We start from the raw sequence: 72,089 nt of genomic DNA, 5'->3' as shown, positions 1-72,089 counted from the left end.
AATAGCGTTAATAAGGGGAAAGTTCGAAAAACCATTTACCACTACCAGGGCAATTTCGTCAACTCCGTGCCTTGCCTTGCCTTGCCTTGATCCGGATCTTGAACCCTTGGCCGTATATTGATCGTTGGATCAGCACCTCATCAACCGTTAACAGTGAGACCGAATGTAGGAGAGTGGCCTTCGAAAATTTCAAAAACTCGATCGATCCCGCTGCTTCTCATTTCCTTCCAACTTTCTATCATCTGCCCAACTAAACACACCGCAGACATCGAATAATCTCTCCATCTTGCACACAACACACACACACACTGACTGTTTGCAGAGATGTCCGGTCGCCATGAAAAGGGCGTCAATGTTCAGGTCCTTCTTCGATGCAGGTACTGCGGATCTAATGCTCTATTTTCGCTTTTGTTGGTTCCTGATTTCGAGATTCCCTTTTTGATAATCTAATTCGTGTGTGGAAATATGATTGTTTGTTAGGCCTTTTAGTGATGACGAGTTAAGGAACAACGCGCCTCAGGTTGTAACGTGTAATGAGTATCAGAGAGAAGTTGCGGTTTCACAGAGTATTGCTGGGAAACAAATCGATAGGGTTTTCACCTTTGACAAGGTACCTGATTTACTAGAACACTTAAATTGATTCTTATTCTTTTCTTTTGATTTGAGGAATTTACAAATTGCATTGCATTTTAAGTTTGTGACTCGGGGATATTTACAAATTACAGACATGGTTCTGCGTTTTTATTTATTGTTTTGATGATGCATTGATCTTAACCCTAAAAGCAGTTTGATTATAAATCCACTAGCCAATGGAGTTATGTTAAATTAACTATCAAGTTATAAAATTTTAAACAAAGCAGTTGCTTTTTGAAGTACAATAACATGTCTTGGTAATTCGGTTCTTCAATTTGTGTATGTTGCTTCCTTGCTCCACTATCTAGGTGGTAGAAAGCCTTGAGGTTAAGATTCACTAGATAAGAATGAAAAGAGTTTTAATAACACCATAGTGCTATGCTTACCAATCCACTATTATTATCTTTCTGTATGCAGGTTTTTGGACCTACCTCCCAACAAAAAGATTTATATGAACAAGCAATCACTCCCATCGTAAATGAAGTTTTAGAAGGATTTAATTGTACCATTTTTGCTTATGGACAAACAGGTACCGGAAAAACTTACACCATGGAGGGTGAATGTAAGAGATCAAAGGTAGTAGTCTCCTTTGTTTTGTATTGATCTTTAATTTGCTACTTTGTTGTATGAGTTGATACTAATTATTGACTTTCTATGGCTAATCCTGGTCCCTGGAACAGAGTGGGCGTGATGGAGAGTTGCCTTCACATGCAGGATTAATCCCTAGAGCTGTAAAACAAATATTTGACACTTTAGAGCACCAAAATGCTGAGTATAGTGTTAAAGTAACTTTCTTGGAGTTATATAATGAAGAAATCACCGACTTACTTGCTCATGAAGAGATTTCAAGAGTTGTTGAGGACAAACAGAAAAAGCTTTTGCCACTCATGGAAGATGGTAAAGGTGGTGTTCTTGTGAGAGGATTAGAAGAAGAGATTGTTACAAGTGCTAGTGAAATTTTCTCCTTATTAGAGAGAGGTTCTGCAAAACGTCGAACTGCAGAAACCTTGTTAAACAAGCAATCAAGGTTTTGAACTTTTCTTGATGCTCTTTAATGTTGGATTGAAAATGAAAACTCATTGTCCTCTAACAAAGTTACCTTTTTTTTTTTCTTCAGTCGCTCACATTCTTTGTTTTCTATAACCATCCACATCAAAGAGTCCACCCCTGAAGGTGAAGAACTTATCAAATGTGGCAAACTGAATCTTGTTGATTTAGCTGGTTCTGAAAATATTTCAAGATCTGGTGCTAGGGAGGTAATTTATCCATCAAGTTTTAACTCATAGTTAAAAGATTGTATCCTTTTTGTAAAGTTTATAATTTGCAATCTTTAGGGTCGTGCAAGAGAAGCTGGAGAAATAAACAAAAGTTTACTTACTCTAGGAAGAGTGATAACTGCTCTAGTGGAGCATCTAGGGCACATCCCATATAGGTTTGTATGAACCTTTTAAGCACTTTGACAAATTTTCCTTTACTCTCAACACTCATGGTTTCCAGATTTTGATATTTGAGTTTTTATGTAATCCAGGGATAGCAAATTAACTCGGCTTCTTCGTGATTCATTGGGTGGAAGGACTAAAACATGCATCATTGCAACTGTATCTCCTGCTGTTCATTGTCTTGAAGAGACTTTAAGCACATTGGATTATGCTCACAGGGCAAAAAATATTAAGAACAAGCCTGAGGTTAGCTTCTATTCTTACATGTTGATCACCGCCCCTTGTTTTTATACCAGATTGTTAGTGGATTATTCTTCCCTTTTGTCTTTTCTTTATAGGTTAATCAGAAGATGATGAAAACAACTCTTATCAAAGATCTTTATGGTGAAATTGAAAGACTCAAAGCTGGTAACAATTTGCTTCCTTTTTGATAACACAATGAAGAGACAAAAAGACTTATTTAGCCCTAACTGGTAGCTAATTTTTTTTTATTCTACTTGCAGAGGTTTATGCATCACGTGAAAAAAATGGAGTTTATATGCCTAAAGAGAGATACTATCAAGAGGAGTTGGAACGTAAGGTACTGGACATTTTTTTTACCCTTATTGTAACATTGCTTGAGGTTTGATATAATCTTAATTTGTTCTATAATCTTTATAGTTTGAATCAAATGAATAATTGGTGTGCATCATAATATAATTATATATAAATGTTTAACATTCTTTTTTGTTTAGTCAATGGCAGATCAGATTGAACGAATGGAAATTAAAATAGAAAACCAAGAAAAGGTATTACATTTTAGTCTTGCTTCCTTTATTTTGGGACAAAACATGGTTCTTATTATTGCCTCTTATTATTATTTTTTTTATTTGTTGAATAAACAGCAATATGAAGAATTGCAAACTAAATTTAATGCACGTGTCCAAGAATGCTCAGATTTGAGTAACAAGCTCAATTCTACCCAGGTAAAATGCTACTAATTGACATACATTGTTGTTGGATTTCATATATTGTTACTAAATATATATAATTTTTTCTATTAATTATTCTTCAGAATGATTTAAATCAAACTAGTAAGGCACTAGCTAATACCCAAGAAGAATTAAAGAAATGTGAATATGTGATCAAGGAACGAGATTTTATCATAAGTGAACAGAAAAAATCAGGTATCTTTTGATTTCTTGATTTCTTCAATGACCATTTTTTTGATTCTTTCTTTATATAAAATACTAATGAGTATTAAACATTGTAAACAGAAAATGCATTGACTCATCAAGCTTGTGTTCTTCGGTCTGACTTGGAAAAATCCCTCAAGGACAATGCATCATTGTTTATGAAGATTGGTAAGCATTCTCTTTTTAAAAATTTTAAAGTTTTCTCTTTTGATTTATAAAACTAATTTTCCTGAATTTTATGCAGCAAGAGAAGACAAACTGAATGCTGATAATAGATCTGTTGTGAATAAGTTTGAATCTGAACTCACACAAGACATTAAATCTCTTTGCAACATGGTTGCCACATCATCATCTCAGCAAAATGAACAACTTCAATGCATTGAAAAGTTTTGTCATACCTTCATTAACATTAACGATAAGGTCAGTTGTTGACTCAAAAAATATAGTTGCTTTGACTTTTGACTTCTTATAAACTTTTTTTTTTTTTTTTTTTTTTTTTTTTTTTTTTATGTTTTTAGGCTGTGAATGAGTTGAAAAAGAAAGTTTGTGCTTCAAAAGCATTGTATGTTTCTCACCTTGAGGCATTGCAAAATGTTGTGGTTTTACATAAAGCAAACTCTAATGCAAACTTAGAGGAGGTTCTATCTTTGACTTCATCTAATGCTTCTTCTGTTGAAAAAGTAAGTTACTTTAATTCAATATTTTAAATCCATAAAGTCAACATATTGACCACACTTGTTTTGTCTGAATCAGGTATTAGCTGAAGAAGCATCTGAAGGACTTTCTATTTTTGATGAACTTCATGGCTCTTTATCAACTCAACAAGGCGAAATGGCACATTTTGCTAGAGAGCTTCGACAGGCAAGTTTTTATTTATTATGAGAGTTTATTTATTATTATCTTATCTTATCTTTTCTTTTTTGGTTTAAATTTTTCAGAGATTTAATGTCAGTGTTGGACATACAACAGATATATCCAACTTCATCAATGAATTCTTTGATAAGTTAATGGAAAAATCAAAAGATCTAGGAAGCCATGCCATTCAAGTCAATGAGATACAAACAAAAAACATTGATGAATTTCAAAAGGCATACGAGGTATTATATTATATACTTTATAATATTAATAGATAATAAATAATAGATAATTATTCATCATTGAATCCAAACGTGATACAAAAACTCATTGCATTTTAAAAAAATGTAATTTTTTTTTTCTCCAGGAACACGCGAAATCTGATGCTGAGAAACTTATTGCTGATGTAACTAGTTTATTATCTAACCATATTTGTCGTCAAAAAGAAATGGTTAGTTTTTATTTTTATTTTGTTTTATGAATTGAAAGAGGAATTGATGGTGGAGTGTACAGGTGGACACACGACTAGCTACAATCAAAGAAACCGCGACTGGAAGCAAGAAGATTTTGGATGGACAGGTGTCATCGTTTGAGAGGATCACATCAGATGCGAAAAGGAAATGGGAAGAGTTTTCCACACAAGCAGAAAATGACGCCAAAGAAAGTGCTGATTTTGCTGCTGCTAAACACTGTCGCTTTGAATCAGTCCTTCAGAAATGGTAATAAATAAGAAGAAATAAATAATCCAGTTTTGATTTTTTATACGTTCTTTAAAAAACCAAATCACTAACTTTTTTTTTTCTTTTAATAATAATAATTTCCAGTTTTGATACGACTGAAACGGCTCTACAACATTCTAGAAAAACACAGGATTTGGTTATTGAAATGGGAAAAAAACATGTGACAGAAGTCAACTCCTGTGTGAAAAGTGGAGTTGAGAGTAATGAACAGCATGATGCTGAGATTAGTTCGTTAAGGGCTACTGCTGAACATGATGTCTTGAAGAACAGCGAGAATATTTCAACGCAGTTTAATGGTAAGTAAATCTTTTTTTTTTTGAAGAAATAAATTTGAATATTTATTACCATATAGTGATTGATGGTGTTTATGTTTTCTTTTTTATATATATACACAACACAGGTACATCAGAAGAAGAGAGAGAGGTAGTTTCTTCAATTCTGGAAACAACAAAATCTCAAACCAAAAATCTTGAAAGCTTACATAAGGATCATGGAACACAATCTGCCTCTATACAACAAAAGTCTCACGATACTTTCCACCAGAAATACATGGTATGAAATATGAAATTACAATGATTTTTTTTCTTCTTTTTCTAACATTACAATGTATGTAATGTACACAGGATTATGAGGCAACAGGAAATACCCCTGTAAGAAGTGATACAGATGTCCCAAGTAAAATGAGCATAGAATCCCTTCGAGCAATGCCAATGGAGAGTTTGATGGAAGAATTCAGGGAAAATCATTCGTTTGAAGGAAAGGATTCCAAGATTTCTCCTGCTACTGCTACTACTACTACACGCCCACCATTGACACAAATCAATTGAAATTTCCTATTTTTTCATGTACAAAATCTTGTTGCTTCTGTATATGATCAAAATATATATCCCTGCTTGGGATTTAATGGGTTTTGTATTAAAATCAAATGTGGTAAGAAAATCGGGGATTTTTGTTCATCTGGGAAGATATTTAATTCCTTTTTTTTTTTTAATTATGTTGTAATGGTTTAGGGAAGAGAGTGGTATTGTTTTACTATTGGATACTGATAGGATACCTTTCTTGTATCACAGTTGAGATTTATGTTTGTATTCCTTGTTTGTTTCAAAACTATGTCTTGGGTAAGATTTCTAAGTAACGAACAAACCTTCCTATTCTAATAAAATAATAGGTTTAATCTTCTATTGACAAGTGTCATACAATTAAAACACCTCATTAATGTTATATATCTATTATCATGCCATTTGTCAACTTATTAATTATTAATTTTAAATTTAAAATTTTAAAATTTCACTTTAATTACATTAAACTAATAATTGATTTTTTTATTTAAATTTTAAATTTTAAATTTTCTCATTTTAATTATATTAAATTAATAACATTAGATTGAAAAATAAAATAAATTTAATAAATATTATAAGATGATATAACTTTATGTATTTATTTAAATCAAGGATTTTATATAACTAAAAAAATTTCTCTTAAATAATAATTTATTTAAAATAATTAATTAATAATTTTGACTTTTTATATAAAAGTTTAATTACTTTTATAACCGTGGTTCTCACGGGTTATAAACTAGTAGATTATAGATGATTTCTAAAAATGTTAAGGTCTGAAATGTACGTATTTGGTTGATTTATAAAGCTTTTCCTGAACCCCTTGTAAATTCTAAAAGAACCAGCAACATGTTAATTAATGATTGATTCGTTAAGGGAAAAGGGTCTACAAGTTATGTTTTCTAAAGTTTAAGTTAAAACATTTTTTTTTTCAGCTCTAACCATACACTATAAGTTTTCATTAAAAATATATTTGAATAAATTATACGAATCATCTTCTTTGTAGGTGAAAAAATACACGTTCAGTTTTTATTTTCAATAATTAATTCAGATACTGTCTCTCATTTGTTTAAAAGTTATTTGTTTCATCCTTTCATAGTTTAAATAGAACGACTATAATGCCATTTTCAAATTATTTTTCATTTATTTTTTTATATTTATGATTATTAAAATTTTTAATTAAATTTAATATATATTTCTCTTTTGCTTTGCTTGAGAAAACTTAAACACCACCATCGGAAAAATGAAGCACCACCGGAAACCTCTTGACTACCGCCACTGACCACCACCATCACCACCTGTGCGCTAAGGTTTTGAGAAAGAGTGGAGATGTAATTATGAAGGTAAATCAACAGGAGATGTGTGGTTCCAGATCTAGCATTTTGGGGGTTTCATGATGGATTTCGCTTTGGGGATTACAGATCGAGCATCACCACCACCAGGAATCGGAGGTGGTGAGACGAGTTTGGAAACTGCAAATTCGATGGTGGTGATCCATTAGAACCTGCGTTGAGCGGCGGTGATGCATTGGAGCAAAGTCACATCCTCTCGATCTTCTTTTGTAATGAGAGAATCCATCACTAGAAAGATATGAAAACACATCTCATATCTTTCATTCTTCTCCAAATCCTTCAAGAACTTATTGAGATTTGCAAATCTGAAACTGTTTTTTAAGTTTATGAAGTTGAAGTTAAACACTTTCTTGAAGTTAAAAGCTGAAATCGTTACACTCTTGAAGACCTGTGATGTGATGGTGGAGATAGGATCGTCGGAGAAGCATAAGGGGGTCACCGATTTTGGTCTGGGTGGAGTTCGAAGAAATGGGGGGAGGGAGACGAAGTGCTTAGGGAGTTGCAACATATTTCTTTTATTAAAGATCAAAAAATAACTATTTTTTATAATAAACAAATAAATAAATAGAAAATAAATCAAAAATAAATAAATAAGGGAAAAATTGTATTTTTATGTCCGGAGGGATAAAATTGCAAAAATGGTCCCTATGGTATGCAAAATTTTGGGGTTTTAGTCCGAATCACGAGTTTTTTGGATCCATGGTCCTTTTGGAGTGGTTTCTATGTGGTTTTGGTCCCTGGACTTAACTGCCGTTAAATATGATCTGTTAACCCCCTCATGTGCCTCACACGTGAGGGTAAATTCGTCATTTTATATGTAAGGGACCATTTTTGCATAATCCATTTTTTTGGCTTATTTGACCTTTACCTCTCTCTCTCTCTCTCTGAATTTTCTTCCTTGAAATTAAAACACACGCACACAACTTCATCATCTTCTTCTTTGGTCACATTTCTTATCCTCATTATTCGTGTACAGTTAACTTCCGAACTCACAACATAATCACCATCATCTTTCCCGTATCATCACCCTCCTTTATTGCTAAATCCATCTTTAATTTTAGAAACCCTAACTCCAATTTACCCCCACCCCCAAATTTACTCGTGAAAATCTGTACCTCCCGTTCGTCGGTGAAGCACTATGGTCCAGTGGCCGCTAAAGATCTTGATCTAAATCTGGAAGATGGTGGTTGCATATGAAAGAAGAGCAACACCTGAGAAGCTAAAAGGATTTTGTTAGTCGGGGTTCACATCAGACACAACAAGGCGAAAATAGGTTTGGAAGGAAACGACTATGACGACAACGACGGTGGAAGGAAAGGATGTTTGTTCGTCGGAGTTCACATCGGAAATAGCAAGGCAATTGTGGCGTTGAAAAGGAAAGATTGTGGCGACGAAGACAGTGGAAGGAAACAATATGATGTTGCGGTGGTTGCTGGTACTTTTCTAGGGCTTGATAGTGTATGAAATTGATGTGGTGAGAAATCTGATGGTCGATTGGTAGTTGGGTGTCCTGTCACAACTCTAATTTCTACCTACCTAATGGCTTCTGATAGTGAATGTGGTATCTGATGGTGGTTTAAACGGATGAGAGAGAGAGAGGGGGAAATAAATATACAACTTTCAGTTTTATTCTAATATGTAGCTACCTCAAAATCTATTTAATTTTTTGATTTATAGCTTGCATCTTGCAGTGGCACACTGTGAATATCATCGCCTGCTTCCCAGATTTGTTCGCAAAGGGGTTTTTAGATGGTAACTCAAGAATTGGAACCCTAAATTTGAATCTAAACTGAAGTTATGCGTGTTTGTATGTATGAATCCCCACAAATGGAATCAGATATTGAGTTTTTGTTTTGTTTGTGTTTTTTTCATTTTCGAAATCAATTTGTGCATGTATTTTTGTTTTTGGAGAATGTGTGTGTTCTCATTTCTAGAAATCAATTTATTTGTGTGTGTTCTCACCATAACAACTTTTCCACAAAAACATAGCACCATTTTTGTTGTAGCAGAGCTCAAGAAGAAGAAGGGTAGAAGAAAAGAGATGTTGGGGAACGTTGGGGAAGAAGATCACAGGAAGTGGGGGTATTTAAAAGGAATTAATCCAAAAAACGTTTATGCAAAAATGGTCCCTAATATATGAAATGACGAAATTACCCTCACGTGTGAGGCACGTGAGGGGGCTTAACAGATCCAACTTAACGGGAGTTAAGTCCAGGGACCAAAACCACATAGAAACCACTCCAAAAGGACCATGGATCCAAAAACCTCGTGGTTTGGACTAAAACCCCAAAATTTTGCATACCACGGGGACCATTTTTGCAATTTTGTCAACTTTTAATCAAAAAATAAACGATTCCAATTAACTTTTGAAAATAGGGACTAAATGTGCATTTTTGCACCTGTACGAGGGACGATTCGTGCAATTTCCTCAAGATATTTTAATATCATAAATTCAAATAGAATAATTATAATAGATAAAAAAAAGGACAAATACTCTTTAAACAATTGGAAATCTAAGAAAATAGGTATTAATTTTGCAATGACATTTGTGAAATTGCTGATATTAATTTGAGAAAATATGATGTCATATGATAAGTTAATGTTTAGTTCAAAACAAAGGGTTATTGCTACCGTAACACAACGAACTTTGATGATTTTACACATTTAGTCACTCATGTTTTTTTTGCACAATTACTCATTAAACTTACAAAATCCGTTTCAATTACACCAATTTTAGCTAGGCAACTTGATAAATCAGTATATTTGCTATATTATGTTATAGTAGATTTTCCTTACCCTGGACAAAGAATGGAAGCATGTAAAATATGGATTGATGTGTTAAGTAAAAATAGTCCAAAAGTTATGTATTGTAAAATTTACGCTAAAGCATTTTTTTAACTCCATCACAACTTTCAGGTCTATAGATGGTTGTGATGGTCGTGGTCAAGAGTCTCTTGAGGCTTTTATGTACTCGAAGACAAAGGACTCGATAATGCTTCGTCGTCCTCAATCTTACATTTCTTTTATTGTGCTGGTGAAGGCATCGAGGACAACACCGAGGAAGTTTCACCGGCTACAAAATGCATAAGGTGACTACAATAGGGTGCGTCAATATCGTAACGAATTAGTATCAGTCTCACCTTTGGCTGATTGCACTCCTAAACTTATTGTTAAGATCATATATTTAAATTATAATGTATATATGACATCCATAAAAATAATAACATTGTTGTCAAACACATCATCGTCGTGTTGAGTCCATATACATTAATATCGCCGGTTTATACATTTATTTAATGCGATATCAAGTACATTTATGCTATACCTTTATGCAAAGCAGGACAAAAGGTGCTTAAAAGGCTTTGAATGGTTACTTTGCAGATTATTAACGTTGCTGGATGAAAAGGAGCTAAAAATGGAGTTGGAAGTTGGATTGGATCGAAGATTGCTAAATAGTGCCAGATGCATCGTGTCCCTTTATCAAATGTGCCCATCCACGGGTATTACTTGGAAGATTCAAGAAAATTTCTAGACGCAACGCACCTGCTTAATTAACGCGTCGTGTTTGACGAGTCAACAATTTCCTTATAAATAGAGGTGTTATCTTTAACCTATTTATCCATCAACCCTAATACCAGACCATGGTCGACATGAAACCTTTGAACAACCGTTTTAAGAGTCTCGAAGGCGACCAAAGGCCCGTTAAACTTATATGGAATAAAGATTTGAAGGATCGAAGAGTAGAAACGTTTGGGAATTCATATGATTTGCTTTATGACCATGTTTAGCGTTTTTGTGATTTCAGTTATGTTTTACTTTTGGGGCCTTAAACCCTTTGATTTGTTTTGAGATGTAGATGAGACCTTGAGATTTTGGTTTGATTTTCTATATTGGATTTTAATAGTTATTTAATTTATTTTGTCGATATTGATCAAATATCTGTATGTGTTAACGGTGTATGTTACCTATTGCTAAGTAAGTTTATGTGGCTAAAGGACCATGTTTTCTTGAATCATAATAGTTTTACGTACATTAAATCTATTATGACTAGTGATTGACCAAATCTCAGAGTTAGGTCAACAAGGCATAAACTTTAATTCTTTATGATCATTAGGGTTAGAATCTGCCAAAAGGCTAAACAACATTAGGAATCGATGAGTAATGAAGTAATATTCATTACATGCATAAAAATTAGCCATAACTTAAGGTGTAGTGAGTTTAAGTCAAAGTATCTAAAGTCATTTGTTTCTAATGACTTTATCTTTGTTTTGATTTATGTTTGCTTTATTTGAGTTTAATAATCAATTTCCCCCTCTTTATCATCTTTATAATCAGTGTGTCAGTTTAACCTATAATCAGGAATTCTAATATTAATTCACTATTGTTCACATTAAGTTCGATACTTACCCAGTTGCTTTATTGGGTCACACTTACCCAATTGTGTTGTAGTTAATTTTACCTAAATTTTCTCTTTTATAAATTTAAAAACGTGATTTGTACACATCAAGTTTTTGTAGTATCAATCTACCTTGATGATGTAGAAAAAATCATTCTCGATAGAAAGGGAGACATCTCCCAAATCATATCAAACAAACAAATCAAAAAGTAAAATAAATTAGTTTTTATATTTTCAAATATAAAAAACTAACAGATTAATTAAAAAAAAGTATAACAAAATACTTTTTATATTAAATAAAAATCCAAAATCATACTTGGTATGAGAAAAGAAAACTAAAGACATCTATGAGTCTATAAATTAATCGACAGAAAACACAAATCCAAATCAATTTAACAAAGATATTATAGGTTAACCTAAATTTTTCCAAGAACACCACAAAAAGCTCTAAATACACATAACAAAACCCCTAAACTATACAAATTGAGATACATTTTCCTTTGCGGTTTTTTATTTCATTGGTGTGGAAATGGTAAAGAATGTGAGGCAGAGGTTGCTGGTGGAAGGGAGGCAGTTACGGAGAGGTCGTTGATGGAAGGGAGATGGTAGAGTTTAGGCTGTTGGGAGTGGTCACCATCAACCCACCGGAAAAGTCGTGCCACCTCTGCGTCACATCACCTTCACCACCAACCCATTAAAACTAGGAAATGGTCACCACTCAACAATTATCTTTTTTATTATTTTTTTTAATTTTTAATGACTAAATTAGATAAAAACATAATTTAAAACATAATAAAATATTCTATATTAATTAAAACCACATTACATAATTTAAAACATAGAAAATTAAACCTAAATTACTAAAAAAACATAAAAACACATAGAAAATTAAAACTAAAATACTAAAAAAACATAAAAATAACTTAGAAAATTAAACCTAAATTACTAAAAAACATCAGATCTAGTTGTGATATTGGTCGAGAACTTCTTGTTGAATTTTCAAAAACACCCTTAAATTTTCCGGGTCGAGATTTGGTTACGGAACCGTGTTTATGATTTGAAGATTGGTGAGTACCAATTGTCGCCGGCGTTGTTCCTCCGTTGAATCAAAAAAAAAAATTTCTAATAAAATTAGAGTTTTGTTGATTTTCTCCGCTAGTACGTCATCGTTGGTTGATTTTCCGCTTGACGAAGCCCCTTTTCTCGCTTTATCCCTTTCCGGTGGTCGACGAAGATAGACATCTGGTGGACCCTCCCCTCGGTGGCGTCGAACTCATCATTGAGGTCGAGGTTAACACCAATGTCCGACTCGGACGTTCTTGGCCTTTTGTTGGAACCAGTGGTAGATCCCGAATGCGCCGTTTCGGGATAAAGAACCTATTTTGGGTCATTGCGACAAACTTCCCATGCTTTTTGGTTGCCAAAAGGTTTACCATTGTTGATAATTTTGTATTGGTACAACGCCGTTGACAAAATGTTGAAATCGTTGCTACCACTTTGATACATATTTTTTAGATTGTCAAACACGTCGTTAAATTTGGTACAAGTCGCTCTAAGGTCACACCATTTAGCATTGACCGAGTCGTATGTCCGGCTCGTTTGCCTTCCTAATAACGCGTGGAAGTGGTCTAAAACACGATTGCAAAAGCTTTGACCCGATTGCGCGTTGCCGACATCCCTGTCTTGTGATATAAAAATCCAAGCTTTAGCTAAAATTGTCTCATCCTCATCGGTCCATTGGATGTTCTTCTTTTTCCTTGGATCTTTTTTTTTTTTTGTCTTCTACGACTTGGTTGGGTTTCTTCAACCCGTTCGTCGTCGTCGTCATCGTCGAGGTTTACGGGTGGAGATTGAGATAACGGAACTTGAGATGGTTGTGAAGTTTGTGGACGTTGGAAAGTTTGGGGTTGAAAGGCTTGAAATTGTGGTTGAACGAAATGTGGTGGTTATTGTTAGTAGTAGTGTGGGTGGTATGAAAGATTGGTGAATAGAGGTTGTTGTTGAACGGGGGATGATAACAATTGCATATAGCCAATATTCGCTAACGGATCGTTTGGAGTGTTCGGGGTGGGCGGGTTATTTTTGTTTGGATCCATGGAGGAAAATATTTTTTTTTGAAGAAGTGTATATGTTTGTGTTCAAAGTGTGTGGTGTGTTTGAAATGAGAAAAAATGTTCATATATATAGAGAAATGATTATAATTAATTAATCAATTATTATTATTATTTTTACAAACGGTCAAATATGCATTCAACGGTCAAAAAGCTTATCACCCAATCAATTCACTCGTCTTCTTCCGTCTCCAGCTCCACGCAACAAGCAACCCACTGAAAGGTGGGGCGGTGTTCACGCGTGAAGGGGACTGACACGTCAGCTCCCACGCGTCCTTTTACCCTCCACTCCAGGCAGCCTTAGATAAGGTTGTGTTGGGGATGTGTTGGAATATGGGTGTGAGATCCTTTTTTATTTTATAATTATATTAAAATAAATGTTTAAGAACGTAAAAAACAAATCAAAATGATATAATAATAATTTCATGTTTAGGAGAGACCAATTCTACTAAAAAAACATTTTAGATGTTCAACGCAAATTTGAAACACAAGAGGGACCAAATTTATTTTTTATGAACTGATAATTTTATAAACCACATGATAAGATCTATAATTTTTACAAAGGTTTGACAAAAACTACAATTCTCACCCGACTTTATGTTATAAGGTACGAATCAAAATGGACAATCTTTAGTTATAATAAACAGTTAAAACTATTGGGTTTTTAGTTCAGCGGTATGAAATATTGGTCTTCCTTCTCGAGGTCAAAGGGTTTAAGTAGTCGCATATTTGTCATGGTAGCACACTCAATTATAGGGTAACATGCATATTGGAAAATTTTGCATTATGCTAGAAAATTTTTCAAAAAAATCTCACTTTTTCCATAAATTAAAGGAATATGAGTCCAAGTGTCTACATAGATGGATGACCTCTTAAAGATGTTATCATCTCTAACAGTAAAAAGCGATTTAGGTAGTATTTTTTTTTCAAATAATAAAAGTTTTTAAAAAAAATGGTTATCATTTTAAATGGTCATAGAAACTCAAAATATGAAACTAAAAACCTTATTGAAATTGGATTGGGCTGCTTACAAATCCAATTTCGACATAGTTGTATTGTTACTTTTTGCTAGCATCTAGCTATGCTAGCTTTGTTAATAAAAATTTTGCCATTGAAAAAAAAAACCATACTTATTTATCAATTAAGAGGAAAACAATTGTAAAAAATAGACAGCTTAATATTAAAAAATAATGTTTTATATATAAATTATCAGCATTCTACATGGAATTCTGTTTTGATTCAAAACTTTGATAGATGTATGAATCCTGAAATGTTGCCATTTGATTTCAGCCTCATTATGTTCTCTACCTCAAAAGCCTTCTTCTTCTTCTTCTTCTTGAGGTTGACAGGTGCATAACATCAATTCGTGATCTGATAGCTTGTAAGATTCTGTAATTTAACAAGTCATGAATACAAGAGATTCAACTGATGCAGAACCACATTTCCGCACAATGTTTTCCAAAATTTCATTCACCTGTAATTGTAAACATTCAAATGAGTACATACATACATGCATACATATCTATAATTTAACACATACAAAAACTTATATGTCTTCTTCCCTATCCAGCAACTCAAGGATTTCTTGCACAAGATCGGGCTTCAGTTCCCAGATTTTTGAGTCGTTGGATAACATAAGAGACAATGCAAGGTGAATTCATCTGAAAAGTTGAATTCATAATAACTTCATTTCAGAAACTAATAAAGAAAGAAAGTTTAAGATGAATTCATAATTAGTTCCTTGTATCTTAAAGAATGTCATATGCCACTTTTCTCCTTGTTCTCTAGATCAAAAGTAGATGAGCCCTTTTTAACCAAAATATGTGTATAAAGTACATACATTGTGCAAGATAATCCAACCAATCATGTTAAGAGACACATAAATAAAATTTTATTACATGCCAATGCTTTTTAACAGACTACAAGTCACTTAATATTCCTATCAATTATAGCAGTGCACTGTTATTTTAGGGTATAAAGGAAAAATGGGGGTTAACTTGCATCTGTTGAAGATGAAAAGGATTCAGGAAAAAAAAATTACTTAGGACTTATTAAGTATGCTAAATGTTTATTAACTTTTGGTAGTTAACAAATTAATTGCATCTGGTTATGTGGTATGTGTGTGTATGATAACATAATAATTTTTTTGAAGGGCCGACATTTTTTGCAATCAAAACACTCAAAAATAGTTATAAGTTTGTCAATTAAAATTTTTATAAGTTTTTCTTACTGTTTCTTTTCAACTAAATATTGACAGGAACGCTTACTGTAAATTATAGCTATTTTTATTAGATAGAAAAGATTAAAATCAATAAAAAACCTAAATATAATGTTGCACAGTTTGGATAGAACAGAAACATATATTATGCATGAAAAAGCATAACACAAACACCAAATCTTAAACATGAAAACAACAATCCAACACCTAAAATACTTTAGTAGCAATACAGCAACAAAAAACAAAAAGATGATAACAAATCCAGAAAAAGCTTTGTACACTCATTCAAAGTACCGGCTGTTTGAATTTAAACCTCAGATATTAATTGGTTATGGCGGGAACAATTTTAAGATAGGTTAAAATGATGACAGGTGGCGAAACGGAGATTAGAAAAGAGACATGTGGCAAGGTTAGGATTTGTTTATTATAAGAAAGATAGATTATAATTGACCTTTAGAAAAGAACGCTTCTCAAGCATTCAATAACATCTCTGACCATGATGTCATAACCTTGATGTTTCTCTTTGTATTTCTTTTTCGATTCCCATATCTATAACTAGTAGGGATAAGCATAGGCGGGTACCCGCCTCATTTGGCGAGAACCAGAACCGGCGGTTCCTAGAAAGTTAGAACCGGAACCGGAACCGGAACCACTCTAGGCAGTTCTTAAATGTTTGGAACCAGTCCCGGAACCGGCGGTTCCGGGAGCGGGTAACCCGGCCGCATTAATTTTGTTAACTTTTTTCAACAAAACCGCAATTTAGTTCAATCCAAATCAAATCAATTCGGACCAAAGACGGACAAAATAGACCAATATATTCTAAACCGGTCTAAATAACACACATTTATAGGAAATTATATATATAAACCGGTTCCATCGGGTACCCAGCTGGTAGCGGTTCCGAAAAAACGAGAACCAGAACCGAAACCGTAGTTTCGAGGCGGTTCCGGTTCCAAAAACGGGTACCCGGTTCCGATGCTCATCCCTAATAACTAGGGGTGTAAATGAGCCGAATTAAGCCCGAACATAACCAAATTCAGCTTGAGCTTGTTTATATTTATCTGGGATTGAGCTTGGCTTGTGAGAAAAATAACAAACTCAAGCTCGGCTCATCTCGGGCTCGTTTTGTTTGTTATGCGAGCCTAAACGAGACTAGGCTCGATTCGAGTTCGTTTATGGTTTTTGCATTGTTGTCAAAATCGCAATCCTGATCATATGATTGTACCATCCTAGGTATGAAAAACGATCCAGATCATATTTGGGGTAGAATCGAGATCCGATCCGATCCTACCTTCCTTTGATTTTTTTTTTTTGCAAATGAAATTTTTTTACCACTTTATGTTTTTTACCCTTTATCAATCTACCATTTATCATTTTTTATTGTGACTTATGACTAATATTTTGAAGTTTTTATAACTTTTGAGTGAAAAATTAAATGTTTGAGATATTTTACATGATTAAGGGGCTGTTTGACAGGATCTGAATTTTTAAGAGGGTCTGAACTTTTAACATGCTGTTTGGTTAGAAACCTTTGAATTGTAATCTGAATGATAAAAAATAATCATTTTACCCTTCTATAGTTCTATGTTGTGCTAAATGATAAATGCATAATTGATAAAAATTACAAGTGATCATACAATAACCAAATTAAACATAAGTTCTTTCAAAAGATACATACAATAGCCAAATAAAAAAATACTTCTTTCAATCCATGGTGCAACTAGTGAACCAAAGACCTATTTTTTGCACGCTTAAGAAACAACCATACAATTTATCACTCTTTTATCAACAAAAAATTAACCAAAACTTTTCAGCACAAATCAATAGAAATCATCAATTTCAGCAAGAAATCACCCATTAGCAAAAGATACACAAGTCAATAATCAAAGTTCATAACACACGTCTATTGGAATCGTTGAATTAAAAGTTTGGAGAACATACATAAATTATACGTAATCTTGATTAAGCAAATAAAAATTCGATTCGATTATTAAAATCTCTGTAAAGCATGAGTCACATAGAGGGTAAAAAGTTTTTGAGAAAAGGAAAAACTCCAATGGTTGAATCTATACACATACCTCATTGTCGTTAACTGTTGCTGCCTTAAACTTCACTTTTGCGTAGACATAAAACAGAGTATAAACTATCAATTTCATCAATCGTATTCAACATAAAGACAAAAAAAAAAAAAAAAACTAAACCAATTTCAAGCATATCAAACAATTTTATGATTTATCAAACATCAGATTTCAAGCATATCAAACAATAACATCATATTATAGATTTCAACCACATTTAAGGGTTTGATTTCATCGTGACTTGCAGATAAAATATACAAACCTTCTGATTATGCAGAGAAAAGATTACATAGCAGGAGAACGATTACATAGAGAAAAGATTACATATAAGGAGAAAGAGAGAAGATTGAAAGTTTACCTGCAGAAGTCGTCGAATGTGCAGCTGTCGGAGAGGACGCCGACGACGGGAGGCGGAGAGGAAGCCGACGATTGCAATGACGGGGAGGGAACACAATTTCTCAGCGGATCGGGAGGGAGGTTCTGGTGTGCGGAGATGAGAAAGAAAAAAAGTGGAGGCATGAAAGAAAGAGCGAGACCTAGGAGAGGGAGGGCAGCGCGGTCATTTTTTGTTTTCAGATGCGGGTTGATCTCTTATTTTTTAAGAGGCATTTTTTAGATTCAGAGGTTTTTATTAAGAGGGTACCAAACGACTCACATCTGATTTTTTAAGAGATGACCTCTTAATTTTTCAATTAAGAGGTAAGCAAACGGGGCCTAAATATTATAAATTAAAATTATATTTTATTTTGTGGAATCTTAGGATCTCGATCCCGATCTTGACAACCTTGGGTTTTTGAGCTCATTTGACTGTTTATCATATATTCAAGTGAATAATCCAACATCAAAACATACATTCATACATTCCACAGGTTTAATGTCTTTAAACAAATCTTTCCTTGATGCAACTTCACTACTCGATACAAAATATTGGATAGCTAATGTAAAGGTATGCTTTGAAAATAGAATTGGAAAAAAAAAGAAAGAAGTAAATGAGCTGATTAAAAGATATTAAAAAAGCTTTACTTAATTAGGCTTGCGAGCCTAATCGAACTCAGTAACAGAAGCTTAGGCCCGAGCTTGTTTAATAAATGAGCCTTATCTTAAACTCGAGGGCTCACTTACACCCCTATTTTGGCTTCACAGGATGCTATAAAAAAAGTCAAAAAGAAGCATCTAGAATAACAATATAATTAGAATTACCTTTCATCTGCAGTGCAACGACAATGCTCTCAAGCATATAGCCATTTTCTTTGATGTATGGAATTAAAATCTTGGCCAAGGATCCAAAACTTTCCTCCTAGTCATGCGGATAGCGTCAAAAAGAAAACAGTAAACGGGGTGTACTCAAATCAGGTGGTTTTAAGGTTTAGCCGGGTACATGGGGCGTACACAAGTGTACACGCAACGTACTAGTGAAAAGGGTAGTACACGGGGCGTACCTCGTCGTACACTGGGTGTACTTTTAGGATGGTCACGGGGTGCTCTACGGAGTATGCTGGGCATACTCAAATCAGACCAAAACCTTATTTTAGGGTCTTGAACCCTATTTAAGCCTTCGACTTTATGGATCAAGTCACTTATATTTAGCTATTTTGAGGTTTTGGACGTCTTGGCTTAAAGGATTAAGAGTTGGTCAAACAGGAGTACACTGGGCGTACAAGCCTGTATGTGCACGTACAAGCTCTTAAGCCAATACACTTAGCATACAAGCTAAGTACGCCCTGCGTACTCAGCAAAGTGGGATTTCGGTATTTGGGCTTCGGTTTGGGCCATCTTTTGGGCTTTGTTGTTTTGAGCAATGTTGGACCATCAGATTTTAGGTTGATATCTATTTGTGGAGGCCCACTATGGATTTGGGCCCAATTTGGAAAATTCGGCTATGGATTAGGCCTTGGATAGTTTTTGGTATTTGGGCCTTGTGGATTATTAGGTTTTAGCTTAAGTCTTGGTCAAAAAGTAGGTGAGGAGTAAATTGGTCATTTACCCTGGTAATCGATTTATGGGTATGGATGAGGACCCAAATGTTGATTAGGTGCTGTTTTGATAGCTCAGGGATCGGTCAGCCTGCAGCCAGAGATTATCTGCGAGATTCAACAGTGCGAGGTGAGTCTCCTAACTAAATTTAGTGGGTTGAAGGCACCAATGTTGGCCCATGTTTATGCTATGTTAGTATACTAGCTGTCTGCGTGACTCTTGCATGTATTATGTGTTTATCGGGCGGGGCTCGCTACCGGACGGGGTCTGATGCCGCGCGAGGCCTAATGACAAGGCAAGGACCATTACGTGCTTATTTGTATGTATGGTATGAGGTATCTTGGGAAACTCATTAAGCTTTGTGCTCGGGATAATTACAGAGCACACACCGCATGTTTCCGTATTTTGTGATTTAATGATGTTTTTGCTATATCTTGACTACCTTGGTTTTATGGAAATGATATGTATTACTGATTTATTAATCCAAAAACGGAAATTTTATGTCACTATTTATGGGACGCTTCATCGGGCCCCATAACCATCACGACAGACCCGATACAGTACTCCAACTGTTTTACATCACAAGTAGATGCATTTGACATAAGCCCAAGAATCTTCATAAATATCTTGTCAATGTATATAAAAGATTTTAACGCTACATATCAGAAATACAAACAAAGATTAGTAACAGGCGCTTAATGATGCATATATAAGGTTAAAGTATTTGAAGCCCTTGTAGTAGCCTCACATGTCAAAAAAGCTAAAAGCACATATAAAATAATATAATCATATAACTAATTATATCAACAAAAAATATATCATATATACCTGTTATAGACTCAATGACTATGGAATAAACACTTTTCCATTAGTTTAATATCTTCATAGTCTTTACGAATGTATGTTCGGAATCAGATTCAATGAATGCAAGTACCTCCTCCGTTATATCTAAAATATATACCGTTGAAAACTTGGCAGTTATACATTTTTGTAATTTTAATATGACTTCCTGCATATTTTCAAGTTTTGTTAAACAAGGGATGAAAATTTTCAATAAATCCAACACGTGAAGAGCCTTCAAATTTTCTTTAACAATAGAATGACTTAAAGACCTTCAAAACACAATCTTAAGCATATTTTCTAACATGCATATTAAGTTTTAACCTTATGAAAGGCAGTAGGCATTCTATAGAAATTTCATCCTTTTATGTTTTATGGGAAAAAAAAATAAGCAATCTACTATTACAACCATTGATTATTGTCACAAATTCACAATATAGCAAAGAGACAATATACATTTTGATGTTTATTATCTACTGAATATTTGATAAACGTCTGGAAACCTAATTTAACAGTCCTTAATCTCCCAAATCACAAAACTCTAGCAACACCCTCAAACACTCGACCAGTCTTAAAACCCTCAAACTCACAATCAAAATCTGCAAACACTTAACCACAATCTTCGCGGCCTCATCCGTCTTGGACATGGATATATACTTACTTATAAAAAACCGAAGTCAACACAAACGCCAAAAACGACGACATCCTAGACATTGCATCGGCATTAAAGGTGTTGCATTAGAGATGGTATGAGAGCACGAGGAATCATAAAGGGCATCAATGATGTTAACGAAGTAATTGAGGGGAGTAACGGGCAACAATTTAGATTTATCCTGATGTATGATAAAATCTAAATCTCTGCCCGCCACTGCCCTGAATTACTTCGTTAACATCACCCCACAATGTCTGAGACGTTGTCGTTTTTGGCGTTTGTATTGACTATGGTGTTGAGAAGTATATATCAATGTCCAAGGCAGCTGAGGTTGCGGAGATTGTGGTTAAGTGTTTGTAGGTTACGATTGTGAGTTTGAGGGTTTTGAAATTGGTTGAGTGTTTGAGGTGTTCCTTGAGTTTTGTGATTTGAGAGATTAGGAGACTGTTAAATTAGGGTTTCAACATTTATCAGGTATTCAATAGATAATAAAGATCAAAAGGTATATCGTCTCTTTGCTATATTATGAACTTGTCACAATAATAAATGGTTATAATAGTTGATTGCTTATCTTTTTCCATAAAACATAGTATGATTAAATTTATGTGAAATGGCTCCTACCTTTCTTTCACAACTATAAGATCATAAGGTTAAGGTTAAGACCTAATGCCAAATATGCAAGTCAGAAATATGCTCAAGATTATGTTTTAAAGGTCTTCAAGTTATTTCGAAATTTTATTGTCAAAGAAAGTGTAACCAAGTTGGTGTTAGATACATTTAAAAACTAGATGTTGGCGGTTGAAAAAGTTGGTTCAACATGAGCAAGATCTACAGATGAATCTAAAGATGATGAAGGATCAAAATAAACACTTGACGACTCTTCACATGTTGGATCTATTGAAAATTTTCATCCCTAGTTTAAGAAAACCCGAAGACATGCAGGACGTCATACTAGAATTACAAAAGTGTATAACTACCAAGTTCTTAACGGTGTATGTTTTACATGTAATGGAGGGGATATTCGCATTCATTGAATCTGAATCCGAACATAGATTCGTAAAGACCATGAAGATATTAAACAAATAGAAAAGTGATTATTCCTCGATCATTGATTTTATAACAAGTAGACATATATATATATATATATATATATATATATATATATATATATAAAATATATTTTTTCTTGATATGATTAGTTATATGATTATATTATTTTGCATGTGCTTTTAGGTCTTTTGACATGTGAGGCTACTGCTGCAATGGCTTCAAATACTTTAAAAGAAATGTTTTACCGTGTACTTTTCAATGAAGTGGTACTTAATGATGAATCCGAGAAATCAAGTATCGTGAGATCCTTATGTGATTCACTTTTAGAGTTCTGACCTATCAAAATGAACATTTTGTGAGTGTTATCTCTTCCTTATATCTCAATGTTGGTATGTCATTTTACTAGTTTTATGCATCATTAAACGTCTATTACCAATCTTTGTTTATATTTTTGATGTGTAGGGTTAAAATCTTTTATCTACATGGGCAAAATATTTATGAAGATTCTTAGGCTTATGTCGAATGCATCTACTTGTGATGTAAAACATCTGGAGCAGTGTGTTAGGTCTGCCGTAATGGTTATCGGGTCTGATGAAATACACGCATTGCGTTATATCTCGGTTGATGCAAATGAGCAAACTTAAATATTTGACCATAGTTGTTAATAGCGACCATAGCGATCATTATAGCAAATAGCGTAGCGTATAGGTATAGAGTTGCTAGTGAGTGTTTAGCAACAAATAGCGAGGTAAATAGCGACATTAGGGTTTTTTTTTCATTTTTTCTCCTTTTTAAAGGATAAATAAAAAAAGAGATAAGGGTTGAAGTTTTGAACATTTTTAGGTAGTTTAAGGTTTGTTTCCTTATTTATTGATTATAAATTTATAATAACTATAGTAGTTGAACATAATAAATATTTTTTATTTTTTTTATGCATATTCGCTATCAATAACTATGTATTTATTAGTCATCTATAAGGGGTATGTAAAACTTTCCTCTATCTGAATCATTCAAAAAGGCATGTATATAACGGTTTTGGATTTTATAATGACATATGTTGTTTTCAAGGTAAAATGATGGCATTAAATAAAAGCAAAGGCAGTCTTTTGCAGGTACTTATTAGTTACTATTTTCTTTTTGATGCTATCCGCATGACTTAAAGGAAAGTTTTGGATCCTTGGCCAAAATTTTAATTCCATACATAAAAAAAAATGGCTTTATGCTTGAGAGCATTGTTGTTGCACTACAGGTATATTTTTTCCTTTTTCTGTACATCTTGTGAAATAAAACATGAACCTATGTTTGAGTTTCCCTAGCAGTGATGGAACTTCCAAAGTCATCAATATGGGAATCGAAAAAGAAAATGAACAAATAAACATTAAGGTTATGGCATCATGGTCAAAGGCGTAATTGAAAGCTTTTACCAAAGTTTTCTTTCAAGTGTCGCTTGAGAAGCGTTCTTTTCTAAAGGTCAATCATAATTTTGTCAATTCACTAAATTTTATTTATTTACTCCATGGTTTCTAACTTCGTATATAATACACATTCATAGGAAACAATTGAATGAGTAGCAAATATCGATGAATTTCCAACATCAAAAGCAATTTTCATTTCATCACTTGAAAAAGTGAAGCCATATGTTTTTGTATATCAATTACCTTCATAGAAAAATGCTAACATGTGTCTGGTGCATGAACTAGCATTAACACTTGTTGCTTATGTTGGAATGGATCCAATAGATTTTATATTCTATTGTATTGAGGATTGTTTTAAGGTTTGTTTTTTTGATATTTTTAGTATTTTTAGAATCATACTGTCAAACCTTATACGTCCTTATTTTTATGTAGGAAGAGAATGATAGCGTATGCCGATCTTTACGTACTCTTGGTGGTAAGGACCACACCATTACTATTAATCTTTTAGATAAAGTGTGTCATTTTTATTTTTGTTTTAAATATTCATGAATCTTTCGAGTTCATGTCTTTGAAATTTGAGCAACTTGTGGATTTATTACTCGATCTGAAGTCCACTATCGATATAACTTCACGTAGATGGCGGTTTTTGTGCTTAAAGACCTTGTTAGTTCACTCACTTGTGGATTTATTACTTGATCTAAAGTCCGTTTGCTTTGATTTTTTGTTTATATCTCGTCGACTTGAATGGCATGACTTCCTAGATCTTTTGATTTTTCCATTAACTTATCAAAGAACTCATTGATGAAGTTGGATATATCGGTTGTATGTCCAACACTGACATATCTAGTGAATCTAAACCTCAAGGCTTTCTACCACCTAGATAGTGGAGCAAGGAAGCAACATACACCAATTGAACAACCGAATTACTAAGACATGTTATTGTACTTCAAAAAGCAACTGCTTTGTTTAAAATTTTATAACTTGATAGTTAATTTAACATAACTCCATTGGCTAGTGGATTTATAATCAAACTGCTTTTAGGGTTAAGATCAATGCATCATCAAAACAATAAATAAAAACGCAGAACCATGTCTGTAATTTGTAAATATCCCCGAGTCACAAACTTAAAATGCAATGCAATTTGTAAATTCCTCAAATCAAAAGAAAAGAATAAGAATCAATTTAAGTGTTCTAGTAAATCAGGTACCTTGTCAAAGGTGAAAACCCTATCGATTTGTTTCCCAGCAATACTCTGTGAAACCGCAACTTCTCTCTGATACTCATTACACGTTACAACCTGAGGCGCGTTGTTCCTTAACTCGTCATCACTAAAAGGCCTAACAAACAATCATATTTCCACACACGAATTAGATTATCAAAAAGGGAATCTCGAAATCAGGAACCAACAAAAGCGAAAATAGAGCATTAGATCCGCAGTACCTGCATCGAAGAAGGACCTGAACATTGACGCCCTTTTCATGGCGACCGGACATCTCTGCAAACAGTCAGTGTGTGTGTGTGTTGTGTGCAAGATGGAGAGATTATTCGATGTCTGCGGTGTGTTTAGTTGGGCAGATGATAGAAAGTTGGAAGGAAATGAGAAGCAGCGGGATCGATCGAGTTTTTGAAATTTTCGAAGGCCACTCTCCTACATTCGGTCTCACTGTTAACGGTTGATGAGGTGCTGATCCAACGATCAATATACGGCCAAGGGTTCAAGATCCGGATCAAGGCAAGGCAAGGCACGGACTTGACGAAATTGCCCTGGTAGTGGTACATGGTTTTTCGAACTTTCCCCTTATCAACACTATTCATGATTTGAGCTGAGGAAATATTATTACTTTTCAAAAGTTTAAATATATATTATTATGATTGAAATATTGTAATTTTTACAAAATGGATATATAGCTTTATTAATTTTAATTTTAATTTTAATTAATTAATAAGAGAAAACCTTGGTATAACCGTATAGGCACGCGTATCACATCCAATCCCGATGTAAGTTTCGGAGTTGGGCTTTAGGTCGGTGTAGTGTGGGGTTTGAGCCAAAAAGTTTCAAACTTGCATGAAAGGTTCAAAATCAATGTTTTTTTTGAGTTTTTGGTCCCTGATACATTTGGAAAGACGATTTTACCCTTTTCATTTCTTTTTCTATTTTCTTTATTTATTTTGGTATTTAAATAGTTAGAAAAACTAAAATCTCTCTCTCTCTCTCTCTCTCTCTCTCTCTCTCTCTCTCTCTCTCTCTCTCTCTCTCTCTCTCTCTCTCTCTCTCTCTCTCTCTCTCTCTTCTTGTCAAAGTCAACTAGGTAAATGAAAAAACCTTTCTTATTTCGACGGTTTCCACCACCATCCTCTTCCTGCCCTCCCTTCCGTTGAGCTCATCGGAAACAAAGCAACAAAAGCCGTCCGAGCAGCCCTTTCCACCACGTCATCGTTGTTGTGAACCACCGTCATCTTTAGCCATTGCTTTCGTCAATCACATCTCCAACCAGCCTCGTCACCCCTTGCGACCCCTCGATTCTCCACCTCATTATTATTGTTCTCCTGTTCGATCAATTAGGAGGATCAATTATTTAGTTTGTTCCTTACCTGCTACGTCTAATAGTCGATGTTTTATTTATTTTTTTTTTTTTGGGGGGGGGGGGGGGGGGGGCAATAGAGGTAGTGATAGTCAGAAACGGAAAAAAAAAAAAAAACAGTTGTTATATGAAAACCCCATCTGGATTTGGAAGATAGAAGGAGAAAGGTCATAGGGAAGGAAGCAAAATCGGGTCACCCATAAGTATCTGAATGGAGGACCATCGATGAGTCTATATGGATTTGGGGGAAATCGAAACGGGATAAATTTGCAGCCATGTTTTTCTTCAATCTTATTTGCAGATGCATAAGGACGAAGAAGAAGAATGGAGAAATAGAAACAGAGTCAAAGAGGGGGTATGATGGAGAGTAGAGGGGTGGGTGGGTGTTTTGAGAGAGAGAGAGAGAGAGAGAGAGATTGATTTTAGTTTTTTCTTTTTAATTATTTAAATACCAAAATAAATAAATAAAATATAAAAAAAGAAATGAAAAGGGTAAAATTGTCTTTTCAATTGTATCAGAGACCAAAAACCCAGAAAAACCTTAATTTTGGACCTTCCATGTAAGTTAAAACTTTTTGGACTCCATCCAAAGATTTTTGTCACTTTATAAACTAATGGTGTTCCGGAAATATTATTATTTTTTCCAAAATTTAAATATATATTTATTACGTTTGAAGTTTGAAATATTGTGATTTTTAAAAAGTGGATATAGGCACATAGATTTATTAATTTTAATTTTAATTAATTAATATAACTAGTTTAGAGATAACATTGGTATAGCCAAAATAGCCGTATGGGTAAGTGTACAGCCCGATTTTTCTATAACTAATTTTTTTAAACAGTTTTAGTTATAACCAAACCACCACTTTGATATAGAATTTTCTTAAAACTAAAACTGATTTTTCTAAAAAATAACCGAATTAAACCGGTTTTTAAACTGAAAAAAAAAACGATTTTCTAACAAAAATTTATTTTCAAAAAGATCGTAAAACCAAACCAATCATAATTGAAACTGAGTTTTCTATAACCGGAACTTGTTTAAAACCGGTGTGTGCACACCTCCAAGCTCATTCACACAATGGTGTCACGAGATGAGTCTTTTAGGCTAGTTAAAACTGTATGCAACTTAGTGCTTTTCCGACTAAGTCAGGCTAACTCCGTCGATCTAGATGTACTAACGAAGTTAGGAAGCAAGAGATGCGATGATGAATGTTATGAAGTACGAAAGAAATCTTCTATTATGTAACTCAACTTATTTACAAAACAATTTCTCGATGGTTTGGGCAAATGAACCCTTCTCCCTATTTATAGAAACCTACACCTCCTCAAATGGAAGTTTCTAGGTCCCGATCATTCTTGTTTAATCTAAACACTTCCTATTATATACATGGATTTTACAAGACTCTAGAATATGGTACACTTGTCTATGATGCTCTAGAAGTCTCTAGGTCGTCCCGACATTATCCAAATCGTTCTTGTATGATCTAGCGTGTTCTAGCTTCGTCTAGTGCCTTCTTGATTATTCTGTATTGTTCTCCTTTGTTCCACGGACATCTATAATATTCTAGTATCTTCCAGGGTCCCGTAGAGCATTCTTGATATCTCCGGAGACTTCTCGAGTATACATGATCGTTCCAGAGTTCTCTAGACGATCGTGGAATTTTCCAGAAACTTGGTCCGTGACAATGGTCTCTAAAGTTTTTTGGTGTAAATGGAAGGACCGAGACGGTTTTTTAAGGGAATTTGAAAAAATCTGATGCTGAGAAACTTATTGCCGATGTAACTAGTTTATTATCTAACCATATTTGTCGTTAAAAAGAAATGGTTAGTTTGATTTTCCCTTTTTTATTTGTTTTTTTTTTCTGTGAATTAAAAGATGAATTGATGGTGTGTGCAACTCGACACACGACTAACTACAATCAAAGAAACTGGCAAGAGTTTTCCACACAAGGAGAAAATGATGCAAAAGAAAGTGTTGATTTCGTTGCTTCTAAACATTGTCGCTTTGAGTCTGTCCTTCAGAAATGGTAATAAGAAGAAATAAATAATCCAATTATGATTTTTATACGTTCTTTTAAAAATCAAATCACTAACTTTTTTTCAATAACAATTTCCAATTTTGATACGACTGAATCGACTCTACAACATTCTAGAAAAACATGGGATTCAGTTATTGGAATGGGAAAAAAACATGTATCAGAAGTCAACTTCCTAGTCAAAAGTGGATTTCATAGTAATGAACAACATGATGTTGATATTAGTTCTTTAAGGGACGCGGGGGAACATGATGTCTTGAAGAATAGCGAGAATATTTCAAAGTACTTTCATGGTAAGTAAATATTTGTCTTTATAAATAAATTTGAATATTTGTTACCATAGTGATTGTTGGTGTTTATGTTTTTATATATACACAACACAGGTACATCAGAAGAAGAGAGAGAGGTTGTTTCTTCAATTTGGAAACAACAAAATCTCAAACCAAAAACCTTGAAAACTTACATTAGGATCATGGAACACAATATGTTTCTATACAACAAAAGACTCATAATATGTTAGGTCATAAACTGTGGTTTATACTTTGCTTTTCATAAGATATTAGAGTTCTCGGTTTATGACCGAAAACACCATGTTTTGGTGTTGTTTGGACCAAAATTTCGGATCGGCGCCGGTCGGCCTAGCTCTTCTGCCGACTCCGAGTAGTCTGAAATATCCGCCTGATCTGCTGAATCATTTTCGTAGTTTGAAGGACCACTTCGGTCTACCCCATAACCCTATGACCAACCTCCCCACAATAAACCAGGGTACGAAATTGTAACACCCGAAATCAGAAAGGTCAAGAAAGGTAAGGAAAACCCTAAGTTAAAGAGGGTTGACTCGTCGAGTCCAGGGAGGAACTCGGCGAGTCGGAGCGGGATCCGGGTGTAAAGTAAGTGATCGACTCGGCGAGTCGGCAAGTGGACTCGGCAAGTCTGGTCTGGGTTGGGAAACCCTAATTCCGGCACTTGGTACCCTATTTAAGCATCTTATTCTCTTCCCTAAGGCTCATTTGCGGCCCCTATAGTCCATAACCCGAAACCCTAAGCCTCCATTGTTTCTCATTCAAGATTTCTTGCCATTTTGGGTGATTTGAAGGAAGAAGGAAGAAGGCAACCATTGGGGATTCAAGGATTGGCAGTAGATCCAGGTTTTGTGGGATTTTCCAGAGCATTGAGTCGCTACCTTCACTCTTTTGAATATGTATCAACCTTTATCATGAGATTTGGGGCTTTTAGGGCAAGTTTAAGAACCATTTCGAGTTAGAAGCCCAGATCTGAAGTTGCTACTTCAGATCTAAGTGTATCTTGGCCTAGAGAATCATAAAGCATTAGTCTATGGGATGATTGTTAAGCCCCTTTGTCTTAAACCCTAGTTTATAGTGTTTTGAGCCTAGATCTCCTTAGCTACACGTAAAGTTTGCCACTTTACGTAAGGAATAGGCTTTAGAATAGTGGATCTATAGTTTGGAGTCCATGCATGACTCAAAAGCCTCTGAATATATGAAGGACTGAATAGACTCGGCGAGTCCTTCGAGTGGACTCGACGAGTAGTATGAAGATGGAGATGAACTCGACGAGTTGGATGAACAACTCGGCGAGTCTGTTGAAGATTGCCTTGGACTCAGCGAGTCTGTTCTTGGACTCGGCGAGTCAAGTCGCAAAAACCCAAACGCTTCAAGTTAAGACTCGAATCAGTGAGTTGAGTGGGGACTCAGTGAGTTGGTCAGGTCAGGACTCGAAAATCGGCAGACTCGGCGAGTCAGGGGCTGACTCGGTGAGTCGAGTCGCAAATGAAAGGATTCTGAGCGTATGAACTCGGCGAGTCAGTAGGCAGACTCGACGAGTAGGGTTGACCTGGAAGGTTGACTTTGACCAGGACCTTGACTTTGACCAGAGTGGACTTAGTTGACTTTCGGAGGACAGTTAGACTAAGTGTTATATTTGGTATTAGTAGATCGGGGAGTTTTTGGAGCAGCAGTTCGAGAGTGTCTGATAGCAGTCAGAAGGGTATCAGCAAAAACTCCAGCGGTGCAGGTGAGTTTCCTTCCAGTAGGAACGGGTCTAAGGCCACAATGCCGACCCGTTTAGCTAGAAGTAGTTTCCGGACATCGATCCGATGCAGTAGTTAGTATGTTTGATGCCTTCGTGGCTCAAACATGATTTATGTGTTTTGTGTTCCGGGCTACGGCCCGATGCAGTATGCAATATATGTGTGTTCATGTTGGTTGATACGTTTATGTTATGCTTTGTTCAGTTAGTTCTGGACTTCGGTCCGATGCAATTAGTTCGGACTTCGGTCTGATGCAGGGGGCAAGGCCGCAGTTAGTCCGGACTTCGGTCCGATGCAGGGGACAAGGTCCCAGTCAGTTTTCGGACTTCGGTCCGATGCAGGGGGCAAGGCCCCTGTTAGTCCGGACTTCGGTCCGATGCAGGGGACAAGGTCCCAATCAGTTTCCGGACTTCAGTCCGATGCAGGGGGCAAGGCCCAAGTTAGTCCGGACCTCGGTCCGATGCAGTGGGCAAGGCCCAGTATGTGCTTTATATGTTATTGTATGGTATGTGGTAGTTTGGGGGAGCTCACTAAGCTTCGTGCTTACAGTTTCAGTTTTTGGTTTCAGGTACTCAGTTTTCAAAAGAGGAGCTCGGAGAGGTTGCAGTGCACACACCATAGTCTGTTAGCCTGGGAATGTTTGACTCTGATAATGAGATTATGTTTTGAATTAATACTCGAAAAATTATGTTATGACTTATGATACAGTTTTTATAAATATGTTTTTAGTAATGTTTTAAAAGAAATTTTTAGTCGTGATTTTTGGTTCGTTTCAAGTTGGTATTAGAGCCTTGGTTTGAGGGATTCGGATACACTTCGGGTGTGTCTGAACTCAAACTGAGGAAAGGATAAAAGGTTTTCAAAGAAAAACATTTTCGAAAAGGTAACGCATGAGCGAGAGATGGGCATGGAGTCGAAAAGGAAGAGGAAAACGGATGAGACTCAGGTAGTCACAGGTTCGGGCAAGAGGCCCAAGGGGTCGGATTTGAGGACGAGGAACTATCACAGCCGCAGTCGATGCGGGAAGTATGGTAGGACGCACATGGGTGCGTGCAGGCGTAGAAGTGGTGGCGATGCTGGATATTTCAAGTGCAGCCAGATTGACCATTTTAGCAGAGATTGTACTGTTACCATCGCCCAGGTACTTGATCCGATATGTTTCCATTGCAGTCATAGGGGCCACAAGAAGGCCCACTGTCCGAGTTTGTATACAGCAGGGCAGGTGCCAGTTCCTGCCCCTGGGACTTCGAGAGCCATCAGCAGACGTCAGGTTCGGTCAAGGGCACCTACGGCTCGGAGCCGTGTTTTCCGGTTGATTTCAACAACGATTCGAGCAGCACCGAATGATGGGGGAACGTATCTTTTACCTTCCTGTCAATTATTATTCATGATATTATTGTTATGTTGTTGCATTGATATCAATAAGCATGTGTGTTGGGGTACTATATTACCTACCATGGTTAAGTTATATGCCATTTGCATACCTTGGGATTAGAATGGTGAATTGGAGGTCGTCCCCTCTAGATCAAGTTACTTCAGATGTGGTGACTGTAGCATGTATGTGTAAGATTCGGTAGTGCCTCACTACTTGTGGAAGGTGTTAGTTGGGTAATGATCAGTTATATTCTCAGTAGTGACAATCCAGAGCTTCTAGTAGAGTAGCTAGCGGTCTGTATGGAAGTGGATTAGAGATGTTCACCCTAAACGTGAGTTCTCGGGATGTAGTCACTAAGTAGATACAGTGAAGGATTGAAGAGTGCTCGGTTAGTTAAGTAGGAATGGTTCGGATCTAGTAAGGGTTAGTTGGAACGCCAACAGAGGTAAATGTGGGCGGGCTGTAACATCCCGAAATATCAAGAGTAGAGTTGAAGGGCTAAAAGTGTAAATTTTGAAGGGCAACTCGGCGAGTCTATGGATGGACTCGGCGAGTAGGGTCGCGACTTTGGTCGCGTGTCAAGTGGCCTACTCGGCGAGTCCAAAGATGGACTCGGCGAGTAAGTGCTGAGTGAAGAAAACCCTAATTCTCGGGGTTGAGCCCTATATAAAGAACTTAACATCCATTCCCCTAGCCTCTTTACTCATCCTCAAGTCCAGAAATCCTTAGCATTCGTGTGTGAGTGGATCAAAGTGCATTTGGGAGCTTGAGGGGTAATTGTTGAAGGAATCTTGGGAGTTTGGAGGCTTGGAGCAAGGGGTTTTACTTGGATTCGAGTTTCATTGCAGTTGGGGCGTTCTTTTGAGGTAATATCTCGTTCTTGGGCTGTTACTCATATGGATTCATCATTTTGGGGTTTATGGGGAGCTTATCTTGGTATGTTTTGGAGTTTGGAGGTTAGATCTGAGGTTGCTACCTCAGATCTGGAATGGGGAAGGTCTAGAGTGCATTAAAGTCCCTGTGTTTGAGTGCTTAGTGAAGCCATCATGTCCCAAACCCTAGCTCTAAAGTGTATAAGGCCTAGATCTCTTTGGGTTCACGTAAAGTTTGCCACTTTACGTGATGGATGGGTTGTAGGAGGCTAGATCTATGTTTTGGATCAATTGAATGGCCTGGAATGCTTCTGTATGAATTCAGACCGGTGGTACTCGGCGAGTCACATGGGTAGACTCGACGAGTTGCTTGAAGATGAGCTGGAACTCGACGAGTTGGATGAACAACTCGGCGAGTAGGTTAAAGATAGCCTTAGACTCGGCGAGTCTGTTCTTGGACTCGACGAGTCTTGTCGAAGAGTCCCAATATTTTCTGGTTGAGTTGAGAATCGGTGAGTCAAGGGATGACTCGGTGAGTTGGGTACGAGTGGACTCAGAGTTGTTGGACTCGGCGAGTCTCGGGGTGACTCGGCGAGTTAGGTCGCGGATTGAGGGAAGTTCTGAGCTTGGAGACTCGGCGAGTCAGATGCAGATAGCCTGAGTTTTGGAATCGAAAGGGAACTCGTCGAGTTGATGCCATACTCGACGAGTAGCAGCGAGCAGGGTTGAGAAGTGAGAGTAGGGACTCGGCGAGTTGGTGGCCCAACTCGGCGAGTCAGGTCAACTGTAAGTTGACTTTGACCAGGAGAGTTGACTTTAGCCAGGGGTAAAATAGTCATTTTACCCCAATGCAGTTATTAGTATTTGATTGAGTGTATTTGTGGAATTGTAGCTGGGGAGATACCGGAGCAGCAGCAGGTAGCTTCCAGATCCATACACTCAGCAGCCAGTTTACGAGGTGAGTTTCCTTCCAGTAGGAACGGGTCTAAGGCCACAATGCCGACCCGTTCAGTTAGCAGTAGTTTCCGGACTTCGGTCTGATGCAGTAGTTAGTATGTTTGATGCCTTCGTGGCTCAGACAGGATTTGTGTGTTATGTGTTCCGGGCAACGGCCCGATGCAGTATGCAGTATATGTGTTTATGCTAGTTTATGCTATGCTATGTTCAGTCAGTTTCCGGACTTCGGTCCGATGCAGGGGGCATGGCCCCAGTTAGTCCGGACTTCGGTCCGATGCTGGGGACAAGGTCCCAGTCAGTTTCCGGACTTCGGTCCGATGCAGGGGGCAAGGCCCCAGTTAATCTGGACTTCGGTCCGATGCAGGGGACAAGGTCCCATTCAGTTTCCGGACTTCGGTCTGATGCAGGGGGCAAGGCCCCAGTTAGTCCGGACCTCGGTCCGATGCAGTGGGCAAGGCCCAGTATGTGCTGTATATGTTATTGTATGGTATGTGGTAGTTTGGGGGAGCTCACTAAGCTTCGTGCTTACAGTTTTAGTTTTTGGTTTCAGGTACTTAGTTTTCAAAGGAGGAGCTCGGGAAGATTGCAGTGCACACACCATAGTCAGCTAGCCTGGGATGTTTTACTCTGATAATAAGTTTGTATTTCGAATTAATGCTACGGAATTATGTTATGATTTATGATACAGTTTTTATGAATATGGTTTTAGTAATGTTTTTTTAAAAGAAAATTTTAGTTGTGATTTTTGGGATGTTTCAAGTTGGTATCAGAGCCTTGGTTTGAGAGATTCGGATACTCTTCGAATGTGTCTGAACTCAAACTAAGGAAATGGTAAAAGGTTTTCAAAAGAAAGACATTTTCGAAAGAAATTTTTAGAAAAGAAAGAGTTTTTGAAAAAGAGAAAAGAAATTTTAGAAAGAAAAGAACTTTAAAAAGAGAAAGGGGTGTGGTACATGCAATCAGCCGAGCTAAAGTAAGTACTCCCAAATTACCCATGCAAGTTTATGTGATGATTATCAGTTTCAGTTTCAGTTTCAGTAGAACAGCATGCTAATATAGGACTAAGGATCTAGGAGGATGCCTTATGTGCCTGCTATATGTGCTTTAGCCTTACAAGATTTGTATGCTAGTATTGAGTAGACAGTAGTAGGATAGCCTGTTTAGGTTATGCCTGATAGTATGAGCTTAGCATTGTATGCTAGTACAGTATCTCGTTATGAGAATAGATTTGCTTGAGTAGTTTCCTGTATCCGAATGTTGCTTGCTTTGTGCCTTGTGGGACTCTGAGTGATGGGAGTTAGCCATTAGGTGAATACGTCACATCACATGTGATCAGGGTTGAATAATCTCAGAGTGTTGGATTTGGCCCTATTGCGCAACTCTTGTTTGAGTCTAACCGTTGTAGGGACGAGTCTTTTTACTCGAAGGATTATCTGAGCCTCATCACATGTGATGGTATTCAGGTGATGGCTAATTAGTATTACAAGGAGACCTTCAGCAGCTGAGGACTGGTTTCAGTGGAGTCAGAGATTTCCCTAGGGCAAGCCTAGGATAAGAGTAGCAGATATCAGTAGCAGTAGAGTGACTTGGTGGAGTTGAGGTAACTCTTGAGGAAAGTACGGATAGATGTGGAAGGTAGTATGGGCCCGTACTATTGAAAGCAGAGGATCCGTACTCGATTTAAGAGGGGCCGAGACAAAACCAGGGAACTAGTAGAGTGTGTGAGAGATCCCTCAGCAACGGTGTGTATGTTGATCAGTAGTGTGTGATATTTTTCAGCATGGTAACCTTGCGCGAGATACCAGTTAGCAGTTCAGGCACCAGGGAGGGATCTGGCTCGGGCTCTGGAGCCAGGCAGCTTGACGATCAGATGAAGAATTTCATTTCTGCAGATATTATGCGCAACATTATCGATCAGACTCCAGTGATTTTCGGTTCAGTTAAAGAGGCCATTATGGAACTTATGGACAGTCATCTTGAGGCCTTTAGGGCCGGGGTGGTTTCAGGGTAGTTTGGGGCTCGTCTAGAGCCCAATTCTTATGAGGTTCAGGGAGATCCCATTTCCAGCTTTCACCATCAAGGGACAAGAGTGAGTCAGGCACTCTGTCTTCAAGAGAGACCTCTGCATGATTGGATAGTTGAGGAGGTTTCGCGAGACATTCGCGAGGGGTTGCCCAACATGGTCGCGAGGATTATTGATAGGTTGACTACGAAGCTCCATGATCAGATAGCAGTTGTTCAGATGATGGATGGGGTCGATAGGGTGGCTCAAGAGCGAGAGACAGGCAGGGAGTCGGGAAGGAAGAAGAAAACAGATGGGTCACAGGTAGCCACAGGTTCGGGAAAGAGGCCCAAAGGGTCGGATTGGAGATCGAGGTACTATCAGAGTCGCAGTCGATGCGGGAAGTGTGGTAGGTCGCACTTGGGTGCGTGCAGGAGTGGTAGTGGTGGTGTTTTAGGCTGCTTCAGGTGCGGTCGAATGGGTCATTTCAGCAGGGATTGTACTACTACCATCGCCCAGGGACTTGACTCGATATGTTTCCATTGCGGTCAGAGAGGCCACAAGAAGGCCCACTGTCCAGGTGTGTATGCAACAGAGCAGGTGATAGCTCCTGCGTCTATGTCTTCGAGTACCACGAGCGATTGCCGAGGCTGGGCTAGGGCACCCACGACTCGAAGCAGATTGTACCAGTTGATTGTAGCTAGAGTTCGAGCAGCGCCGGGTGTTGGAGGTATGTATCTTTTGCATTCCTGTCAATTACTATTCATGATATTATTGTTATGTTGCTGCAGCGATATCTATAAGCGTATGTATTGGGGTATCATATTACCTGTTTGTGATCGAGTTATATGCCATATGCAGACCTTGGATTTTTGGTTAGTAATCAAGGGACGGGTTTTATCGAAAAAGGTTATTTAGGGTGCAGTAAGTGTAGCAAGCCTTGGAGGGACTCGGTATGTCTCGCTAGTTCGGAGCCGTATAAGTTTTAGAAATGGAATGGTTAGATCCCTAGCTATGGTAAGCATGGGATTCCTCAGCAGATTAATTATGGAATGGTAGCAAGGATTTGGATTCTATTCACTGAGCAGCGAGGTGTGGGCAGGATCAAAGTGGGGGAGAACCCTCCGAGTATGCGAGGGCAAGAGCACGCTTACCCGGAATGAATACGCAATCCTTGAAAAGAAAGGATAGTAGCATAGCAATGGGTAGATCAAGGAGTTCAGAATTGGGAGTTTGGGGAACTTCCCAGCAGTTAGTTCATGTAATTGATATGGTTAGTAGCTAATTAGGAATCTAGGTTGGAGGACCGCCGATAGGACTCTATCGAGTCGGAAGAAGGATCTGGAGAAAAGTTAGTAAGAGATGTTCTCGTGTTAGTAGTCAGTGGTAAAGACAGCATATAGGGTTGTGTGGATGCAGGAGTTGGAAGTTTGGAAACTTCCCAATGTTAGTTTCATGTCCTGGATTAGTAGACGGTTGGTTTGGGGATTAAGTCGAAGAATTCCTCGACGGAACGTTAATTTCACCATGGATATAAGATGTCGAGGTAAATGTAGAATCCGATGATTGAGGACTGATGTTGAGAAGTCAGGATGAGGAATTGCTAGCAGAGCTAGGGATAGTCAGGAAGTCCTCGGAATAGTGACTAGTAAGCAGTAAGATAGTAGTAGTAGTGTTGTAAGCCTGCGGGGGTAGCCGTAGCGTTCACTAGCAGTCAGATAGTAGTAGAGTGATGTAAGCCTGCGGAGGTAGACGTAGCATTCTCTAGCAGTCAGATAGTAGTAGAGTGATGTAAGCCTGCGGAGGTAGCCGTAGCATTCACTAGCAGCCAGATAGTAGTAGTAATGTTGTAAACCTGCGGGGGTAGCCGTAGCATTCACTAGCAGTCAGATAGTAGTAGAGTGATGTAAGCCTGCGGAGGTAGCTGTAGCATTCACTAGCAGCCAGATAGTAGTAGAGTGATGTAAGTCTGCGAAGGTAGTCGTAGCGTTCACTAGCAGCCTTACAGTATTAGGGAGTTATAGGTCTACGGGTGTAGCCGTAGCATTCGCCAGGTTAGTAGACAGCATGAGTGCGTTATCTGGACGCCAAAAGGGGGGGGGGAAGCAGTAGTACCCACCAGTTCGTGTGCAGCAGCGAGCATATAGAAGTCCACGGGTTGGATTTCGAATTTTCCAGAGTTTAGTCATGGTTGAGCCAGCCATGCGGCAGATGGATCGTCAACACAGTCATGAGATCAGGGAAGCAGTGAACCATTGGGATTCATGTATGTTAAGGGCTACCATTAGCCTGGGAGCCATTATTATAGTCTTGGATTTGTTGACGATTGGAACCAGTCGGTTGGATCGGGAGGTCGTTAAGACCACAGTAGCAGGATGATTAGTGGAAGCTAGTTCTAAAGAAAGGTTTCGTGCAGGCAGTTTAGTGTTTCAGGCAGTTCAGTGCTTCAGGCAGTTCAGTGCTTCAGACAGTTCAGTGTTTCAGGCAGTTCAGTGTTTCAGGCAGTTCAATGCTTCAGACAGTTCAGTGTTTCAGGCAGTCTAGTGTTTCAGGCAGTGCAGTGTTTCAGGCAGTTCAGTGTTGCAAGCAGTTCAGTGTTTCAGGCAGTTCAGTGTTGCGGGCAGTTCAGTGTTTCAGGCAGTTCAGTGATGCAGGCAGTTCAGTGTTTCAGGCAGTTTAGTGATGCAGGCAGTCTAGTGTTTCAGGCAGTTCAGTGTTTCAGGTAGTTCAGTGCTTCAGGCAGTTCAGTGTTCCAGGCAGTTCAGTGTTCAGATGTTTACAGTATTTTTGGGCAGTATTAATTTTGTGTCAGACTGCAAGTTCATCCTTATTAACTGGACCTAGGTGGTCTCAGTTCATCCGAAAGCCAGATTTGGAATAGCAGAATTTTCAGTCAGTAGCAGTGCGAGTATGCAGGTATGGAGTTTTGGATTCCCAGCTTGTTTTCGGTGAAGGAATTGTGTAGCAGTGGTTCATCCCGAGGGATGTTTTAAGGGTCGTCAGTGTGATGGGTTTTCCTAACCCGAGGGTGCTAGAGCTAGTTCGGCATGTGCATGCGATTGCAAGAAGAGAATTCATGGGAGTTGCTCTGAAGAGTGTGTCTTTCTGTCAGCATGGAATGGATAGAGTTGGACTCGGATCGGAAATCGGGTAGTGCATAGTTATTTATAGCTCATATGGATCGAGTAATGGTTGTGATTTGAAGCAGTGTTGCATCATGAGTGGTACTCAGTTGTTGTGCGTGGTTATCGGAGGGTAAAGCCGGTACCCGGTTTGAGACGGTGGTCAGGACACCGCGAGGAAAGAGAAAGTGAGTTCGAGTTTTGATGGGTATGCCTTGAGGGACCTGGTCCGGTTAAAGCCAGGTGGCGTGTTGTGGGAGCATTTTTGGAGATGAGTTGTCGTAGGCTTCGAGGACGAAGCCTAATTTAAGTGGGGGAGTATTGTAACATCCCGAAATATCAAGAGTAGAGTTGAAGGGCTAAAAGTGTAAATTTTGAAGGGCAACTCGGCGAGTCCATGGATGGACTCGGCGAGTAGGGTCGCGACTTTGGTCGCGTGTCAAGTGGCCTACTCGGCGAGTCCAAAGATGGACTCGGCGAGTAAGTGCTGAGTGAAGAAAACCCTAATTCTCGGGTTTGAGCCCTATATAAAGAACTTAACATCCATTCCCTTAGCCTCTTTACTCAACCTCAAGTCCAGAAACCCTTAGCATTCGTGTGTGAGTGGATCAAAGTGCATTTGGGAGCTTGAGGGGTAATTGTTAAAGGAATCTTGGGAGTTTGGAGGCTTGGAGCAAGGGGGTTTGCTTGGATTCGAGTTTCATTGCAGTTGGGGCGTTCTTTTGAGGTAATATCTCGTTCTTGGGCTGTTACTCATATGGATTCATCATTTTGGGGTTTATGGGGAGCTTATCTTGGTATGTTTTGGAGTTTGGAGGTTAGATCTGAGGTTGCTACCTCAGATCTGGAATGGGGAAGGTCTAGAGTGCATTAAAGTCCCTGTGTTTGAGTGCTTAGTGAAGCCATCATGTCCCAAACCCTAGCTCTAAAGTGTATAAGGCCTAGATCTCTTTGGATTCACGTAAAGTTTGCCACTTTACGTGATGGATGGGTTTTAGGAGGCTAGATTTATGTTTTGGATCAATTGCATGGCCTGGAATGCTTCTGTATGAATTCAGACCGGTGGTACTCGACGAGTCACATGGGTAGACTCGATGAGTTTCTTGAAGATGAGCTGGAACTCGACGAGTTGGATGAACAACTCGGCGAGTAGTTTGAAGATAGCCTTAGACTCGGCGAGTCTGTTCTTGGACTCGGCGAGTCTTATCGAAGAGTCCCAATATTTTCTGGTTGAGTCGAAAATCGGTGAGTCAAGGGATGACTCGGTGAGTTGGGTACGAGTGGACTCAGAGTTGTTGGACTCGGCGAGTCTCGGGGTGACTCGGCGAGTTAGGTCGCGGATTGAGGGAAGTTCTGAGCTTGGAGACTCGGCGAGTCAGATGCAAATAGCCTGAGTTTTGGAATCGAAAGGGAACTCGTCGAGTTGATGCCATACTCGACGAGTAGCAGCGAGCAGGGTTGAGAAGTGAGAGTAGGGACTCGGCGAGTTGGCGGCCCAACTCGGCGAGTCAGGTCAACTATAAGTTGACTTTGACCGGGAGAGTTGACTTTAGCCAGGGGTAAAAGAGTCATTTTACCCCAATGCAGTTATTAGTATTTGATTGAGTGTATTTGTGGAATTGTAGCCGGGGAGATACCGGAGCAGCAGCAGGTAGCTTCCAGATCCATACACTCAGCAGCCAGTTTACGAGGTGAGTTTCCTTCCAGTAGGAACGGGTCTAAGGCCACAATGTTGGCCCGTTCAGTTAGCAGTAGTTTCCGGACTTCGGTCTGATGCAGTAGTTAGTATTTTTGATGCCTTCGTGGCTCAGACAGGATTTGTGTGTTATGTGTTATGTGTTATGTGTTCCGAGCAACGGCCCGATACAATATGCAGTATATGTGTTTATGTTAGTTGATATGTTATGCTATGCTATGTTCAGTCAGTTTCCGGACTTCGGTCCGATGCAGGGGGCAAGGCCCCAGTTAGTCCGGACTTCGGTCCGATGCAGGGGACAAGGTCCCAGTCAGTTTCCGGACTTCGGTCCGATGTAGGGGGCAAGGCCCCAGTTAGTCCGGACCTCGGTCCGATGCAGTGGGCATGGCCCAGTATGTGCTATATATGTTATTGTATGGTATGTAGTGGTTTGGGGGAGCTCACTAAGCTTCGTGCTTACAGTTTTAGTTTTTGGTTTCAGGTACTTAGTTTTCAAAGGAGGAGCTCGGGAAGATTGCAGTGCACACACCATAGTCAGCTAGCCTGGGATGTTTTACTCTGATAATAAGTTTGTATTTCGAATTAATGCTACGAAATTATGTTATGATTTATGATACGGTTTTTATGAATATGGTTTTAGTAATGTTTTTTTAAAAGAAAATTTTAGTCGTGATTTTTGGGATGTTTCACGGGCAGCGGATTGTTCTTTTCATGGAAGGAAGGTTGGGAATCCTTTCGACTAGTGAGCAGTAAGGAGTTAGCCGGATCCAAGTGGGGGAGAACCCTCCGAGTATACAAGGATAAGAGCACGTAGACCCAGAATGAGTACGCGACCTTTGAGAAGAAAAGATAGTAGCACAGCGATGGATGTATTGAGGAGTTCAGGATTGGGAGTTTGAGGAACTTCCCAACAGTTAGTTCATGAAATCGAGATGGTTAGTAGCTGGTTGGGAATCCAGGATTGGAGGATCGCCTGTAGGACTCTAGTGAGTCGGAATGAGGACCTTGAGAACGGTTAGCAAGAGATGCTTCAATGTTAGTAGCCAGTGGCAGAGACAACATACAGGGTTGTGTAGATTCAGGAGTTGGAAGTTTGGAAACTTCCCAACTATAGTTTCATGTGTCCGGATTAGTAGACGGTTGGTTTGGGAACAAAGCCAATGAATTCCTCGACAAAACGCTAAGTATATCAAGGATATAAGATGTCGAGGTTAATGCAGTATTCGATGACTGAGGGATGGTTTTGAGAAATCAGGATGAGGAATCATTAGCAGGACTAGGGATAGTCAGGATGTCCTCGGAATAGTAGTTAGTAGATCTGTAAGATCTTCACAAAAACCGGGCTCCTCGCGGGCAGAGCTTTGGCTTGGGAATCTCACTTCTCGGGATCTTCGAAATTTGGAACTTGCTTCGGGACTTGGTAACGGTACTGGGGCTTCGGGATATAATTGGCACGCAAATCGAGGCAAAAACTAGAGAGAAGAAAGAAAATGAGCAAAGAAAACGGCTGATCTCAGTTTCTATTTATAGGCTGCTGGGTCTGGGATTACGCTGGGCGTACGCTTCGGATAAGCTTTGGTATGCGTGCCACGATCTTCAAAAACTCATAACTTTCGAATGCGAGCTCAGTTTTCGACGTTCTTTATATCCACGCATAGGTGAGACTATGTTCTACAACTTTCGTTTAGACTCCTTCGACTAATTTTGATTTTATTTTTTATTATTTATTTTTAGTAGGCCGGGACAGGAAAACTCCGTTATAAATTCATAACTTCTTCATCCGACGTCCGTTTTTGCCTATCTTTTCATCGTTTTGCTACTACTAACGAGATCTTCGATTCTCGTTTAGATTGTTTCGGCTAAAAACCGTTCGGTCTCAAATCGAGTATTCGGGTTGCATACTACTTAGTCAAAACTTAGAAAAATCATAACTTCCTCATACGAAGTCAGATTTGGGCATTCTTTTTTATGCACGCTCTCGGTTTAATGAACTCTACAACTTGTTTAGATCACTAGGGCTAAATATCGCTCTATCTTAACTTCGTATTTTACGTCATTTAACGCCGTGCCGGTTCTGTCGCGAAACTTCGACATATCATAACTTTTTCGTTATAACTCGGATTTCGACATTCTTTATATATTCGGAAACCTCGTTTCAACTACTAAAACATCATCCATAGATATCAGCTTTATCTAACATTTCTTTTTTACACTTATTTTGTAACACCCAAAATTTGGAAGGCCAAGAAAGGTATATTGCTATTTCAGGGTAGATAGGATAAAAAGTCATATATTAGAAAGCAAAAATGGGGGTTAACTTGCATCCGTTGAAGATGAAAAGGATTCAGGAAAAAAAAAATTACTTAGGATTTATTAAATATGCTAAATGTTTATTAACTTTTTGGTAGTTAACAAATTAATTGCATCAGGTTATGTGGTATGTGTAGGATAACATTTTTTGCAATCAAAACACTCAAAAATAGTTATAATTAAGTTTGTCAATTAAAATTTATAAGTTTTTCTTACTATTTCTTTTCAACTAAGTATTGACAGGAACGCTTACTGTAAATTATAGCTATTTTTATTAGATAGAAAAGATTAAAATCAATAAAAAACCGAAATATAATGTTGCACATTTTGGATAGAACAGAAACATAATGCATGAAAAGCATAACACAAACACCAAATCTTAAACATGAAAACAACAATCCAACACCTGAAATACTTTAGTAGCAATACAGCAACAAAAAACAAAAAGATGATAACAAATCCAGAAAAAGCTTTGTACATTCATTCAAAGTACCTGGTGTTTGAACTTAAACCTCGGATATTAATTGGTTATGGCGGGAACAATTTTAAGATAGGTTAAAATGATGACAGGCGGCGAAATGGAGATTAGAAAAGAGACATGTGGCAAGGTTAGGATCTGTTTATTATAAGAGAAAGATAGAATAGATAGATTATAAGAAAAACAACTTAATGAAATGAAGAAATTTGCTTAAAGCTACATCTTACATTTTTTAGTGTCTCACAATGATTTCATTCAGCATCCAAAAGCCATACCTGTTCTCTCCATCACAAGTTCTCTACAGAAGAAATTCATTAGCAAAGAAAACTATTAGAGGGAATTTGACATGGTATATAAATAAATCACACTAGAAGAGAATATTACCTTAAAAATGAGTGAACTAACAAAATCTTTAAGCACAAAAACCGTCATCTAAGTGAAGTTATATGGATAGGGGACTTCAGATCAATTAATAAATCCACAAGTTGCTCAAATTTCAAAGACATGAACTCAAAAGATTCCTGAATATTTAAAACAAAAATAAAAATGAGACACATTATCAAGAAGAGTAATAGTAATGGTGTGGTCCTTACCACCAAGAGTATGTAAACATTGGCATACGTTTCTCATCCTCTTTCTATATAAAAATAAGGGTATATAAAGTTCGATTCCAAAAATACTAAAAACATCAAAAAAAACCAAACGTGAATACAGCAGTATATAAAATCAATTGGATCCATTCCAACATCACTAACAAGTGTTGATGTTAGTTGTGATTGATATACAGAAACATCCGACTTCATTTTTTCAAGCGATGAAATGAAAATTGCTTTTGATGTTGCAAAATTCATCAATGTTTGCTAAGCATCCAATCGTTTCCTGTGAATGTGTATTATATATGAAGTCAGAAACCAGAGAGTAAATAAATATAATTTGGTGAATTAACAAAATTATAATTGATCTTTAGAAAGCACGCTTCTCAAGCATTCAATAACGTCTCTGACCATGATGTCATAACCTTGATGTTTCTCTTTGCATTTTCTTTTTCGATTCCCATATCTATAACTAGGGGTGTAAATGAACCGAATCGAGCACAAACATAACCAAACTCAGCTTGAGCTCGTTTATATGTATTTGGGCTCGAGCTCGGCTCGTTTCGAGCCTAGTTTCAAAGCTCATGCTTGGTTTGTGAGAAAAATAACAAACTCGAGCTCGGCTCTTCTCATGCTCGTTTTGTTTGTTATGTGAGCCTAAACGAGCCTAGGCTCGATTCGAGTTCGTTTATGGTTTTTGCATGGTTGTCAAAATCGCAATCCTAATTGTAAGATCGTACCATCCTAGGTATGAAAAACGATCCGGATCATAAAATGATCGTATTTGGGGTAGGATCAAGATCCGATCCGATCCTATCTTCCTTTGATTTTCTTTTTTTGTTTTTGCAAATGAATTTTTTTTACCATTTTATGTCTTTTACCCTTTACCAATCTACCATTTATCATTTTTTTTATTGTGACTTATGACTAAATTTTTAAAGTTTTTATAGCTTTTGAACGAAAAATTAAATGTTTGAAATATTTTTCATGATTAAATATTATAAATTAAAATTATATTTTATTTTGTGGGATCTTAGGATCTCGATCTCGATCTTGACAGCCTTGGGTTTTTGAGCTCATTTGATTGTTTATCATACATTCAAGTGAATAATCCAAAATCAAAACATACATTGATACATTCCACAGATTTAATGTCTATAAACTCTCAAATTAAAGAAGACTAGAAATAAACAAATCTTCATTGATGCAACTTCACTACTCGATACAAAATATTGGATAGCTAGTGTAAATGTATGCTTTGAAAATAGAATTGGAAAAAAAAAGAAGTAAATGAGTCGATTAAAAGATATTAAAAAAGCTTTACTTAATTAGGCTTGCAAGCCTAATCGAACTCGGTAACAGAAGCTTAGTGTAACGTCCCAAAATTCAAGACTAAATTTTTTTTTTAATAAAACATTACTTAAAGCAAAACCATCAATCCAAACATAATCAGAGTATCAATTTCCAAAACACAAGTTCATTATCAGAGTAAACATTCTCAGGCTGTCTAATCTATGGTGTGTGCCATGCGATCACCCCGAGCTCTTCCCTCCGCTACCGGAAGTACCTGAAACCAAAACTGAAAACCGTAAGCACGAAGCTTAGTGAGTTCCCCACCCTACCACATACCATGCATAACCACATACTGCACATATTGGACCACACCCGCTATCCTGGGCCTCGCCCAATACAGCGGCCCCGCCGCTCCAGGCTTCGCCTGGCTTCGAGCCCCGCTCGGTTACAGATCTGCTTCACTTACGCCTCGCCTGTCACAGGGCCTCGTCCGCTAACATATAATAGCACATAATCATACTGCAAAACATAAGCTAAACATATACAATGGATCATGTCCTAAGGCCTCGCCTATCCTGGGCCTCGCCCTTGTCCTGCTACTGATGAGACATGGAACCCCGTCCATGCTCCTACTGATAGTGAGACACAGGCCCAGCCCACACTCACTCCTTCCCTAACTTGGGTCTCGCCCCTGCTCTGCTGCTAATGAGATGTGGAACACCATCCACACTCTGCTATTGGTGAGATACAGGACCTCGCCCACACTCACCTCCCTACCAAGCACATACATGTATCACACAGACAACAAGTATAAACTATCATACAAACCAATCCTTGGGCACCCGCCCGCTATCATTGGACCTCGTCCTGAAAATCATACTAGCATACTGTGCCTAGGGCTAACCCCCGGGTCTTCTACTCATAACTACATGGGCTGGCATTGGGGCCTTAGACCCATTCAGACAAAGGGAAACTCACCTGCACTAGCTGATGATCCCATTAGCTGCTGCCCAGCAACTCTCTGAACTCCTGCTCCACTCGCTCACCGAGCTACCAATATCAATGCAACACTGAGTCTAACCGACCCCCGAAAGACAACCAAGTCAACTCTGGTCAAAGTCAACATTCCAGGTCAACCCTACTCGCCGAGTCCCCCTACTGACTCGCCGAGTTCATATGTTCAGAGTCCTTCCATTCGCGACTCGACTCGCCGAGTCAGTCCATGACTCGCCGAGTCTACCGATTTCCGAGTCCTGACCTCTCCAACTCACCGAGTCTCCACTCGACTCACTGATTCGAGTCTCAACTCGAAGGGTTTGGGATTTCACGACCTAACTCGCCGAGTCAAAGAACAGACTCGCCGAGTTGTTCTTCCAACTCGACGAGCTGTTCATCCCACTCGTCGAGTTCCTCCAAATCTTCATGCTACTCGCCGAGTCCACTCAAAGGACTCGCCGAGTCCATTCAGATCTTCATACATGCAGAGGAATTTTGAGTCATGCATGGACTCCAAACTGTAGATCTACCATTCCCAAGCCTATTCCTCACATAAAGTTGCAAACTTTACGCGTAGAGAAGGAGATCTAGGCAAAATACACCATAAACTAGGGTTTAAGGCAAAGGGGCTCCATAATCAACTCAAGGACGGATACTTTATGCTTCTCAAGACCATAATAAGCTTAGATCCGAAGTAGCAACTTCAGATCTGGCTTCTAACTCAAATGGATGCCTTTATGGCTAAAAAGCCCCAAAACTTACACATAGATCTAGGTGCAAAAGAGTCCAAGAACTAGTTTGTTACCTCCAAATGCTCCGAAATACCTTCCCAATCCCAGATCTATAGTCCCTTCTTGCACCTCCAAGATCCTTCTTCCTTCTCCAAGCTTTAATGCACTCTTCAACACAACAATTGGCTCAATCAATGGATATGGCGGCTAGGGTTTGGTGTTCTGGGTTAGAGAGGCAGTAAAGGAACCCTAGGAAAGAGAATGAGGCGCTTAAATAGGCTCCGAGTCCCGAATTTAGGGTTTTCCTCGCACAGACCAGACTCGCCGAGTCCCCTTGGCCGACTTGCCAAGTCGGTCACTTACTCCTCGACCCGGATCCCGCTCAGACTCGCCGAGTCGTCCTTTAAAATTAAGGTTTCCTTTCCTTTCTCGGCCTTCCAGATTTTTGGTGTTACACTTAGGCCCGAGCTTGTTTAATAAATGAGCCTTATCTTAAGCTCAAGGGCTCACTTACACCCTTATCTATAACTTTGGAAGTTCCATCATTGTCAGGGAAACTCAAACTTAGGTTCATGTTTTGCTTCACAGGATGCTATAAAAAAGTTAAAAAGAAGCATCTAGAATAACAATATAATTAGAATTACTTTTCACCGGCAGTGCAACGACAATGCTCTCAAGCATAGAGCCATTTTCTTTGATGTATGGAATTAAAATCTTGGCCAATGATCCAAAACTTTCCTCCTAGTCATGCGGATAGCATCAAAAGAAAAATAGTAACTCCCAACAAGTACGCGCAAAAGACTGCAGTTGCTTTCTTTTTAATGCCATCCTTTTACCTTGAAAAAAAAACTTATGTTATTGTAAAATCCAAACCGTTATATACATTTTGAGGGGGGGGGGGGTACTACAATGTGTGTATTTCATCAGTCGGTTTAGAAGCGTTTCATTGCTCGGGGTCGTGGCCCGGTCATCAGTCATCATAAGGCTTTGGGCCTTGGGGAAGACATGATTTGACCCTTTTTGGATGTGGTTGTTATAGTCTAAGTGATCCGGACGTACATTTGTGTTTCGGAGTCCAATGGTATAATCGTAATTTGATAATTCAGTCCTTTATGAATTTTGGGTTTTCGTTTGGAAAGTTCTTAGGCAAAGGTGAGTTGATAGAAGTGTAGGGCTTCTCGTCACTTTTCCATGGATATAAAGTTCGTTGGAAATAAACTTATAACGAAGAAGTTATGGCCTTCGGAAGTTTGGTGGTTTTAAGGATTAGCCGGGTACGCGGAGCGTACACAGGTGTACACGCAACGTACTAGTGAAAAGGGCAGTACACAAGGAGTACCTCAGCGTACGCTGGGTGTACAAATCAGGATGGTCGCGGGTACTCTACGGAGTACGCTGGGCGTACTCAAATCAGACCAAAACCCTATTTTAGGGTCTTGGACCCTATTTAAGCTCCTTATTTCATAACCTAACCCTAATATCTTCAGCCTCCATCTCTCTAAACCCTAGAAATCGACCCCTTAGCCCCTATTTGAGTGATTCTTGAGCTTCAAAGTAATTTATGTGTGTTTTTGGTGCTTAAAGAGGAAGAAGGAACTTTTTGAAGAGTCACGAGCTTTTGGATCCAGACTTTATTCAACTAGATCTAACTTCTGGAGGTATAAAGTCTCAACCTTGACAACTCTTTCTTATAGATCTAGCTAGGTGACACTTTGTTATGATTTTGGTCCCTTTGTGGTGGTTCTTGTGAGTAGAAGTAACTCCAGAACCTTTGAGCTTTATATTTAGCCCTTGTTGGGGATATGGAGTCATAAAGTTTGGATCATGATGAGTGTAAACCTTCCATGCATGATTTGGTAATCTTTTGGTGAAGCCTGGGACTTAGGGTTTTGATTTGGGTCCAATTAAGTCATGCTAAAGACTTAAGAAGTCCCTTTGAATTAGATCTGAAGGTTTGGACTAAGGTCTTAAGGTATTAAGAAGTTTTTTTAGACATTTTGGAGTGATTTTGACATTTGGAGTTCATTTTTGGTGTTAGGCTTCATTAAGCCGTGCAAAGGCCTAAAGCCTTCGACTTTATGGATCAAGTCACTTATATTTAGCCATTTTGAGGTTTTGGACGTCTTGGCTTAATGGATTAAGAGCTAGAATTGAGAGTTGGTCAAAATAGGAGGAGTACGATGAGCATACAAGCTCTTAAGCCAGTACGCTTAGCGTACAAGCTAAGTACGCCCCGCGTACTTAGCAAAGTGGGATTTCGGTATTTGGGCTTCAGTTTGGGCCATCTTTTAGGCTTTGTTGTTTTGGGTAATGTTGGGCCATCAGATTTTGGGTTGATATCTATTTGTGGAGGCCCACTATGGATTTGGGCCCAATTTGGAAAATTCGGCCATGGATTAGGCCTTGGGTAGTTTTTGGTATTTGGGCCTTATGGATTATTAGGTTTTGGCCCAAGTCTTGGTCCAAATGTAGGTGAGGGGCAAATTGGTCATTTACCCTAGTAATTGATTTATGGGTATGGATTGGGACCCAAATGTTGATTAAGTGTTGTTTTGATAGCTCAGGGATCGGTTAGCCTGCAGCCAGAGATTATCTGCGAGATTCAACAGTGCGAGGCGAGTCTCCTCACTAAGTTTAGCGGGTCGAAGGCACCAATGCCGGCCAATGTTTATGCTATGTTAGTATACTAGATGTCTGCATGACTCTTGCATGTGTTATGTGTTTATGTGCTTACCGGGCAGGACCCAATGACCATTTTGTATGTTATGTATCTTTGTGATTATTGCATGTGTATATGTTTACTTGATATATGTTATATGTAAGCTAGGCGGGGCCCAATCTATTATTGAAAGGGGTCCGATGCCGAACAGGGCCCACTACCGGACGGGGTACGATGCCGAGTGAGGCCCAATGACAGGGCGGGGACCATTACGTGTTTATTTGTATGTATGGTATGAAGTATCTTGGGGAACTCACTAAGCTTTGTGCTTATGATTTTTCGTTTATGTTTCAGATGCTTTGTTTTTTCAAAAATGGAAGAGCTCGAGATGATTGCAGAGCACACACCGCATGTTTTCGTATTCTTTGATTTAATGATGTTTTTGTTATATCTTGACTACCTTGATTTTATGGAAATGATATGTATTACTGATTTATTAATCCAAAAATGAAAATTTTCTTTCACTATTTATGGGACGCTTCATCAGGCCCCATAACCATTACGACAGACCCGATATACTACTCCAACTGTTTTACATCACAAGTAGATGCATTTGACATAAGCCTAAAAATCTTCATAAATTTCTTGTCCATGTATATAAAAGATTTTAACCCTACATATCAAAAATACAAACAAAGATTAATAATAGGCGCTTAATGATGCATATGTAGGGTTAAAGTATTTGAAGCCCTTGCAGGAGCCTTACATGTCAAAAAACCTAAAAGCACATACAAAATAATATAATCATATAACTAATCATATCAAGAAAAAATATATCATATATACCTGTTATAGACTCAATGACTAAGGAATAATCACTTTTCCATTTGTTTAATATCTTTATAGTCTTTACGAATGTATGTTTGGATTCAGTTTCAATGAATGCAAGTACCTCCTCCATTACATCTAAAATATATACCGTTGAAAATTTGGCAGTTATACATTTTTGTAATTTTAATATAACTTCCTACATATTAAGTTTTGTTAAAGGGATGAAATTTTTCAATAAATCCAACATGTGAAGAGCTTCAAAACACAATCTTAAGCATATTTTCTAACATGTATATTAAGTCTTAACCTTATGAAAGGCAGGAGACATACCACAGAAATTTCATCCTTCTATGCTTTATGGAAAAAAAAATAAGCAATCTACTATTACAACCATTGATTATTGTCACAAATTCACAATATAGCAAAGAGACAATATACATTTTGATGTTTATTATCTATTGAAAACTTGATAAACGTCTGGAAACCTAATTTAACGGTCTCTAATCTCATAAATCACAAAACTCTAGCAACACCCTCAAACACTCGACTAGTCTTGAAACCCTCAAACTCACAATAAAAATATGCAAACACTTAACCACAATCTTCGCGGCCTCATCCGTCTTGGACATGGATATATACTTACTTATCGAAAACCAGAGTCAACACAAACGCCAAAAACGACGACATCCTAGACATTGCATCAACATTAAAGGTTGTAGGTTGCATTAGAGAGGGTATGAGAACACGAGGAATCAAAAAGGGCATCAATGATGTTAACGAAGTAATTGAGGGGATTGACGGGCAACGATTTAGATTTATCCCGATGTATGGTAAAATCTAAATCTCTACCCGCCAATTACTTCATTAACATCACCCCATAATGTCTTAGATGTCTTCGTTTTTGGCGTTTGTATTGACTATGGTGTTGAGAAGTCTATATCAATGTCCAAGGCAACTGAGGTTGCGGAGATTGTGGTTAAGTGATTGTAGGTTACGATTGTGAGTTTGAGGGTTTTGAGATTGGTCGAGTGTTTGAGGTGTTCTTGGAGTTTTGTGATTTGAGAGATTGGGAGACTTTTAAATTAGGGTTTCAATGCTTATCAAGTATTCAATAGATAACAAAAATCAAAAGGTATATTGTCTCTTTACTATATTATGAACTTGTCACAATAATCAATGGTTATAATAGTTGATTGCTTATCTTTTCCCATAAAACATAGTAGGATTAAATTTATGTGAAATGGCTCCTACCTTTCTTTCACAACTATAAGATCATAAGGTTAAGGTTAAGACGTAATGCCAAATGTGCAGGTTAGAAATATGCTCAAGATTATGTTTTGAAGGTCTTCAAGTTATTTCAAAATTCTATTGTCAAAGAAAATGTAACCAAGTTGGTGTTAGATACATTTAAAAACTAGATGTTGGCGGTTGAGAAAGTTGGTTCAACATGAGCAAGATCAACAAATGAATCTAAAGATGATGAAGGATCAAAATAAACACTTGAAGACTCTTCAAATGTTAGATCTATTAAAAAATTTCATCCTTTGTTTAAGAAAACCCGAAGACATGCAGAACGTCATATTAGAATTACAAAAGTGTATAACCGCCAAGTTCTCAACGGTGTATATTTTCCATGTAATGGAGGGGATATTTTCATTCATTGAATCTAAATCCGAACATAGATTCGTAAAGACCATGAAGATATTAAACAAATGGAAAAGTGATTATTCCTCCATCATTGAGTCTTTAACAAGTAGACATATATATGATATATTTTTTCTTGATATGATTAGTTATATAATTATATTATTTTGCATGTGCTTTTAGGTCTTTTGACATGTGAGGCTACTGCTACAATGGCTTCAAATACTTTAAAAAAAAATGTTTTACCGTGTACTTTTCAGTGAAGTGGTACTTAATGATGAATCCGAGCAATCAAGTATCGTGAGATCCTTATGTGATTCACTTTTAGAAGTTCTGACCTATCCAAATGAACATTTGATGAGTGTTATCTCTTCCTTATATCTCAATGTTGGTATGTCATTTTACTAGTTTTATGCATCATTAAACGTCTATTACCAATCTTTGTTTATATTTTTGATATGTAGGGTTAAAATCTTTTATCTACATGGACAAAATATTTATTAAGATTCTTAGGTTTATGTCGAATGCATCTACTTGTGATGTAAAATAACTGGAGCAGTGTGTTAGGTCTACCGTAATGGTTATAGGATCTGATAAAATACACGCATTGCGTTATATCTCGGTTGATGCAAATGAGCAAACTTACTCAAATATTTGATCATAGTTGTTAATAACGACCATAGCGGTCATTGTAGCGAATAGCGTAGCATATAGGTATAGAGTTGCTATTGAGTGTTTAACAACAAATAGCGAGGTAAATAGCAACATTAGGGTTTTTTTTCATTTTTTCTCCTTTTTAAAGGATAAATCAAAAAAAGTGATAAGGGTTGAAGTTTTGAACATTTTTAGGTAGTTTAATGGTTTGTTTCCTTATTTATTGATTATAAATTTATAATAACTATAGTAGTTGAACATAATAAATATTTTCAGTTTTTTTTATTGATTATAAATTTATAACAACTATAGTAGTTGAACATAATAAATATTTTTAATTTTTTTTATGCCTATTCGCTATCAATAACTATGTATTTGGCTATTACTCATCTATAACGGGTATGTAAAACTTTCCTCTATCTGAATCATTCAAAAAGGCATGTATATAACGGTTTTGGATTTTATAATGACATAAGTTGTTTTTTTCAAGGTAAAATAGTGGCATTAAAAAAAAAGCAAAGGCAGTCTTTTGCACGTACTTATTAGTTACTATTTTCTTTTTGATGCTATCCGCATGACTTGGAGGAAAGTTTTGGATCCTTGGCCAAGATTTTAATTCCATACATCAAAGAAAATGGCTTTATGCTTGAGAGCATTGTCGTTACACTGCAGTATATTTTTTCCTTTTTCTGTACATCTTGTGAAATAAAACATGAACCTAAGTTTGAGTTTTCCTGGCAATGATGGAACTTCCAAAGTCATCATATGGGAATCAAAAAAGAAAATAAAGAGATAAACATTAAGGTTATGGCATCATGGTCAAAAGTGTAATTGAAAGCTTTTACCAAAGTTTTCTTTCAAGTGTCGTCTGAGAAACATTCTTTTCTAAAGGTCAATCATAATTTTGTCAATTCACTAAATTTTATTTAATTGCTCCATGATTTCTAACTTCATAACATTCATAGGAAACAATTGAATGAGTAGCAAATATCGGTGAATTTCCAACATCAAAAGCAATTTTCATTTCATCACTTGAAAAAGTGAAGCCATATGTTTTTGTATATCAATTACCTTCATAGAAAAATGCTAACATGTGTCTGGTGCATGAACTAGCATTAACACTTGTTGCTTATGTTGGAATGGATCCAATAGATTTTATATTCTATTGTATTGAGGATTGTTTTAAGGTTTGTTTTTTTGATATTTTTAGTATTTTTAGAATCATACTGTCAAACCTTATACGTCCTTATTTTTATGTAGGAAGAGAATGATAGCGTATGCCGATCTTTACGTACTCTTGGTGGTAAGGACCACACCATTACTATTAATCTTTTAGATAAAGTGTGTCATTTTTATTTTTGTTTTAAATATTCATGAATCTTTCGAGTTCATGTCTTTGAAATTTGAGCAACTTGTGGATTTATTACTCGATCTGAAGTCCACTATCGATATAACTTCACGTAGATGGCGGTTTTTGTGCTTAAAGACCTTGTTAGTTCACTCACTTGTGGATTTATTACTTGATCTAAAGTCCGTTTGCTTTGATTTTTTGTTTATATCTCGTCGACTTGAATGGCATGACTTCCTAGATCTTTTGATTTTTCCATTAACTTATCAAAGAACTCATTGATGAAGTTGGATATATCGGTTGTATGTCCAACACTGACATATCTAGTGAATCTAAACCTCAAGGCTTTCTACCACCTAGATAGTGGAGCAAGGAAGCAACATACACCAATTGAACAACCGAATTACTAAGACATGTTATTGTACTTCAAAAAGCAACTGCTTTGTTTAAAATTTTATAACTTGATAGTTAATTTAACATAACTCCATTGGCTAGTGGATTTATAATCAAACTGCTTTTAGGGTTAAGATCAATGCATCATCAAAACAATAAATAAAAACGCAGAACCATGTCTGTAATTTGTAAATATCCCCGAGTCACAAACTTAAAATGCAATGCAATTTGTAAATTCCTCAAATCAAAAGAAAAGAATAAGAATCAATTTAAGTGTTCTAGTAAATCAGGTACCTTGTCAAAGGTGAAAACCCTATCGATTTGTTTCCCAGCAATACTCTGTGAAACCGCAACTTCTCTCTGATACTCATTACACGTTACAACCTGAGGCGCGTTGTTCCTTAACTCGTCATCACTAAAAGGCCTAACAAACAATCATATTTCCACACACGAATTAGATTATCAAAAAGGGAATCTCGAAATCAGGAACCAACAAAAGCGAAAATAGAGCATTAGATCCGCAGTACCTGCATCGAAGAAGGACCTGAACATTGACGCCCTTTTCATGGCGACCGGACATCTCTGCAAACAGTCAGTGTGTGTGTGTGTTGTGTGCAAGATGGAGAGATTATTCGATGTCTGCGGTGTGTTTAGTTGGGCAGATGATAGAAAGTTGGAAGGAAATGAGAAGCAGCGGGATCGATCGAGTTTTTGAAATTTTCGAAGGCCACTCTCCTACATTCGGTCTCACTGTTAACGGTTGATGAGGTGCTGATCCAACGATCAATATACGGCCAAGGGTTCAAGATCCGGATCAAGGCAAGGCAAGGCACGGACTTGACGAAATTGCCCTGGTAGTGGTACATGGTTTTTCGAACTTTCCCCTTATCAACACTATTCATGATTTGAGCTGAGGAAATATTATTACTTTTCAAAAGTTTAAATATATATTTGACAAAACTTCAAAAATGGTTCCTATGGTTTTTAAAAATATCAAGTTTAATCCCTAAGTTCAAAAAACCTCACAGATGGTCCCTGTGTTTTCAAAACTTTTAACAAATGGTACTTTTCGCTAACTCCGTTAGCTTTTGGCCGTTAAGTGAAGGGCAATTCTGTCATTTCACTTCCACAGGGACCATTTTTGAAGTTGTACCTTATTTTAAAAAAAATATATATATATAATTATTTAATATTAAAGGGTCCCACCCCCCCCCTCTCTCTCTCTCTCTCACACACACACACACACTTCCATTTCCTGATGAAACTCCAACATGAAAGCTTCGACATAATTACCCAAAATCCCACCTTTCATGTACAAGAGCTTTGATGGGTGTCTGTAACCCTTAAGTCCGACGACAAAGGCGACGGCTTCGGTGTTTGGGAGGGTTTTGTGGTAATTTTGAATCAGTCAAGATTCAACAACCGGCAATCTCTCAAGATTCAAACCTGGTAAACCCTAATGCAATATCAAATCAAATTCGAATCTGAAATCGATTTTAAGGGTGAAAGCGAACCATGAATGTCTTTTGTTTATCTCAGACGGCTCGATTAATAGGTGTGTGTATGTGTGCATTTTCAATTGTAGCTTTCAACTTACCGGCCGGACTTCGCGTTGTTTGCAAGCATTTAGGAAAGAGTCGGTCCGCTTTTACGGCGGCGGTTGCCGCCGCACCTCCGGGAACAGTATCGTCAAAACGTCGCGACGATTCATTACTACAACAACAGGACAGAGCGCCATTTTACACTGCAAGAGATCATTCAAAGCGTCCAGAAGTAACAAAATCAATCAAATTTCATTTTAATCACGATTTTTCAACAATTGATATACTTCAATAATACTCAAAACATCTCTGACTAGAATGATTCTAGAACTACATTTGGCCAGGTTCGGTGGGGTTGTGTAAGTCTAATGATACACTGATCCTTATAGCATCTTTTTTGATGAAGTTGATGTGATAAAAGGAAATGTGTGTATATGTGTGTTTGAAGGAGACGAAGAAGAAAAGGATGAGAAATGCTTGTGGACTCTTGAATGAGATTGAAGGGATCGAGAGATCTGCTTGTTTTGTAAACGAATTGTGTGATTCATTATAGTTTCCATTAGCAGAAGAATCGAAACCAGATGTGAGAAGGAGGGTGGAAGAATTAGAGATGGTGTATGGAGCAATTAAAAAAGGTCTCGATCCAATTTTGACTTTTTCAGTCAAACATTGTTCCCTCATCCATACGAGAGGGAGAGGGTGGGACCCTTTAATATTAAATAATTATATATATATATATATATTTTAAATAAGATAAAACTTCATAAATGGTCCCTTTTTTGTGAATTGACAGAAATACCCTTCACTTAACGGCCAAAAACTAACGGAGTTAGTGAAAAGGACCATTTGTTAAAAGTTTTGAAACCACAGGGACCATCTGTGAGTTTTTTGAACTTAGGGATTAAACTTGATATTTTTGAAAACCACAGGGACCATTTTTGAAGTTTTGTCTATATATTTATTATGATTGAAATATTGTAATTTTTACAAAGTGGATATATAGCTTTATTAATTTTAATTTTAATTAATTAATAAGAGAAAACCTTGGTATAGCCGTATAGGTGCGCGTATCACATCCAATCCCGATGTAAGTTTCGGAGTTAGGCTTTAGGTTGGTGTAGTGTGGGGTTTGGGCCAAAAAGTTTCAAACTTGCATTAAAGGTCCAAAATCAATGTTTTTTCTGAGTTTTTGGTCCCTGATACATTTGGAAAGACGATTTTACCCTTTTCATTTTTTTTCTATTTTATTTATTTATTTTGGTATTTAAATAATTATAAAAAACTAAAATCTCTCTCTCTCTCTCTCTCTCTCCTTGTCAAAGTCAACTAGGTAAATGAAAAAACCTTTCTTATTTCGACGGTTTCCACCACCATCCTCTTCCTGCCCTCCCTCCCGTTGAGCTCATCGGAAACGAAGCAACAAAAGCCGTCTGAGCAGCCCCTTCCACCACGTCATCGTTGCTGTGAACCACCGTCATCTTTAGCCGCTGCTTCCGTCAATCACATCTCCAACCAGCCTCGTCACCCCTTGCGACCCCTCGATTCTCCACCTCATTATTATTGTTCTCCTGTTCGATAAATCAAGAGGATCAATTATTTAGTTCGTTCCTTACCTGCTACGTCTAACAGACAAGGGAAGAAGATGATACAGGAGCTCTAATAGTCGATGTATTTTTTTTTGGGGGGGGGGGGGGGGAGGAGGGGGGCAATAGAGGTAGTGATAGTCAGAAGCGAAAAAAAAAACACTCTAGTTGTTATATGAAAACCCCATCTGGATTTTGAAGATATAAGGAGAAAGGTCAGAGGGAAGGAAGCAAAATCGGGTCACCCATAAGTATCTGAATGGAGGACCATCGATGAGTCTATATGGATTTGGGGGAAATCGAAACGGGGTAAATTTGCAGCCATGTTTTTCTTCAATCTTATTTGCAGATGCATAAGGACGAAGAAGAAGAATGGAGAAATAGAAACAGAGTCAAAGAGGGGGTATGATGGAGAGTAGAGGGGTGGTTGGGTGTTTTCAGAGAGAGAGAGAGAGAGAGAGAGAGAGAGAGAGAGAGAGAGAGAGAGAGAGAGATTTTAGTTTTTTTCTTTTTAATTATTTAAATACCAAAATAAATAAAGAAAATAAAAAAAATGAAAAAGGTAAAATTGTCTTTTTAAGTGTATCAGGGACCAAAAAACCCAAAAAAAAAACCTTGATTTTAGACCCTTCATGCAAGTTAAAACTTTTTGGATCTCATCCAAAAGTTTTTGAAAACCACAAAGAACAAATTTGCAGTTTTGTCACTTTATAAACTAACTAGGTGTGAGACTCATGTATTACATGGGTTTATTTAAAAAAAAATAAATATAAAATTTTAACAATTTGAAAAGTTTGAATTTATAAGAAAAATAAGAATTTTTTTGAATTATTAAACTTAATGAGACTTTAATGTATTGGATATATTACATATATAAACTCTTTCTAATAAATACCTTACATATATATTTACCTTACATATTAAATGTGGAATTTTAATTTAATAAAATGAAAAATACAATAAAATGACAAGTGGAAAATAGAAAATTTAAAAATGTTAGAAAATAACATGTGTCCAAATAAAGGAGAATATGACATGTGGCAAAAAAACCTTCATTTATTAAGGAGGATGGTGTTCACGAAATATTATTACTTTTTCCAAATTTTAAATATATATGTATTACGTTTGCAGTTTGAAATATTGAGATTTTTAAAAAGTGGATATAGGCACATAGATTTATTAATTTTAATTTTAATTAATTAATATAACTAGTTTAGAGATAACATTGGTATAGCCTGATAGCCGTATGGGTAAGTGTACAGCCCGATTTTTCTATAACTAATTTTTTTAAACGGTTTTAGTTATAACCAAACCACCACTTTGATATAGAATTTTCTTAAAAACTAAAACTGATTTTTCTAAAAAAAAACGAACTAAACCGGTTTCTAAACTGGAAAAAAAAAACGATTTTCTAACAAAATTTCATTTTCAAAAAGATCGTAAAACCGAACCAATCACAATCGAAACCGAATTTTCTATAACTGGAATTGGTTTGAAACCGGTGTGTGCGCACCTCCAAGCTCATTCACACAATGGTGTCACGAGATGACTCTTTTAGGCTAGTCAAAACTGTATGCAACTTAGTGCTTTTCCGACTAAGTCAGGCTAACTTCGTCGATCTAGATATACTAACGAAGTTAGGAAGCAAGAAATGCGATGAGGAATGTTATGAAGTACGAAAGAAATCTTCTATTATGTAACTCAACTTATTTACAAAACAATTTCTCGATGGTTTGGACAAATGAACCCTTCTCCCTATTTATAGAAACCTTACACCTCCTCAAATGGAAGTTTCTAGGTCCCGATCATTCTTAATTAATCTAAACACTTCCTATTATATACATGGATTTTACAAGACTCTAGAATATGGTACACTTGTCTATGATGCTCTAGAAATCTCTAGGTCATCCCGACATTATCCAAATCGTTCTTGTATGATCTAGCGTGTTCTAGCTTCGTCTAGTGCCTTCTTGATTATTTTGTATTGTTCTCCTTTGTTCCACGGACATCTATAATATTATAGTATCTTCCAGGGTCCCGTAGAGCATTCTTGATCTCTCCGAAGACTTCTCGAGTATACTTGATCGTACCAGAGTTCTCTAGACGATCATGGAATTTTCCAGAAACTTGGTCCGTGACAATTGTCTCTAAAGTTTTTTGGTGTAAATGGAAGGCCCAAGACGGTTTTTTAAGGGAATTTGAAAAAATATGATGCTGAGAAACTTATTGTCGATGTAACTAGTTTATTATCTAATCATATTTGTCGTTAAAAAGAAATGGTTAGTTTGATTTTCCCTTTTTTATTTGCTTTTTTTCTGTGAATTGAAAGATGAATTGATGGTGTGTACAGCTCGACACACGACTAACTACAATCAAAGAAACGGTGACCGGAAGCAAGAAGATTATGGATGGAAAGGTGTCATCGTTTGAGAGGATCACATCATATGCAAAAAGAAACTGGCAAGAGTTTTCCACACAAGGAGAAAATGATGCAAAAGAAAGTGTTGATTTTGTTGCTTCTAAACATTGTCGCTTTGAGTCTATCCTTCAGAATTGGTAATAAGAAGAAATAAATAATCCAATTCTGATTTTTATACGTTCTTTTAAAAATCAACTCACTAACTTTTTTTCAATAATAATTTCCAATTTTCATACGACTGAATCGACTCTACAACATTCTAGAAAAACACGGGATTCAGTTATTGGAATGGGAAAAAAACATGTATCAGAAGTCAACTTCCTAGTCAAAAGTGGATTTGAGAGTAATGAACAACATGATGTTGATATTAGTTCTTTAAGGGACGTGGGGGAACATGATGTCTTGAAGAATAGCGAGAGTATTTCAAAGTACTTTCATGATAAGTAAATCTTTGTCTTTATAAATAAATTTGAATATATGTTACCATAGTGATTGTTGGTGTTTATGTTTTTGTATATACACAACACAGGTACATCAAAAGAAGAGAGAAAGGTTGTTTCTTCAATTTGGAAACAACAAAATCTCAAACCAAAAACCTTGAAAACTTACATTAGGATCATGGAACACAATATGTTTCTATACAACAAAAGACTCATAATATGTTAGGTCATAAATTGTGGTTTATACTTTGCTTTTCATATGATATTAGAGTTCTCGGTTTATGCCCGAAAACACCATGTTTTGGTGTTGTTTGGACCAAAATTTCGGATCAGCGCTGGTCGACCTAGCTCTTATGTCGACTCCAAGTAGTCTGAAATATCTGCCTGATCTGCTAAATCATCTCCGTAGTCCGAAGGACCACTTCGGTCTGCCCCATAACCATATGACCAACCTCCCCACAACAAACCAGGGTACGAAATATACGCCCATACAAGCGCTCAAAAGGCGGAGCACCAACGTTGGAGTGATAATTGTTGTTGTAGGAGAACTCCGCAAGAGGCAGGTAGGGGTCCCAGCTCCCACCAAAATCAATGACACACGCCCGCAACACATCCTCAAGGGTCTGTATCGTCCACTCACTCTGACCGTCGGTCCTACAGATGATAAACTGTGCTGAAGTGCAACCTCGTGACCAGTTCCTCATGGAACTTCTTCCAAAAACGAGAGGTGAACCGAACATCACGTTCTGAAATAGTGGAGACTCGAACCCATGGCAAGCAATGATCTCACGAATATACACATCGGCCAACTTCTTAGCCGAAGAACTCTCCCGAATCGCCAAGAGGTGGGCACTCTTTGTCAATCGATCCAAGATGACACGAATAACATCAAAACCCTTTGTCGTCTTTGGTAACTTGGTGATGAAATCCATCAAAATCTACTCCTATTTACACATGGGAACCTCCAGAGGCTGCAACTTGCCATGCGACCTCTGATGCTTAGCCTTGACCATCCTGCAAGTCATGCACCTCTCCACATACCATGCTATCTCCCTTTTCATACACAACCACCAATAGCTCAATCTAAAATCCCGATACATCTTGATGGCCCCTGGATGGATAGAAAAATGAGACTTATGAGCCTCCTTCAACCCAATATGTCTGACCTCACCATACATAGGAACCCATACTCGACCACAACGAGTCAACAATCCATGACTATTCGGAACAAATATGGCGATCTCACCCCTGATCCTTTCTATCTTCCAGTTCTCTTCCCGAACACCCTCGGTCTGAGCCTCCCTAATAAATCCTAAAAGCAGAAAATCCACTGATATCCTCATACATGATACCCCATCTGAAGACCCAGCCGACATAAGGCTCAAAGCATCCACCACCACATTTGCTTTGCCCAGATGGTAAAGGATCTCGCAATCATAATCTTTGACTATGGCCAGCCACCTGTGCTGCTTCACGTTCAATTTCGGTTGATCCATAATATGTCTCAAACTCTTGTGGTCCGTGTAGATAGTACAGTGGACCCCATAAAGATAATGCCTCCAAATCTTGAGGGCAAAAACCAATGCCCCAACTCTAGATCATTAATGGGGTACCTCGTCTCGTGCAGTTTCAGCTGCCACGAAGCATACGCTATCTACCATCCTCTATGCATGAGGACTGCCCCAAACCAGTGATGGATGCATCATAAAATACTACAAAATCCTCAATTCCCTCTGGAAGGTTCAATACCAGGGCCTCGCATAATATCTGCTGAAGGGTCTCAAATGTTGATTGCTGCTCAAGGCCCCACCGGAAATCCACCCCCTTCCTCGTCAGACGAGTGAGGGTACTACAATCTTGGAGAAATCCCGAATGAATCTTTGATAGCACCCTACCAAAACCAAGAAACTCCTGATATCCGAGGGAGATTTTGGAACCTCCCACTGCATCAGAACCTCAATCTTGGCCAGATCGACCAATATCTCATCCTGATTAACGAGGTGCCCAAGGAACTGAACCTCTCGTATTTGAGAACTTAGCATAAATCCGTTCTCGCCTCAAAACCCCCAGAAGCTAATGAAGATTCTCCTCATGTTGTTCTCTGGTCTTGGAATATACTAAGATATCATCAATAGAAAATACGATAAACGAACGATCAAGCATCGACGTGCATACTCGACTCATTAAATCCATAAATACCGCATGCGCATTGGTGAGCCCAAATGGCATCACCACGAGCTCGTAATGCACATAATGAGTCTGGAACGCGGTCTTCTCCACGTCCTCCTCTCTCATCCTGACCTGATGATATTCGGACCTCCAATCTATATAGGAGAACCAAGATGCACCCTACAACTGATCAAAGAGGTCATCAATCCGCCAAAGGGGATAACACTTCTTCACCGTTAACTTGTTTAACTCCCGGTAATCAATGCACATCCGATGTGAACCATCCTTCTTCTTGACAAACAAAATTGACGCTCCCTAGAGAGAAATGATCGGTCTGATGAATTGCTTGCCTAGTAGTTCCTGCAGCTGAGATGAAAACTCTTGCATCTCAGGCGGTGCCAATCAGTACGATGCCTTGGGAATCAGGGCCACACCTGGCACAAGGTCAATCCTAAACTCGGCCTACCTTTCAAGAGGCACACCGGGTAACTCCTCTAGAAACACGTTCCCAAACTCCCTGACAACTGGGACCTCTGAAACCGATACCTGATCCCCAACATGCACATCTACCACATAAGCTAAATAACATGTACACCCATGTTGAATATACTGTCGGGCTCTGGCTGCAGAACAAATCCCTAAACCCATCCTGGCTCCCTCTCCGTAGAGAACCAGTTCTCCCCCACTTGGGATTCAAACTACCACATGTTGGCCCTCACAATCATTCATAGCACCAAAATGGCTCAACCAGTCCATACCCACAATCACGCAGACATCCCTCATGGGGATAGGGATCACATCGATTAGATAAGGCACCCCGAAGATCTCCAAAATACAACCCTGATATACTGATGATGCAAAACCCCCGTGGTCCTTGGCGATAGAAACTCGTAACGAACACTCTAACTTCCCATTGGGCATATAAAACTCCCTACTGAACGATCGAGATACAAAAGTCCGACTCGCACCCGAGTCAAACAACACTAGAGCAGGCAAAGAGTTCACTAGGAACGTACCTAAGAGAGGTACAAACATAAGCATAACACAAAACATAATCAACATAATTAGGGATAAAAACATAACAGTCACAACATCTGGAGCTGCTTTGGCCTCCTCAGCAGTGAGCTGGAAAGCACGACCTCGAGCCTTCGGGGGCTCCACCCTGCCCTGGCTCCTGTCTGTGATCCTCAAAGTAGCCGGCGTTGGAACCTGCGTCTTCCTGGCAGCAAGCAAGGAACACTAAGCCTTCATATGGCCCACTTGATCACAATGGTAGCAAAGTTTGACGCCAGAAGTTGGAGTCTGCCGCCGACAGTCCCTCGCAATATGGCCTTGCTTGCCACACTTGTGGCATCCCGAAGAAGATTGACAATCCCCATCATGCACCTTATCGTACTTCTCGTAAGTACGGCCTCTCTGACTCCCGGACCTAGAGTCAGCAACCCTAAACCGCTTTGATGCAGGCTCTGACTGCGTCGGGGCCGATTTCTACTCCCATGTATGTATGTTAATATCACTCTCACGCCGCCTGGCGACCTCCTGCATCTCCAACAAATTACCATAGCATTATGTGGAAACAAATTGTTTGATCTCCGACTTGAGCATGATCAAGTAACAGGTCATCTTAGCCTGCTTAGATGCAGCAAACTTTGACAAAACATAGCCCTCTCTGTGAACATCTTGGTGATCTCCATCACCGTCCCTGAACCCTGCCTCAAATACAGGTACTCCTGGGCCAACTTATCACGCTCCACTAGCGACACATACTTAGAGCAAAACATCTCAAAGAACTAATCCAAAGTCACAACAGCTATCTGCTCAATAGAATATGAACTAGTAGCAATCCTCCACCAATCCTTCGTTCCGGTCCTCAGAAGGTTCATAGCGCACCTGACCTTCTGGTCAGCTAGGCAGGAATAAGTGAAGAAACACGCCTCCACATCAGATAGCCACCTCATGGAGATGATTGGGTCTTGCACCCCATCGAAAGTCGTGGATTCGTATCGTCAAAGTCCCGATACTGAAAAACCCGACCCGATCTAACCCCTACAGCCGCAATGACTGCAGTGGTTGCTGCAGCAACAGTCTCAGACAAGGCAGCATAACACTACTCAAAGTACTTAACCATGTCAGTCTTGATAGACCCAAACATCTCTAGCAACTGAGCTCGGAAATGAGCAACAACCTCTTCCTGCAGGATCTCCCTGATCCTGTCATCCAACGCAGCTGACTCACACCGACGGCCAGCTCCTGATCCTGAAACGAACCCAACCTCAACTCGACTCGTAGTCACCATACTGAAAATAAACCAGTAGGATATCAGATAACACTCGTATCATAATAGGGGAACCAACTCCGAACAAATCCCTAGGGGTTGAGACTTCCTTGCTACGCGTACGGGTCTTATGCTTTCAGTAGTACTGGCCCATACTACCTTCCACACCTACCCTTATTTGTCTCATATGATCATCAAAACACCCTAACAATACTCACTAGCATAACCATACACTCAATCTTCACTTCCTAGAGAAAAATCTAGACATCTCAAAACTGGCCGGCTAACCCCACACAACTCATCCATGAAACTTCCACCAACCCAACAGGATCTCCCTGATCCTGTCATCCAACGCAGTTGACTCACACCGACGGCCAGCTCCTGATCCTGAACCGGACCTAGCCTCAACTCGACACGTAGTCACCATATTGAAAATAAACCAGTAGGATATCAGATAACACTCGTATCATAACAGGGGAACCAACTCCCAACAAATCCCTAGGGGTTGAGAATTCCTTGCTACGCGTACGGGTCCTGTGCTTTCAATAGTACTGGCCCATACTACCTTCCACACCTACCCGTATTTGTCTTATATGATCATCAAAACACCCTAAAAATACTTACTAGCATAACCATACACTCAATCTTCACTTCCTAGAGAAAAATCTAAACATCTCAAAACTGGCCGGCTGACCCCACACAACTCATCCATGAAACTTCCACCAACCTTGTAGCACTCGTGTATGCTAGCCGTACATAACGTTGGGCTCTATAGACATTCGAATATTTGATCCTACCCTAATCCCTTCATCAAACAAGAACAGGAAATAAGATGAAACCAGACACTCTCAGGCTATAGGATCTTAGTTATGCATGACCATTATGCATACACTAAGCAACTACAGTAATGATGTCAATTCCATAAAAGAAAGATCCTAGGCTATCAGGAATCATATAATCAGGAAATTCTATCATGTAATTCCTAGATATCCCTAGCCTATCACTAGCATGCTCTTCTAACATATCATGATATCAATAACAGTGTGGTATTTTAGGGTCTACTTACTGGCTCCGACTGATCGTACACCTTGCTTCCTCCTCGACCATTTTGAAAACTAATTGTAAACTATATTGAAAATCTTTTTCCTTAGTTTAGACTGGATTCACAGAGTGTTCCTCTAATTCACTCAAACCAAGGATCGGACACCAACTTGTAACATCCATAAAATTCATAAAAATTTAAACTTTTTCAAACCAACAAAAATCATAATTGTAACACCCGGTTTCAAATCGCTACATTATTTGGGGTCGTGGCTCGATCATCGGTTATCTTAAGGCTTGGGATCTTGGGGAAGAAGTATTTGGCCCTTTTTGGATGAGGATGTTAAAGTCTAAGTGATCCGAGTGTTCGATAGAGTTTCGGAGCCCAAGGGCATAATCTTAAATTGTTATCTCAACCCTTTATGAATTTTGGGTTTGGTTCGGGTAGTTTTAAGTCTATAATGGGTTGGCAGAAGTTTCGGGCGTCGCATCACCTTTTCATGGATATAAAGTTCATCGAAAATGGACTTAGAATGAAGAAGTTATGGCCTTCGGAAGAGTTTAGGGTTTTTGGGAAAAACCCTAGTACGCGGGGCGTACATGAGGAGTACGCAGGGCATACTAATGTGAGGGCATTTACGCGGGGCGTACTTTGGCGTACACTAAGCCTATTCAGTAGACTTGGTCGTGAAGGTTCGGCCGCGTACGTTGGGCGTACGAGGGGTGTCTAAACCTTAAATTTTGATCATGTGTTCCCTATTTAAACATCCTTATTCCTTTGGGTTGGCCTCCTTGTCAGCCTCTAAAGCCCCAGAAAACTTAAAAAACGAGTCTTAGCCTCCATTGTTGGGTGTTTTATCCTTGGGTGAGGATTTGGTGTTCATTTTGTGGATCTAGAAGATGAAGGAGGATCTTGAAGACTTATTGTTTGAAGGAAATCTTTGAGATCCATCATTTGCATCTCCTTTTGGTAGCGTGGGAGCGCATGGATTTTAGCGGATATGCTGTCAGAGATTATTCGTGGATCAGCTGTTGATGGGGTGTTGTCTTGTTATTGGCAGTTCAGGAATCTATCAGCCATTAGACAGGGATCGTCTGTATGATTCGGCATGAGAGGTGATTTTTCTTCACTATACTTTCGGGTCGAAGGCACCAAGGTCGGCCCATTGGTTTGGATAACATGATATTGTTAATATGCTGAGTGTGGAATAGATATGCATGTTAGTCTTGATATGCTAGTCTGGTAGATTAGTATAACTACTTATGATTATGTTTGCATGATTACCTATTTATGTTTGTTAGCTCTTGGCGTATTGTGTTGGGTTGAGGCTGTACTGCTTCATGTTGTAGCCAACAAACTAGGGATGAGCGTGGGACGGAACCAGTACCGTTCCTGATTTCCCGAAAACTGAATTTGGTCGAAAGTCAATACCGAGTACCGAACTGAATTAAAATCACCAGTACCGGTACCCGGAATGGTATCGGTTTTCAGTACTAGTACCAGTACCGGCGATACCGATTCCTGAATTTCATGTATTTTTAGTACCAAATACCATCCCATATTTTTAAATTTGGTACGGTACCGGTACGGGATCGGGATTTGGGAAAAAATGATCATCCCTACAACAAACCCTGGATCATTCCATATATGAGCTAAGGGCCGGGTAGGGCATGCTAGACTCATACTGAGGGCTCAGGTGCATTCTAGATACGAGCTGAGGACCAGGTTGGTATGCCAGACTCGTACTAAGGGCTTGAGGGTATTGGAGCAGTCCAGATATGAGTTAAGGGCCAGGTAGTGCATGCCATACTCATATTAAGGGTTCAGTAGCATTCCGGATACAAGCTGAGGACCGGTTGGTATGCCAGACTCGTACTGAGGGCTGAACATTGGTATTCCAGTCTGATGACTGATTTGGTGGGGAGCAAGCCAGACATAAGCTGCAGACCCTAGGGGAAAGTCGGACTTATGTTGTGGGCTCAAGAGTAGGCCTGATATGAGATGTGGGCCTGATAGGCAAGCCATACTCATACAGTGGGCTCATGGGTAATCCAGCCTTTTAAGCTGTGGACCCAATTCATGTTGTTGTTGTATATATGCTATTTTTTTGTGTGTTGGTACTTCGGGGGAAATCACTAAGCTTTGTGCTTACAGTTTTGTTTATGGTTTCAGGTTCTTCAGATGATTCATGTCAAGGTGAAGGCGTGGCCATACATATCCTTGGTTTTACAACAGATTGGATCTTGAGAGACTCTGATTTTAAATCATATTCTGGAAACAATGTTTTTGTAAAAACTTTTGTTAATAAATGAGTTGTTTTAAAAAGTTTAAATTTGATGGAAATTTTGGGATGTTACAATAACTGTTTACATTATAGTTTCCAAAACATGTTTAATATCAGATTTTTCCCAAAATCACATGACATAACACGAGGAGGTGCACGATCAAGCCTTTGCCTTCCTACGATCATCTGAGGTACCTGAAACATAACCCAAAATTGTAAGTCCAAAGCTTAGTGAGTTTCCCCGAAAGTACCAACACAACAAATTACACATATACAACAAGATCATACTATGGGTCCAATCAATCATCGGGTTGGAATACCCCAAGCCCCTCAACCATCGGGTTAGAATGACAACATACTATAGGTCCAATCAACCAATGGGTTGGAATACCTAGACCCCTCAACCATCAGTTTGGAATGCCAACATACTATGGGTACAATCATCCTCGCGATGGAATACCCTAGGCTCTGAACCATCGGGTTGGAATGCCCCAGCCTGTTAGCTTATACAAAAAGTTGTGAAGCCTCAACCACCAACCAAACGTGTGCACATATAACAAATAATCATATATCAGTCTACATTTAGTCAAACAGATTTACAGATCACTAAGCATAGCAACATCCTATCTACCAGGATACCAATCTAACATATCATAACAACACAAATAGCATGCATAACAGGATATCAATCTAATGAGCTAGAATTGGTGCCTTCGACCCTCAAGAACAGTGAGGAAAACTCACCTCTGTAACACCCATAAGATTCATGAAAAATTTAAACTTTTTAAAACCAACTAGAATCATATTTATTTATAACATGGTTTTCAATAGTTCTCCCAAAATCAAAACACAAAACACGAGGAGGTGCGCGATCAAGCCTTCGCTTCCTGTGATCATCTGAGGTACCTGAAACATAACCCAAAACTATAATGTCAACGCTTAGTGAGTTTCCCCCAAAATACCACCACACAAAACAAATCATAAACACAAATACTCATGCCTGGAACAATCAGCCTCGGGATGGAAGATCAGGCATGCCAGGTCCAATCAAACATCAGGTTGCAATACCCAGGGTTTGTTGGCCTACCGCCTCAACCCTACCGCTCCTCCCGAGCCTCCGTGCCTACGAGTTACAGCCAGCTCGCATTGGGTATCTTGGCTTACTGCACAAAGCAGGACCGCCTCAACCCAACCAAACACAATATCTCGATATATAAACAACCAGGATCAAGCAGGCACATAATACAAGCAAACAACAATCATATAGCTCACTACTACCTACTAATCCTCTCACAACATACAGTCCTACTACTAGCTAACCCCCATATAATGCGTAACCATAAGTAACCAGAGGTAAGATAGCCACCCGAATAGATGGTCCTACTCTAGAGCCACAATCTAATAAGGAGCAGGCAAGAGAGCCTAGGCCAAGAGTTCTCAGGATATCCGATATCCTACATGACCACTGACAGTCCCTAAGAGCACTCCATAGATGATAACCAGCAAGCACATATAACATACAGTTCTACAGGTTATTACCACAAAGCAACATACTCAATACCAAGAGATAGATCTACCCAGTCACTATAGTATAGCAACATACTCGATACCAGAACACAGATCTAACATATCACTATAGCATAGCAACATACTAAATATCAACAATCCAAGGAATGCATGATCGTATATACTCAGAGGTGAGATAGTCACCCGGACAGGTGATCCTACTCTAGAACCACAACCAAAGAAGGAACATATAAGAGAGATTAGATCAAGAGTCCTCATTTTATCCTACATGACTATATACAGTCCCTAGGGCATCCCTCTACTAGCAAATAATCAAAACTAGTGGGCCGACATTGGTGCCTTCGACCCACAGGTACAATGAGGTGAAACTCACCTCGATAGGCGTGTAGATAACCACTATAGCAATGAAGGACTATACCAGCTTCAACTCACTTCCAATCACCTACAAGAAGATGCTTTAGTCAATACCCGATCACAGGTCATAGGTACTCGTAGCAGTGACCACCTCACATGAAATGGTGATTATGGTTTCACATAAAATGACGATTAGGGTTAAGTAAGAATACTTAACCCATTAAGGAATTAATCACTTAAGGGTAGGATTGATTAAGGGTTGACTTAGTCATTCTCGGGTGAAATAATAATCCAATCAACATCCTAAATACGTGCCCGATCAATTTCCAAAATAGAACTTCCTGATTCTAAGGTTTCCACATAAAATGATAACTAGGGTTAGTGTTCCACACTTTACCCCTTAAGGACTTCATTCATTAATTCCAACATTGCATTAAGTTAATTGTAGAGAATTATTAAGTATTATTTTAAGTTTAATTAATAGTTTTAACGTGGGTCCTAACCAACTCCAAAAACTAGGGTTTCTTGACATTAGGGTTTTCTAAACCCTAATTAGGGTTTCCAACCCAAACACGTGCCACTCGAATTAAAGTTAACTGTTTAGATAATTCAGTGCTTAATAGGTCATGCACTACCCATTGCCACCTCGGGTAATGGTGGTCGGCGACGGTCCATGGCAACAACCACCATTTTTAATGGGGGTGGTTTATAATTTTTAACCCATAACATTTTCAAAGCAATCTTGCACACACAAACATCCATGGAATACAAACATACACACACAGCCACCCAAGGTGGTAGCTGATGGTGGTTTAATGATGGTAGGAGGTGGCAGCCACCACCTCACGGTGGTGGTGGTGGGTTTCCTTTAATTATCCGACCAAGAAATGCTCTTACAATCTCAAACCATTAAACACACACATAAACACTATAACACACACACACATCCACCACTCACGGTGGCTGGTGGCAGCTGAAAGAGCAGAAATGGCGGCAACCACCATGGTTGGCTGCCATGGTGGTCTTCGTGTTCTCTGGCCAACAACACACGCCAAACATACTGAAACATGCACACATACACGAGCAGAAACACCCACCACGCTTGTACTTCGGTCTTGGAGGAGGAAGACGACGGAGGGGCGAGGAAAGGAACGACATAATGAAGCATCGACAACGGCGGTGTCGGCAATACGAGCGGCGTAACGTGAGTTGAGGCATACAACGAAAGAAACAGGGAAGAATGTGTGTGACCCAACCACGAACAGCAGCAACAGCGACCACAATAATTCCGATCTCCCTGATCGACACGATGTCGGGCTCGTGAAACTTGTCTTCGTCGGCAGCGGGGATAATGACGGTTGCTCGACTCTGTTGGCGGCTCACAACGACGATAAGAAGGTTGCGACGGCTGGAAGTTGGAGGGGCGATAAGTTGGCGGCTGGTGATGTTAGGGTTAGGGTTTCAGGTTACATGAACCTTAAAAACGGGAGGTTCCATGTTCAAATGAAACTTTGATACATTTTTACAAGTTTGGTCCCTGACTCTACAAATTAGTTCAGATAAGGTCCAATATTTACACTACAGCCCCTGCTCTACAAAATTCCTTACGTTTCAATTATGCATGTTACAATTTTGACCCTCTATCCCTGCTAATTTAATATGACTTACGGCTAAAATAAAATATAAAAAAAATACATCTAGGGGTTTTAGGGATTATTATTTATTTATTTACTTATTTTATTTTATTTAGATATTTATTTATTTGAAACGGAATGTTACAACCTCACAAGCTGAACAAAATTGATAAGGCTCGACTCCGAATCTCAACTCTCAACTCTCAACTCAAAAGCCTAAAACCACCAAGTGACTAATTCCATCAAAATTCCAACAATACCCAAAATATCGTCAAAAGTCAAACATGGTCAAACTTAAAGTCAACTGGTCAAAGTCCATAAGCATACTGACTCAACCCAATCGAGTTAACTCATCATGGTCTGATCCATGCGAGTACGTGGGGCGTTCCCAGAAGTACGCTTAGCGTACACAAGGCCTCGCATTGACTAGGTTAC

At 38.4% G+C, this 72,089-nt stretch overlaps 2 protein-coding genes and 1 long non-coding RNA gene across 15 annotated transcripts; 1 reads left to right on the top strand and 2 right to left on the bottom strand.

The window, feature by feature from the left end:
• Positions 1 to 78: 78 nt before the first annotated feature.
• LOC145072785 (kinesin-like protein KIN-5C) lies at positions 79 to 5,949 on the top strand. 2 transcript variants are annotated; one of them, XM_079019260.1, is made up of 22 exons: positions 81 to 377; positions 481 to 610; positions 1,051 to 1,209; positions 1,314 to 1,660; positions 1,751 to 1,889; positions 1,968 to 2,065; positions 2,162 to 2,318; positions 2,411 to 2,480; positions 2,576 to 2,652; positions 2,807 to 2,860; positions 2,957 to 3,037; positions 3,127 to 3,238; positions 3,329 to 3,415; positions 3,492 to 3,667; positions 3,766 to 3,927; positions 4,001 to 4,108; positions 4,186 to 4,344; positions 4,470 to 4,553; positions 4,616 to 4,821; positions 4,927 to 5,138; positions 5,243 to 5,394; positions 5,466 to 5,949. In XM_079019260.1, the coding sequence occupies exons 1-22, from the start codon at positions 325 to 327 to the stop codon at positions 5,667 to 5,669; spliced, it is 3,027 nt and encodes a 1,008-aa protein (XP_078875386.1). In that variant the 5' UTR covers positions 81 to 324; the 3' UTR covers positions 5,670 to 5,949. The 2 variants fall into 2 exon arrangements, with proteins under 2 accessions (XP_078875385.1, XP_078875386.1); XM_079019259.1 differs by having other exon boundaries at positions 79 to 377; positions 2,807 to 3,037.
• Positions 5,950 to 17,389: 11,440 nt separating this feature from the next.
• Positions 17,390 to 25,564, bottom strand: LOC145074044 (uncharacterized). 6 transcript variants are annotated; one of them, XR_013691663.1, is made up of 4 exons: positions 25,205 to 25,517; positions 24,972 to 25,101; positions 18,192 to 18,369; positions 17,390 to 17,868 (listed from the first exon to the last, which is right to left on the bottom strand). It is a non-coding gene; the product is annotated as an uncharacterized LOC145074044 (long non-coding RNA). The 6 variants fall into 6 exon arrangements; XR_013691662.1 differs by lacking the exons at positions 17,390 to 17,868; positions 18,192 to 18,369 and adding exons at positions 19,923 to 20,462; positions 22,595 to 22,685 and having other exon boundaries at positions 25,205 to 25,512; XR_013691665.1 differs by lacking the exon at positions 18,192 to 18,369 and having other exon boundaries at positions 25,205 to 25,492.
• A 17,581-nt stretch (positions 25,565 to 43,145) lies between these two features.
• On the bottom strand, positions 43,146 to 55,220 carry LOC145073148 (kinesin-like protein KIN-5C). 7 transcript variants are annotated; one of them, XR_013691254.1, is made up of 6 exons: positions 54,914 to 55,203; positions 54,681 to 54,810; positions 43,838 to 44,123; positions 43,629 to 43,765; positions 43,472 to 43,542; positions 43,146 to 43,382 (listed from the first exon to the last, which is right to left on the bottom strand). XR_013691254.1 is itself a non-coding variant. In XM_079019709.1 (4 exons), exons 1-3 carry the CDS (start codon positions 54,964 to 54,966, stop codon positions 43,477 to 43,479), a joined length of 249 nt encoding a protein of 82 aa, XP_078875835.1. In that variant the 5' UTR covers positions 54,967 to 55,197; the 3' UTR covers positions 43,146 to 43,382; positions 43,472 to 43,476. The 7 variants fall into 7 exon arrangements, 2 of the variants coding, with proteins under 2 accessions (XP_078875835.1, XP_078875834.1); XR_013691253.1 differs by lacking the exon at positions 43,838 to 44,123 and having other exon boundaries at positions 54,914 to 55,206; XM_079019709.1 differs by lacking the exons at positions 43,629 to 43,765; positions 43,838 to 44,123 and having other exon boundaries at positions 54,914 to 55,197.
• Positions 55,221 to 72,089: the final 16,869 nt, after the last annotated feature.

The sequence above is a fragment of the Lactuca serriola genome, chromosome 9 (genome assembly GCF_051521515.1).
Source record: "Lactuca serriola cultivar US96UC23 chromosome 9, Lser_US96UC23_V15, whole genome shotgun sequence".
Taxonomy (NCBI): Eukaryota; Viridiplantae; Streptophyta; class Magnoliopsida; order Asterales; family Asteraceae; genus Lactuca; species Lactuca serriola.
Note: the sequence above shows the minus strand (reverse complement) of the source record. Positions and strands in the feature narration are given on the sequence as shown.

Coding starts and splice junctions, on each gene's coding strand:
- LOC145072785 (XM_079019259.1), top strand. CDS start 325: ATGTCCGGTCGCCATGAAAAGGGCGTCAATGTTCAGGTCCTTCTTCGA. Junction 378..480: donor CAGGTCCTTCTTCGATGCAG/GTACTGCGGATC, acceptor ATTGTTTGTTAG/GCCTTTTAGTGATGACGAGT. Junction 2,319..2,410: donor ATATTAAGAACAAGCCTGAG/GTTAGCTTCTAT, acceptor TTTTCTTTATAG/GTTAATCAGAAGATGATGAA.
- LOC145073148 (XM_079019708.1), bottom strand. CDS start 54,966: ATGTCCGGTCGCCATGAAAAGGGCGTCAATGTTCAGGTCCTTCTTCGA. Junction 52,330..54,680: donor GGGTTTTCACCTTTGACAAG/GTACCTGATTTA, acceptor TCATTTGGATAG/GTCAGAACTTCTAAAAGTGA. Junction 50,190..52,237: donor ACTTCACTGAAAAGTACACG/GTAAAACATTTT, acceptor TTTGATATGTAG/GGTTAAAATCTTTTATATAC.